The sequence below is a fragment of the Zosterops lateralis genome, assembly GCF_965231275.1.
Source record: "Zosterops lateralis genome assembly, chromosome: 2".
Lineage (NCBI taxonomy): Eukaryota > Metazoa > Chordata > Aves > Passeriformes > Zosteropidae > Zosterops > Zosterops lateralis.
Genome location: NC_139763.1, coordinates 87,046,712 through 87,118,800, shown reverse-complemented (window position 1 = coordinate 87,118,800; position 72,089 = coordinate 87,046,712). Strand labels below are relative to the sequence as shown.

The 72,089-nt window shown below is 38.9% G+C and overlaps 1 protein-coding gene across 1 annotated transcript; it reads left to right on the top strand.

Moving 5' to 3' along the window:
- The first annotated feature begins 15,121 nt into the window (after positions 1-15,121).
- ACER3 (alkaline ceramidase 3) lies at positions 15,122-71,075 on the top strand. Its single transcript, XM_083854704.1, has 11 exons — positions 15,122-15,281; positions 34,314-34,424; positions 41,345-41,397; positions 45,536-45,588; positions 47,712-47,793; positions 48,922-48,957; positions 56,818-56,876; positions 60,189-60,290; positions 62,714-62,818; positions 64,293-64,338; positions 64,848-71,075. Exons 1-11 carry the CDS (start codon positions 15,179-15,181, stop codon positions 64,899-64,901), a joined length of 804 nt encoding a protein of 267 aa, XP_083710830.1. The 5' UTR covers positions 15,122-15,178; the 3' UTR covers positions 64,902-71,075.
- Positions 71,076-72,089: the final 1,014 nt, after the last annotated feature.

The following is a 72,089-nucleotide window of genomic DNA, read 5'->3' as shown; positions in this document are numbered from 1 at the left end:
TTTGGCAAAAGCTACTTTTTCACTTAACTCCAAGGAATTAATCAGAACAGAAACTCCACTTTAAATCAAATTCTTTCTAACTTCTTTCCTCTGGAGAGAAGAAAACCAAATGCTTTGTGTAGGCAGTGATTTATATACAAAGAGACATCCAAAGCAGCAAACAATAACTCAAGCATCTCTAGTTTTCAGGCTCCACATATCACAGTCACATGTTCCAAGGTATCCATAAAAAACAACAATTTTCCATCTTAGAAAGGAGCTCTCTTCCTGACCTGTTGGGAACCACGTGGTGCTGGCAGGCCAGCAAGACCCTTTTCATCTCAAACATCTATGTTTCCATCCCTTTGCACATGTAATTTTGCACCTCATTGCTCCTAATTGAGTGGTTTTGAAAACCCACCCTGTAGAGCTGTAATTCTCTGCCATGGCCACAGTGTCAGAGAAAATAAGCTCTCAGACACTTCTGTCTATAAATAATTCTGCTGCCATGAGGTTATCCACAGGGAGTGTTGACAACTATCTCATTACTAGTGTATTTCTCCCTTTTCAATCAAATTGCTTGTTTCTTCCCCCAGCCTCTTCCCAAAAGCAAAGGTGCAGGGTTACAGGACTTCCTAAACACCATTTTCAGTACCTTCTTCCTCCCACAATGGACACCACAGCTATCATGGAAGCTGTCATCTCCAGGATGGGACTCAGGAATGAGACTTATGTTAACCTGAAATCTTTCACAGCAATTTTCTGGACTGAAAGGATGTCAGGTCTAGGTCTAGTAACAAAGCCAAACTCCAGCTCAGGTAATTATATCCTGCTAACCCGAAGTCCCTCTTACAGTTTCAGCAAGACATGAGTCTTCTTGCTAATACTCTGTTCTGGTTTATCTCAGAGACAGTGCATTTTGGTGGGTGTAGTGGTTTCAAGTTCTCCTATTTCTGTGTCTACTAGAATTATTTACTCTTTTTCTGCTGTGAGATAGGATTAGGAGAGAAGCAAAGCAGGCTCAAAACTTAAAAGATTAAAAAGACAGGTTTATCAACACTCAAACCACTACATATAATTCAGGAAACTGAATTAGGCAAACTTGAAACCACTACACAAATTGGTGTTTCTATCCCGTTTTGACCTGAAACTGTCACAGTGGGGAAGGTGATTACTGTAGATCTGGCCATCAAAACCAGTTGTGAGTTTTGGCACAAACACCATAATGTCTGCTTTTCTCAGGCAAGTATCAACAGCCTGATTTCCAGCAAAGAAGAGTTGTTACTGAAATGGGAGCTTGGAGCAACAATAATTCAGGTATTCACAGCGAATACTGAAGAGGAAGCTGAAAGTGGGTAGATTTGGATTGACTATTAGGAAGAAATTCTTTATTGTGAGAATGGTGAGGCACTGGCACAGGTTGTCCAGAGAAGTCTGTAGATGCTCCACCCCTGAGAGTGTCCAAGGTCAGGCTGGATGGGACACTGAGGTCTAGTTGGCAGGATGGTGTCCCTACTGAAGGCAGGGGGTTTGAAATGAGACGATATTTAAGGTCCCTTCCAGATCAAACCACTCTATGAATCTATGATTCTAAGATTCAAGGTCACAATATTTACTGTCTGACCCAAGCAACCATACCCCAGGCACTGCAGGCAAACCTTCACCTCTTTCTGTCACTTCCCCACAAACCACCACCATGAAGCAAATAGTGCAGCACAGATGTAAAGGTTCTACACTTCTTTTGTGCCAAGTCATCAAGTACTTGCATGCTCTGGTTTCTACCACCTTTATATTTAGTCTACAATTAAACAAGCAAGGGACATAAATAGCTGACAACTTAAAAGCACCATCTTACACTCTTTCCCTTGCTTTGTGAAAACAGACCTTACTTCTCACATAAACTAGAGAGCACAGCTATAATTCACTCTCCCCAGCACTGCTGGCTTTTGCCTGAGTCCAGGGTATATTGTAATCAGCTGAAGGCTTTTATTTTCTTTTGCCTTGAAATTTGTCTTTTTAAGTCAAAGAAAGTGGCTTTGCCCATCCTGAGGACTGTTAGGTACATCTCTGAGCTGGAACAGAGTCTTATCAAAGCACTGTGCTCAGGTCAAGGCAGTGCAAGAATTTTTATTCCATATGTGAAATATGGAATAAAAATGATGTGAACCACAGTTTTTTATGAGTAAGTTAGAGGAAAGAACTAGCTGACCTCCTCCAGAACAGATCAGCTCTGTTGAAAGAAGTTAGTATGTTTGTCTTAGCTTGGACATCCCCCCTGCCAAGGAAAAATTCTGCAAATACCAAAGGCTCTGGAAGATGGGAGGGATGGATGGAAGGAGCTGAAAGATGTGAAAGTGCACATCTAACTTTAAAACTTTGTCTTGAGCATTTGGCCCTGCAGAAGATTCAAGGTGCAATACCTAGAGTGGGAAACTAACTAGTTTCTTGTGCCACGGTGCCCCTGACCTGGGATAGAGGGCAGAAAAGCTAAATTTGGGGTCCTCGAGCACCATCTGCTGGCACATTCCCCAAGAAGGAGCTGGGGCGGGATCGGCGATTTCACCATGGCCAGGTCTGGGAGCAGAAAAAGGCTGCTGAAGGAATCCCAAGGGCTCCTTTGAGCCTCCATGGAGGAATGGAACAAGAGATTCCAGGATTTAGATATCTAAATTAGGTGCCTACACGTGCTGTGTTGGCCTTTAGGTGCTTCATAGCAGCTCATTCTCCATAAGGCATTCTCAGTCATTACCTCAACCATCTTTTCACTCCTTTGTTGCCTTTCCATGCATCTTTCACCTGTATCCTATCTTTAAAATCACAACCTCACAGGCCATATTGGCCTTGAATAGCAGCTTGACCCTTAATTCCTGAAATAATCTCCTTTGGGGCAGATCAGATAAGAGAGATCTGTATAGTCAATTCTTGGGTTAATGGGGACCAGTACCATCTTTTCTTTCATAAATCCTTTCCTTGCACCTATAATTTAGATGGGGACACAACGCTGGAGCACTTCATATTCATGCAGAAAATAGTGTTTTGCTGGAAGGTGGTAAACTATCTGCATATAATAGCAGAGCAGAAGTGACTGAGATGACAGTCACAGATATGTAAGTGGCATATTGATTTTTACGTGCTGCAAATAGCAAAAGGCAGTTGTCTCTTGATACGCTTGGATTAACAAAGTGCAGCATTTGGCACTGGAAGTGTTGCTGCCACAAAGCAGAGGATGGGACCATAGTCTCTCAGACTTAGACACAAAGCAGGCTGAAGGAGTTAAATGCCTGCAGTCTCATGGAAAGCTGGCTGTGAGGCATTCATCAAATATGAGTCATCAAATTATCCTCTATTAAACCTTTCAGTGTTTTCAGTTATCTCTGTGCCACCATGAATCTAACACTTTGGGAAGATGAAGAAGCAGTGCTGGAATTGGGGTGAGTCCCAGCACCTGAGATTCTTCAATAGAAGGGACTCTTAGTCTGAAATTTTAACTGCATTTCTAACTGTCTTAGCTTGGGAAAAAAAAAAAAAAAAAAAAAAAAAAAAATCAAGAACCTGATACATCTCTTTCAGGGAAAAGAAAAAGGACAAAAAGTCCCAAATAGTTTATTTGCCTTAAACTAGAAAGGGATAATGAGCGGGAGGAATGTAGGGTGGAAACCACAGCCTCATCAGAGAATCACAAAATCACAAAAAATGGTTGGGGTTGGAAGGGATGTTTGGAGTCCAGTCTTGCTGCTGAAGCACCCAAGAAAAAGCTCTAGAGATGCAGAAGACATCTCAGGATGTGAAAGGTGCCCTGAGACACAGAAGATGCCAGGATTCAAAATCTGACGTCTGAGATGCTGAGATGAACCAGCCCTGCTCTAACCTGTGCATGCTGCAGGATCCTCCTGCAATATGGATAAGATACTTGGAGTTCCAGCATTGAAACAAAAGCCCCATACATTAGGAACCTATTTTCCCAGGTACCAAGCAATAGGACATGAGGAAATAGTTTCAAGTTGTGCCAGGAGAGGTTTAGATTTGATATCAGGAACAATATCTTCAGTGAAAGAATTGTCAGGCATTAGAACAGGCTGCAGGATGTGGTGGAGTTAGCATCCTGGAGGGATTTAAAAGATATGTAGATGTTGCACTTGGACACATTGTTTAGTGCTGGGCTAACAGTTGGACTCGATGATCTAAGAGATATTTTCCAACCTTAATGATTCTATGGAAATAAAGATCCCCTGTGGCAGCTCCTTGTTAGCAACAGCACATGCAGCAAAAGGAGGAAATTGCAGGGCATTGTTTTTAATTTTAGACACTCATGTGGCACAGAACAGACACTTGTCCTAACTACATTTTCAAGAACTTTATGTAGGAACTAGTGCCCCAACAAAGAAGCACAAAGAACAGGTGAGCAGATGGAATAGGCAGTGCTGGACTAGCAGTTGGAATTGATGACCTTAAAGGTCTTTCACAACCGAAATGTTTCTATGATGCTATGATTTGAGTCCTCTTTTCAGACAGCAAGCACAGCTTAGAAACTGCTTCAGCCTCACAGCCAAACCTGTTGAGCACCACTCAGCACAGCTAAAATGAGTGCAATCGTAAGACAGGTATGAAAAGAGGGGGGCCAGATTGGGGTGTGATGCACAGTGGTACCTCTTTGGTTTGTGCAGTGCTGTTCCACCTTTGAAAAAGAAGTAGGTCTGCTTATCTGGGGCTCTGAGCAACCTGGTCTAATGGAAGGTATTCCTGTCCATGGCTGTGGGATTCGAGTAAGACAATCTTTAAAGTCAATTCCAAGTCAAACCATTCTGCCATTCTATGATTTAGGAGCACATTATCTTTTTAAAGGGGGAATTTCAAACTGCAAGATAATCTATTTTCTTTTCTTCCCAGAACCCCTAGAGAATAAATTTTACATCCCAGATTGCTGAAACAGGAGGTTTCCTACCTGCTGGCAGCAATCTCCTTCCTCCCTCTCTCTCTCTCACAGCCAGTCTTTCTGGGATATTAAGTCAGTCCCACTAAGAAAATCCCCAGACTCTGCTTCCTTGAGTCCTGCATAGTCATGCAGATGAGCCCTAAGTCCCAACCCTCTCCCGTTCAGTTGAGGGCAAACCCTACTGTCCTTGAGCTGAGGCAAAAATTAAAACCAGGTTTTATACCATGGTTTTGCCTTTCCCCTGCCTCTCCTGTACACAAGGTTCCTCTCTGCACTTTCAAATTAGGAGGTATGTGAGGCTTGTGGAACCAAGCCCAAACCTTCCTGAGAAAACACACCAGGGTCAAAGGCATGTTTTGAAAATAAATAGCAAAGCTGACAAGGAAGGTTGATGGAAGACGGAACCGGCATTGTTAGAGGCTGGTAGGAGTAAACTAAGAGGGGCTCTGCATGCCAGTTTCATACAGGACTCAGCCTCCTGTCAGCAATATCTGGGGAATATTGCTTAATGACCAAAAGAATGAGCATTGACTCTTGGGAAGGAAAGAAATTAGAAGTGTCTGTCCTGGCCACTCCAATAACATGAGGAATAATAATAGAGTGGGGAAAATAAGTGTGCAGTGAGGGTTAAAAAAAATACAAGGAGAAACTGGGCAACAGAAAAGCACATCAGAGTTATGAAAAGAGACAGAGAAGGGAATTTTATTCATGAGCTTTCCAAACATATTTGCCATTATTGCAGGCATGAGAATATGATTCTGCTGCTGTCAGGGGGCATGTGATGGGGCTCCAGCCATCAGAAAATCACTGCCAGCTGTCAGAGGGCCAAGCCATTGAGGGCCATGCGCCAATACCAATCGCACTGTCAAGAAATACACTTGCTTGTCAAGGGATTAGCAGTCTGGCCTCCAAAGCTTTCAGAGTGCATTGGCTTCAAAACTGGAGACAGTCATGTGAATAGCACAGTCCCTGACAATGGAAGCAGTAGGTAGAAATGCTCCTTTTAAGTACAGGAGGAAGGTATGCAAGGAGGAAAGTGTTCAGCTGTGTCTGGTTGGCTCTGGTACATAAGGAGCTCTGAGTAATAGAGAGCATCTTTGAACTGACAGCATTAAAAAAACCAAATTCATGCAAAAGCACTGCTTAGCCTTTGACCAAATGGGCTGACGCACGACAGTGACCTCTGAGTGTACTGTAGCTTTCTTTGGGAAGACTGGCATGAGAGACCAGCAAATCTGTGCTGGAGTCTCTCTGAATTTTATTCCTCTTTCATTCAAGCATCAGCACTACTCTAACCTATGATAGTTACACCTCTTAGTGAACAGGGAACCTGGCTGGGGTAGCAAAACTGATGCAGACAATTCAGTCCCCACCCTTGTTCAGCAATGGTCCTGGACAAAAGCCAGTCCTAGAACTAGCAGGGTTTATTCTTTGGGTGCTTTTCTTATATTACAGACGATGAGACTAGACTTGGCTTTTGAAATCTAGCCTGCAAAGAAGTCACTGTATCCATTTCCCTGAGACAGTCACACTCAAAGTTCTACCAGAAAGCTACAACACTATATTAATATGGATCACAGAAATCACAGTATTCATGGAGAGTGTTCTATGGTTTGTGTTAAGCATATTGGGTCAAATTTAAACCATACATAAGCATTGCCTAACTTTTAGGTCACACCTACTGTGGCATTTGAACTGAACCACTGAACCACTGGGTGATTCAGACTGTCCACAGCTGCCATGCTCAGCAGTCAGTGCAAGGAGAAGTTGTCTGAGACAGGAATTCAGTATTCTATCATATTGACTTACCATTGCAGTTGTAATGCTTTATACAGGCAGAAATTCAGTATTTGATTTGTGCTCATTATGTATCTTCATATGTTGTAATCAGGTAATTCATATGACAATTAAATAATTATGTCACACTTCTGGATGAAACTTTTCAGCAAAGTGTGTCATGATGGACCCACTCTTACCTGAAGTTTTATGTGACACACCTATGAATTTTGGTGTGTGATAGAACCAAAAAATCATTTATGTTGGAAAAGACCTCCAAGATCATTGAGTGCAGCCTACCAAACATCACCATAGCCACTAAACCATAGCACTGCATGCCACATCCTGTGGTTTCTTGAACACTCCCAGGGATGGTGACCCAACCACATTCCCTGGGCAGCCCATTCCAAAGCTTGACAACACTTTCAGTGAAGAAATACTTCCTGATGTCCAGAATGAACCTCCCCTGGCACAGCTTAAGGCTATGTCTTCTTCCTGTCACTAGTTCCCTGGGAGATGGAGCTGACCCCCACCTGACTACATCCTCTTTTAGGTAGTTGTAGAGAACATAATATCTTCCCTGAACCTCCTTATCTCCAGACTGGACTCTCACAGCTCCCAGCCACTCCTCACATGACTCACTCCCTAGACCAAAGGTTCATTGCCTTTCTCTGGACACATTCCAGCATCTCAATGCCTTGTCCTTAGGGGTTCAGGACTGCATACAGGATCCGAGCTGTGCAAAAGTTCAAGGGGACAATCACTGCCCTGGTCCTGCTGGCCACACTATTTCTGATACAGTCCAAGATGCCATTGCTCTTCTTGGCCACTCGGGACCACGCTGGCTCATGTTCAGCCAGCTGGTTGTCAAACAGCACCTGCAAGTCCTTTTTCACTGGGCAGTTTCTCAGCCACTCTGCCCCCAGCCTGTAGCACTGCTGGGGGTTGTTGTGATCCAAGGGCCAGACCTTGGCCTCGACCCATGGAACCAGCAGGTCCAGATCCTTCTGCAGAGGCCTCCTGCCCTCCAGCAGATCAGCCCTCCCACCCAACTTGGTGTCACCTGTGAACTTACTGAGGGTGCACTTGATCCTCTCATCCAGAACATCAATAAATGTATTAAACAGGATTCTCCCCAGCCCTTTCTCCTGGGTTACTGGGGGTCTCTTCTGCTCCCCACCCCTATATACCAGGTCAGGGGGCCAGTTGTCCTAAAGATAATTGGCCTTGCTGCTAAAGACTGAGGTGAAGAAGGTATTAGGTACCTCAGCCTTATCCTCATTCTTGGTGATAATATCCCTCTGTGCATCCAGTAAAGAATGGACATTTTCCTTGGCTCTCCTTTTGTTGTCAATGTGTTTATAAAAACACTTCTTATTATCTTTCACAGCAGTGGCCAGATTGAATTCTAGCTGAGCTTTTGCTTTTCTAATTTTCTTTCTACATTACCTAATGGCATTCTTGTACTCTTCCTGAGTAGCCTGCCCCTTCTTCCAAAGGTCATAAACTCTCTTTTTTTCCCCGTAATTCCAGTAAAAGCTTCCTGTTCAGTCAGGCAGGTCTTCTTTCCCCAGTTTAGTTTATCAGGAAAAATTTCTTCACCAAAATGATTTTCAAGTTTTGGAACAGGCTACCCTGTTCCATCACAGGGAAGTGAGGGAGTCACCATTCCTGGAAGGATTTAAAAGATAAATAGGTGTAGCACTTAGGGACATGATTTATTGGTGGGTTTGGCAATACTGGGCTAGTGGTTGGGCTTGGTGATCTTAACAGGTCTTTTTGTTCCTAAATCATTTTGTGATTCTATGACTCCCTTCTGTGACATCAGCTTCACTTCCTGATAGCTGATGCAACAATAAAATAAAGTCCTTGATATAAAAGCTCCATAAAATACCCTTCTTTCTCTGTCTAGTAATGAGCTGTCCTACTGAGGCAGCTCATCAACAATTTACTGTGGAAATGGAGGGACACAAGTCATCCCAAAAGAAAGTGGGATGTGGAAACGTATTATTGTATTTCTTTGTGCTTCCTCTTATCCCCCTTTAGTTCATAGGTCTGAAATATCCAAGCTATGCTAACAAAGTAAATTTGAATTGTCTGAGCAGCCTCTTTTATTAATGACTTGTTAAAGAAAAGAGTTTGGCTAAAGTGTAAGTTGATTAGCTCATTGGTAATTAACTGATACCCAGAAAAGTAACAAAGGATTTTGTCAAGTAAATAATGACTTGATCTTTCCTTTCCTTCTCCTTCTTGCAGTAAATGAAAGAAATATAACATTATATGAGCAGAATGTGCTTCATTTCCAGGTTAAGTAGAAACATTTGCATACACTTGGTGTAAATATGCCACTTTCCTAGAGATCAAGGAAAATAATAGCAGCTGCCTTCCCCACTGTTGGCACAGTACAACTGAAGACATTTCAATTTTTAAATTTTTTTTAAACATTTGACATTTTAATACATGTGCATCTTCTTACCATCTTCTTTGCTTGTTCCTAGTGGTCTTCTCCTTTTGTTTCAGAGATGTTTGCGAGAGTAGCAATATAAAGAATTGCTGTTACTATCGTGAGACCAAGTGACAAGCAGTGCACAATTAGATGGACAGGATTTATAGAGTATGATAAATCACCTTCCATGTTCAGACACTAACTGATTAATTACATGGTTTATGGGTGCTTTCTTCCTTCAACTCGAAGTTATAAGAAAAGGGGAAACATTGGCAACAGCTAATTATTCCAAATCCATTCCTACTGCTGTTTTAGGATAAAAAAAGTTTCAGCCTTTCTCCCTCACAGACCAGATTAGCCTGTCTTCCAGGCAGTTTATTGCTTCTTGACAATATTTTTCACTCAAAATTTGCCTTAAGTAACCCTTATATCATTGGGATTTCCATTCCTGCAACAGGCTGCCCAGCGAAGGGGTGGAATCACCATCTCTGGAAGTGTTCAAAAAACCTGTGGATGTGGCACTGGGGGACATGGCTTAGTGGTGAGCATGGTGGTGGTTTTAAGATTAAGAGTTGGACTTAGCGATCTTAGAGGTTTTTTCCAACCTTTTAATGATTCCATGATTCTATGATTCTGACACTGCTTTCCTTAAAGCTCTCAATTCCAGGCATCTGAGGTCAAAACAAATCCAAGAGACAATTAGGTATGCACCTTCCATGGATGCTGTGAGTACAGAAAACCTAACAGGAGCTTCATTGACCTCAAACCAAAGCAGAGCTCTTTTTCAGAAGAGAGTAAGGACCTGGGTAAGGACTGAAATTAACACACTTAAATATTGTTATAAACTTTGTGTGAGTCTCTTCATTTTGAGATCTTAATATGTAAATTAGCAGCCAGGAAAAGACAGTTTGCTATATTTTTTCTTAAAGAGAAAGCTGTTTACAAGTGTAAACAATGAACTCTTATGGCATTTGCTTTTGCTATTTTAAAGCACTAGAAGAATTCCAAAGCACAAAGGCAAACCAATTCCCAGGCTCCTTTGAGAGTCAGTGAGATTGAGGCACATGCCATTTGTGCTTTTGAAAATTCTCCTTCCCTTGACAGATTTTCATTTGATGTTTCAGCTTAAACCACTGTACATTTACCATAGACATTTTGCAGCTGGTAAGGGCTCTGATCCACATACGAGGGTGAAATAAGCTCTGATAAGTGGAGAAGAGCTCTCTTTCCACAATTCTCCCCGTGTCAAGTGCTTCTCCCTTGGGAATGGATGAACAGCAGGTTTATCTCCTCCCTTACCAATTTCAACCCTGAAAATTAATGCAAAGTGACATGAATTTTATTTCAAACTAGTACTATGGGTTGAAAGCTACAGGTGCTTGGAGACACCTACGCAGTGTGCGTGCTTGCAGAGCAATAACCACCAGGTACAGAAAAGTTTCAGCTTAATCCACTGCTACAAGAAAGCAGACATCCTCATTTTGGTAAAATAGGGCCTGATGTGGACGATATCACCTCTCAGCTTTTGATTTTAAAGGGTTTGGGATACTTCTTGATAGACCTGAGCAGACAGGCTTTTGCTGAAAAAGGGTGGAGAGGAGAAACTACCTCCCTAAAACCTGCTTTGAGGATCAATTGTAAGACTAAATCACCCTCTAAGCGAGCAAATGTTCTGTCCCTAGCACGTTGCACCTCCTTCCCTAAATATCTCCACTCAGGAGCGTCTGTTTCCATCAATCCTTTATAACACTTTTCAGGTGGTTGTATTAATATCTGAGCCCATCAGAGCTGGGTGCTCACAGCATCCACAGAGCTGCAATCCATGATGCTGTCATTCACCACCGCAATCAGTTGCCAAAATGCAACAATAGCCTTGAAAATATGACTCAGAACATAGGGGAAATTATGAATATTTACATGGCTCTAGGACATGAATCCCCTTGATGATAATTTACAAATGCCTGACTCCATTTAACTCCAGCACAGGCATTTCTGCTTTACCTAGCAATGAGCAGGCAATCAGATCTGTTAAAGTCCATTAAAGTTTCTTGTATCAGATCCTTCTTCATGTCAGGAAACAACTTCTCTTTTTTACTCATTCAGGTGCCAATAATTTACCATGATAATACTCCAGGTGTAATTATAATCATCTCGGCACCAGTGCTCATAAAGAGCCCTCAAACTTCAGGGCATATTACAGAGTCTGATTCAATCTCTTATAATCCTACTTTTAGCATCTTACTCATGACATTTGCATATAAATCAATGGCATAAATTACATGTTACACAGGATTGGGCTTGCAGAATCTAGAGGTGTTGATGCCCTTTGCCTGTAGCTAGTATAGACTTGGCAATTCAGAAAGCTTTCAATAATGACATTTGGAGCTGCAGTATTCAGAAACCAACCTTATCATGGGAAGTAAGACTTTAGAGTTGAGAATCACGACTCAGGATTCCACACCTAAGGGGGTGTAAATGCTACAACCCAATTTAAAAAAAGCCTTAGAAGAGAGAAGTTCATAAGATGCTTATAGGGCTGGAGCACCTCTTCTGTGGACACAGTTTGAGAGAGTTGGGATTCTTAAGACTGGAGAAGGTTCCAGAGAGACTTTATTGCTCCTTTCAGTACTTAAAGGGACTCCTAGACAGCTGGAGAGGGACTTTAGACAAGGGTATGGAGTTTTAGGAAAAGGTGAAATGGTTTTGAAGTGGATTAGATAGTAGGAAGAAATTTTTTATGTGAGGGTGGTGAGGCACTGGAATAGGTTGTCCAGTTAAACTGTGGATGTCCATCCCTGGAACTGTTCAAGGCTTAGAGCAACTCAGTCTTTTAAAAGGTGTCCCTGCCTACAGTGGGGAACGGGGGTTGGAACTAGAGGATCCTTAAGATCCCTTCTAACCCAAACCACCTGTAAAATTCGAATAGGCAATATGTAGGACAAAATTCAATTTTATTTTTGTGACTGATATCTTTATTTTAACATTATGAGAACCAAGCAGTAAAAACATCTTCAAGATTTTATATCAATTTTATCTTCCCCTTTACACACATACGCTGAGGAGACGGAATAAGTACAATCTTCCCCCAACATATGTCTCCATAATGAGTTCTAAACAATCTGCTTATTGGGTCTCATTTTATGCACAAATAAAACAACCAGCAGTACAAGCTGTGATAAAGTGTTTGCACAGAGCAGAGAGAGATAAAAGTGTTCCTAAGGTGTCATTCCCTGAATTTACCTGATCACAAGGAGCTGAACACGTGCCATTCTTGAACAGCAGTTCTTTCCATTCCCAAGAAAAATATTACTGGATCCACACACTAAAGTGACAGGACGTATCCCTCTAGTGGTGTAAACTGACATGATTCAATTACCCACTGATCAGTTAAGCCATAAGGTTTCAGGGCAACATTAAACTGTATGGAAAGAGGATCCTTTGCCACAGGCAACCTGAGGCCACAGGAAAACACTCCATTGGCATGACAAGCATATTTTTAATAATACTGAAAATAAGCATTTCAGTAGCTCTGTTTGGTTTTTGCTATTCCAGAAACAAGACATTCTCTCCATGGGTCGTACAGATCAGAGAAAGAAAACTCAATGCCTGGACAGAGGTAGATTTGATCCTTTAATCAGACAGACCACATTTAGATGCAAAGAACTTCAGGCTGTCACATTATATCCAGTGCAGTAATGGACTGAACAAGGCATAGCTCAAGGTTACAGAGGAAAAGTGGTGATTTTAATATGTATTCTTGTAACAGCTGAAGCAGTCAAAGTTGGTTTTGTGGAAGTCAAGTTTACCTCTACAAAACATTTTCAAGGGGGAAAAAAAAGGCATCTATTTATTGTAATAGTTTGGGGCTGCCTCTTCAATACTAACCTTCTGAGTGCAGTGACTGAAAGTTTTGTCAGAGTTCAAAAGCAGAGAACCAAGCCAGAGAGCAAGTTAGAATTAAATGCATATTGTGATGGAGAATACTCCAGAAAAATGCCAAATAAATAAAAATTCCCTAGTGATTGAAATTAAGGCCTAGCTATTATTTTTTCTTGTATTTCTTCAGAAATCAGACTGGATGACAACCTACATTATTGGTATCTACCACATAAAACCCATCATTAATTTATCATCTTCCCCAGTTTTAAAGCTAGTTTCATGTCTGACTTCTTTTTCTAGTGTGATGGAAAATCTTCTCATGTCCAGCATGCACATGATGAGAAAAGAAAGAAGCATAAATATTTTTTAGTATTTAGCTAAAGCCAACCATAATTAAATACTATAAAAATTGCCTACATTTTCCCACATTTTTGCCATTTTTGCTACTTGTATTATTTAATATTAACTATTACTTAATAATTCATAGTTCTCTCCTTAGTTTCTGAACAACTGCAATTTCAAATTTTTTATTATTTTTTTCTGTCAAGAACTTCTAATATTAAAATAGTTTATGATAAGAACAAAAAATCAGTGCCCTACAAGCTTCCTTATTATATTAACTGAACCTTCAAAAGCCTGAAAAACTAAAGTGCATCAAGCAGACCAGAATCCTCCTCATTGTTTACAGCCGGTTTTATGCATCTTGATCAGTCTGATACTCTTCCAGACCCCAATCTTTAAAGTCTAAATCTGTGGAAGTAATCTAGGTCTGAAAAATATAGGAAGACAGGTCTGCATATAAAAGTCTACGAGGATTTAGACAATGTTTTGACATTTTAGGTGTATTGTCACCACCATCACTAAAATAAATTTTATTTTAGTGCTTTATAGCATGATGAAAAGTAGTCATATATGTTAAATACATCTCTACCTAATGCTGGAAGCAGTTATATACAAACTGAACTTCAGAAGGCAAGACAGTCTTCAAGATAGATGTATACATTCTGAAACAGCAGTATTTACAGTAGGAAAGGTCTGTGTTTAGACTGGCATTTCTCAGCTTACACAAGGAAAAGTGAGAAGAAATAAGATGTGGAAAAAGAAGTCTGTGTGTTTATATGCAGGTATAATAAATTCTGCTGGCCAGCAGGGTGTAAGCACTGTGTACAGCCCCCAAGGTCTGCCCAAAGCTCCTCCTCAAGTCTTTGGATCGCCTTCTGAAGCACAAAACACACAGAATTATCAGGCCTTTACTGGTACACTTTATTCTTTTCCCTTGTGTCTCAAGTCTTTCCATTTTTAGATTGTACTTGCCTCTGGATACCAACTCTGCTCGAGATGCATTTTGCATATTATGGGTGTAAGTATAGTACGCGTAGTAAGCACTGAGGAAACTAAATAAGGCATCAGAGGAGAGGAAAACCCCCATTTAGCAGGCAGTGCTATAAAAAACTCCTTCCTTCTCCCAGCCCACGAGTATGAGGAACACTTGTCTCTTCATTGCCTTCAGGAAGAAATTCCTGAATGCGAAGGGGGCGAGGCCCTGGCAGAGGCTGCCCAGGGAAGCTGTGCATGCCCCATCCATGGCAGGGCTGGAGGCAGGCCCATGGATGGGCCTTTGAGCAATGGTCTATGGAAGGTGTCCCTGCCCACGGCAGGGGGTGGAACTGGACGGTCCTTAAGGTCCCTTCACAACCCAAAGCTGTGAAGAGCTGTGTTTCAACAATACGAAGACAGCACGCTGCCTCGCTCGCCTTACAAACACTCCATGAAGTCTATAAATAAAACCAGAGCGGAAAGCTGAGGGAGGAAACCCTCTCACTGCCCCCAGACCGGCGTGAGGAGCGGGTGAGGAGAGCGCCCCGCCTCACCCTCACGGCAGCACCGCGCGGGCTCCCCGAGGGCCGAGCGTGCCCCGCGCCGGTGTTTCCCCACAGGCTTTCCCCACATCCGCGTCTTTCACCACAATCTATTTCCCCGCCCCCGTCTGCTCCGTCCGGCAGGCCGCAGCCCGTCCCCATGGCGACCGCGCTCCGCCCCGGGGCGGGCCCAGCGCCGGCCCCGCCCGCTCCTCCCGCCGCCGCCGCGCTCCGGGCCCGGAGCCTTCTCCCTTCTCCCGGCGCTCCCGTGCCCCGGCTCCGCTCGAGCCCGGAGCGGGCGCCGCAATGCCTCCGGCCGCCGACCGGGAGGGGTACTGGGGCACGCCGACCTCCACCCTGGAGTGGTGCGAGGAGAACTACGCCGTCTCCTACTACATCGCCGAGTTCTGTGAGTGCCCGCTCCGGCCCCGGTTCCTGCCCCGGCCCCGGGGCCGCGTCCCGCCGCCGCCTCCTTCTCCCTTTCCGCGGCCCTTCGTGCTCCCTCCCCGCGGCGGGGGAACCCCCCCTCCTCCTCCTCCTCCTCCTCCTTGGCCCCTCTTTCTGCGGGGTGGCGGTGCCGCTGCCCCTCAGCCGGCCCTGGTGGGTGGGAAATGGGTGTTTTCTGCCGCCTTTCCCCCCAAACCCGTGTGGGAAGCGCGGGGTGGTGTAGCCCCTCTCTCCCCATCCCAAGTGTGTCTCTTGGGCCTGTGTCCATAGGGATGGCAGGGCTGGAGCGGCGGTGCCGGGGGCCTGCGGGGGTGCCTGGGATGGAGTGGCACATGAGGTGGGTCCTGGGGGTTGTCACGGTAGCGGGGGTGGCTGTGTGGCACCGCAGACACGGGTGGAGAGAGGGAATTCCGCTGGAGTTGTGCTCAGGGCGCCGCGCCATGAAGCCGCACGGGTCTGCTGCTCTGCTCCCCTTGAGCTGGAACCATCTGCCCAGCCTGGATGGTCAAACCAAGCGAAACTGCTCAGGAAGAGAAAAGGTGTCTTCCTAAGCAAGATACGCCTCCATCCAGGGAAGGATGAGGCACCTTCCCCCGGCTGTGGTGCCTGTGATGGCCATCGTCACCCAGGCGGCTCTGCTGCAGGTGGTGCGAGTCCAGCGAGGCTTGAAGGGTCGCTCTGTTGGCCGTGGTTGTCTTTTAGGGTAGCTCAGAGCATTGGCAAGAGAGCAGGACATTGGTTTGACCTCGAAACTCTGTTATTCAGAAACAGGCAGGATTTAGCATGTTTTAGGGGAAGAAAGAAGGTGCTTCAACTACAGCGTCATCCGTCAGGTGCTTGAGAAAGGAGTGTCTTGCAGGTGATAAAAGATCAAGCCCTACGTCATTGAGGTTTTGTTGAAAAACGAAATATTTTTGTGTCCTGGGCAGTGACTTTAAAGGGTGTAGTAGTTATAATTATGTACTGCTGCCTGGCAGACGCCCTGTACTACAGAAAAGTTTCACACATATAAGGTAGGTGGCTGCCTTTGAAGTGTTGGGGCTCTGGGTGCCAAAGTGCCACTTCAGGCTCACCTACCCTGAAGTGCTTGAAGTGGGCAGTCTGTAGAGGCCTTTCACATTGCTGGGATGCTTCTAGAGCTTGGCATGCAGAAGATGAAGGGTTCTGGGTATCCATGCCAAGCTGTTACTCCTGGTGGCAAACACTGGCATGGGTGAGGATCCAAAATGAATAATTGTGAAAGAGGCTTCACGAGGAATGGGAAGGAGAACAGGATCTGAAATGAACAACGGCAGCATAAGCAGCTTAGAAACTCAGAGGAGAAAGGAAGTTGATATGTAGATTTATGGCTGAGAAGAGGCAGGCTGGCTGAAAAGGAAACAAAATTAAATACTCTTAAAAAGGGACAAACTTAGAAGTTTAAATAGAATGTGGCTTTTGCAGAGTGTGTATTTTTGTGTCTTCCTTGTTGTCAAGCATAATTTGTGAGATAATTCTCATAGGGAAGAGGAAGTTCTGTTGTTTCACTAATGTAAAAATAAATTTGACTAGCATGTAAATTTTTAAAATAATCCCTGCATTGTTAGCCTTGTTAACTGATACTTTTTGTCTGCTTTTGGATTATTCAGGAGAAGGAAGAGGATGAGAGTAAAGGGAGGCAGAAAGGCTTGTGTTTTGAAGAAGAAGGGAGTAATTATACAAGGTCTGGTCCCTCCTTATAGTTTTGGTATTTGGGACCACAGTTTGTTTGTCTGTCAGTTTCACTGAAAAAAACCCCTGTATATAAGGGCTGTGATGTAAGATAAAGTATTTAAATGGTTGAAGTTTAAAATGCAAAACAGTAAGTAAGGTGTAGGGTTTGCTTAACAGCAGCTAATTTCAGTCCAGATGCCAAGATGGGCTAGATTTTCTTCAGCTGTGGCTCTGGAACAGTGCTTTCAGGGTCTGAGGCAGTAAATGTTGTGGGGATACTATTTGAAGTTTTACCTTACAGAAGCGTGAAAATCAATTTCTGACTTGTTACCACTCAGGTAAAGCTGATTGTATGTAAAAAAATTTTCATTAAGTGTTTGTTATTAATAATTTATAAGAAACTTTAGAGGCTGAAAGATGGAAGAATACTGGCAGGTCCAAACAAAATAGGTTTCAGGCTGAAGAACCGAACAGAAAGCTTGTTGTGCAAATTACATTTTTGTGCCATTTAGCAATTTGGTTTTAACATACTACTTTTAGTACAAAATTGCTACGTTGTGTTCCAAAAGCCCACATGCAGTTCCTTGCCATTCACTCCTTAAGAAACTGGTGTAAATGATGGCAGCTTATCAATCTTATGTAGTGAGAGATGTGGAAGTGAGGTGAGGTGGTGGTGTAGCACTTCATACTTGCATTCCCTTGATGCGTCCCAAACACTATGACATGTATTCAAAAGTTCATTTTTTTTTTAATAATGAAAAATGCTTTTTCTTGCCTTTCTGGGTCTGCACCTAGTCAGTTTTTCTTTCCTGTGGAGGTGGATGACTAACTGCTCTACATCTGTCTGTAGAATATTAAACCAATTGAAACGGAAAACCAGTTGAAAAGAATTGTTTTGCAAGCTTAACTCTGTTAAGCTTTAAAATTAGTCTTATATCCTTCACTGCTCAAACCTATTGTATGGTGTAGTAATTCCATTTCCAGGGTTTCCCATTGATTGACTCCTGTGAGCTGGAGGGCAAGTAGTAGACATGATATTTTTTTTTTCCCTTCTTTACAACTGAATCTTTCCAGGACCCAGTGCTTGAAAGCTGAATTATCCAAACTTTTGTACACTTGATGAAGAAAAATAGTAAAGGATAAACCTCCCATCCTCCCACATAAGCATATAGAGAAAGAGCAAATATAAGTTGTGGTTTTTAACACTTATCACTCAAATGTTACAGCTTACTCCTTATTTTAGCAGGGTTGATGTTTCAGGCCAGTTTAGCCCACGTTGCATTGAGTTTTGATGTGAATATCTATGGCAAGAGCCTTACCCTTCTTGCATTCAGTCATCCCTGTAAGAAGAGTTTCTCTTGTAGAATATGACGAGTCAATAGAACTAATCTTCACATATTCCCTTTGCTGAAAGCATGTCAAGTAGTAATTAATTAAAAAAAATTAGATTCAAAGGAGCCCTGTGTGGTACATGGGGACTTATAATTCTCAGTCAGGAGAATCATGGGGGCGAATTTGTTGTTGTTATTAACAGAATGCTGCGTTCCAGTTTGGATCAAACTTGAGTCATGTTTCCAGTTATGTTGCTTTGAGCTCTCATTGTCCACAAGCAATATGCATCATCTACAACATGACTGGTTTAGAGATAGCATATCCTTATGCTGGCATTTACAGCAGCAAGCATCTAGAACATTGCTTCAGGCTTCTCAAGGAATTGGTGAAATTGTTTCTTTCTTGGCTTCTGGTCTTGTCTCAGCATGTTCTGATATCTTCGTATAAGAAAATATTTATTATTATTATTATCATCATTACCGGAGTTAAATCCATTAGTTTTTGTTTTCATTGGAGATCTGGTAAGTGACTTCTTGTAACTGGGATTTCCTTATGGGACTCTTATTTAGGAAAGAAAACCCACCCATGTCATGAGAATATGCCCATGTTTCTAGCTATTTTTGTTCTGCTTCCTTAAAGCCTTCTGATTTTTGTCTCAGACAAGAGCTAGAGATAAGATTACTGTTATTCAATGTAAAATATCTCAGTATCTCACATCCTAGATGGCATGGAGTGCAGTCCAAGCATTCTGTACATTGTGAACAGTGACACAAAAATGCTCTTGTTTCTTTTTAGGCACTGCTCGAGAAGACAGTTGCCAAAGATGCACAGATCTCTGTTTTCCATGGGGATCACTTTAAAACATAAAAACTCGAAAAATTTACTTGAACTTAGAATAGGGTCATTAATGTTGAATTTGTACTGCCACGTATGGATTGTCACTTGTTCCTCATGGGTGTCCTGTTGCATTTTGCCTTTTTTGCCAGAGGCTTTGGAAAGCAGCCAGAGGCTGTTGGGCTAGGTACTCTCTGTGTGAGAGTAAGAAAACTAAACTAAAGCCAACTGTCTGCCTTCAAGAGCTCTGCCTGTTCTTTCAGTGATAAAGTGGCAGATGAAGGAAACATCATCAGGTTTAATTGGGTGTGATCTGCCCAACTGCCTGGCTGAGATGGAGCTATGTAAAGATGACATGACACAGAAGAGTTCTAAGGAGTGGTTTAACAGAAGACAATGTCACAGACTTGTAGACTTTTAAGACTGAAAGGGATTTGAGCGTGTAAATTTAATTACCTCATTGGAGGAAACCGCATCACACCTTTCTTCTGGAAATATATCTGGCTTCTTGAGGGAGCTCCCTCAACTGAGGGGACACTGCAAGCAAAAAGATAAGGGAAGCATTAAACTAATTGATGGTGAGTGTAAAGTCAAGTGGAGTGTGCAGAACAGTGCTCAGCTGTGCGGTGCATTTTAGGATGAACACTTCTAGCTTGCTTTTTTATGCTGCAGACAAAAAGAAGTTGAAAGACGAGTTTCTTTCTCCAAAGAATAATATAGCAGAAACAAAATCATAAGCCAGATGGTCTCTGCTGTCATGTTTTTTATTTCTTTCTATTTGATTTTGAATCAGTGGCAAATACTGTTGCATTAATTTATTTCCTTTCCTAGGCTGTAAAAGTACATTCTCAGCTAAGCCTGAAGTTAGTCTTGTCACACTGTTTTGATGCATTTTGCCACCACTAATGATTTGTATATTATTTTTAATTTTTCCTTGCTTTTTATCTTTCATCCATGATGCAACTCTACCTTTTATCTCATGACAGCTTAATTTTCAGTTTTCCCACCAGCCTTCTTTGAGAGTTGGGGTCGAAGGCTCTTGGAAAGTTGATTTCTCCAATCAGTTCTTATTTATCCATCAAGTTATGGATATGCTTAAAACCTGGCAGGTGCTGTGCTAATGGACCACATGTGTGTTTAGCTACTAATATGTGTAGTTATTAAGCAACAATAAAATTCTTAAATATGGTTTAACAAAACATTTGATTACTCTGTAATTAGTGCTTCATATTCAATACTTGTACAGCTGGCAGTTGGACATCTGCCACTCCAAATGGTAACAGAGCAGTGACATTTGTACAATTTAATTTTTCTTATGTGCAAACTGAGGCAGACAGGTTTATGAACTGCATGGTATGAATTTGCAGAATCCATACTTGTAGCTAGAAATAGGACAATTAATGTAAAATAAATGATTGTAAAGGAACACTGCTGGCTTTTAAGTTAACGAGCTTTTAGTCACAGATTAAAAACTTTTGTCATAATTGAAAGACAAAAAGTCTTGTGTGTGTGAAACTGCTATTTATGTAATGTATTTTCTATATTTGCTGGTGCCTTTCACAGATAAGTGGGAAATATTTATTTTTTTTAATCAAAAAAGATTTAATTATTGATGCAAAAATGTTCAAAGGAAGTCTGGGAATTGTCTCCAGTCCCAACAGCTCAGCAGTGTGTGGTTGTTTTATCTTGCAGCACGTGCAAGTGCTCACACACTTGGCTGTTTCTCTAAGTCCCTCAAGAGGATCATGGAAAGGTTTGTGGCTCAAGAAAGGTTAATAAAACCCAAAGAGTTCTTTTAATTCAAAATGTGTATCAAAACATGACATCATAATGCTGGAAGAGAACCCACATGCAGGTGGTTATCAGGGCAGAGCTACCTACCTTAGATTGCCTTCTAGCTGGGGGGCTCTTTGCACCTGCCTCATTAATTACACTCCTTCTTCCGCCCATTGGCAGAGAAGCTGAGCTGCTGCATGAATTAAAGGTGCTTGGTTGTTCTGTCTGTGGAAGTACTACAAAGAACAAAAGAATGTCTCAGGAGGAGAGAAATTCTAGAGAAGGTTGGAATAACAAAAACCCCAGAGCAACACTGCTTCAGTGTCAATCATTTACCATTAATTGATCTGAATATGCCCATATAGGCAAGCTCAGGGTAGAGGCTCAGTGATTTTGCTGGGTGTACTGTTTAGATTTAAGGTGCAGACCCTTCTTTTTACTTGAAAATGCAATTATGAGTTTTCAGAGGTTTTGTGCTAGCTCAAAAAAATGGACTGTCTAACTGTGATATTTTTTTCTGTTTCTAAAAATTAATTTCCTTGAAGAAATATGCTGCATGTGCACTGTGGCCAGTGACTGCAAAACTGATATTTCTAAATGATCACTGCAGTCAGCATCTCCAATAAAGGATCATTATATCCTTTACAGTCAAGTCCATCATCTTCTGGCAGAGTAACTACTTCAGTGTGTCTGGAGTGTGGGAGGCAGAAGTTGTTCTCTCTGTCAGTTGCACTAGAGAGATTGCACCCTTTGTGCCCCTTCCTCAGTTTTAGAAGATTCCTCTTCAGTTCTCTGCCTCTCCACCAGCTGGTGACTTGACCTGTCCTGCACATTGCAGTGCTTTCCTGAAGGAAATTCCAAACTTTACTTCAAATTCGAGATTAGTGTCCAGCAGTGTGTCTATTTCCCAGCTGTGTCCTGGGGCTTTAGTTTCTTATATTTGGTTTTGCCTTGTTCCTTGGTTCCTTTGGACATGTTTTCTGAATTTAGTGTCCTTGGAGTGACCCTGAAATGGTACGTGCAGAGCGTGTGTGTCTCTTAAAGGATCTCTGGCTGGCTTTGTGAACAGGAAGGTATTTCCCCTTAGCCAAGTCCAGGTACTACTGTGATTCTCCTCTCTAACCAGAGGAACTGGAGAAGGGGACAAGAGTACCCTGATTTAGCTGGGCAAAGTTCAGGATGTTAGTTTGAGACTTGACTTTTATATTTGAGATGGCAAGATTTAGACTTCTTCGGGCAGACAAGCAGAATTAGAAAAAGATGTGGTGTTAGGAGTGAGCTGAACATCTGTATGTTTAGTATGAATTTAGTATGAATTTTATATGTATTCCAACTAGTAGGATTTCAGGATATCAACTTAATGATCATAAGGCATGACCCTAGAAGCTCTTGATTTACACAATGCTTTAATGAGCTCATTCTTTGCAGTAAGCTCATGATGCCACTGCTCTGTAGGCTGGATTTTTAGCAATTGCTAATTCCAGTTGGATAAGGATTTTCATCTGAACAAGAATCAGCATCTGGGCAACAGGTACAGTATTAGCTCAAAGAAGTCCTTTAGAGCCCTGAGCATTAAAATTAGTCTGGGCACTTTCAGTCTTGGGACAGAGATATTTCTGTGTTAGCCTGATGAACAAATGACATCTTTCTTCATCTTGCCTGGTCATCACCATTTGTTTGTTCAGGCAAAGACCTGCTTCCTGACTGGAAAGCATGCTATTGTGATCCCTTCAAATGGGTATTTTAAGCTTCATTGAGGAAACCCAAGGATAATTGAAAAATTACTTGTATATCTTTGAAAAGGAGGATCTGCAGATCTGGCTTGCTCTGAAATCAAATGGCTCATCTGCAACAGGAAGCTAAAATGACCAACAGAACTAATGACTGATCTTGTCACAGACGGGAGTTTGCGTTTTTTCTCAGTAAAACAAATGTATTTTTCTTCTACAAGTACTTACCCTTTCTTGCACAGCAAACCTTTTCATGTTTGTGTGAGCCTCATTACAGATTTGATTGTTCTTGGAGGGAGTTTGTCATGCTGCTCTTCTGCGAGACACTTCCAGGTCTGGTGCTGACTCCAGATTGCAGCAGCCAAGCTGCCCTGGGTCTTACTGCATGTAGCTGCAAGGGTGTATTTCTACTGATATTTCTGCATTCCTTCCACAGGCTACAGACCTAATTAAATTTTTTTACATTTTAAATCTTATAGACTTAAGAAAAACCTCACAAATATGTAGACTCATGGTTGCTCCAGGTAATATTTTGTTCATAGAGGAAAACTGGTGTCTTTTTTTTTCTTTTTTTTCCAAGTCTTTTTCACAGTTTTGAGCTGTATAAACAGAAAGAATAAACAATACACAATGAATGTGCTGACCCCAATGTATGACTAAACTGCCTGAAAAATCAGAGAAACAAAACTTTTTGCTTTATTTTTTTTTCAATTTAGTAGCAAAAATGTAGAAAAAAGATTGGCAGTGCATTTCTGTTCATACCAGTTTAAGGCCATCTCCATAAGCCGCTGCTAGCAGCAGCAGTGTGGAAGTTCAGGGCTTTCTTTAGATGTAGCAGAGCAAAAACCAGAGGATCATTGCTGGTTTGTGCTACTGGTGAGCACAGAGTCTCTCGAAGAATCAGTTCAATTGAATTGTGTCAATGCCTTGGAAAGCGGGAAGGAAATGCACTGTGTAGTGAAATCATACAGCAGATGTTGTTTTCATTCACTTAAACAAACTGCTATGCCTTTGTGATCCATGATACCACAGTTGCTTTTCACTCGGAGTTTTGGTGGCTGTTAAATCTTTCAAGGCCCAAGTTTTATAATCCTGCAAGGCTCCTCAGAATACATTCTTCTGTACAATGTGTAATGTCAGTGCAGTACTGAAATGCTGAAACTCTTGAGTCTATCCCAATTTAATTTTCCATGTCCTTTTTTCCCCTCTGTTCTGGGCTGCAGAGAAACACTGTAAAACAATTTCTGTTTCTTAAACGCACTTCCTTCCAAGCTCTTCCATGTTGATTTCCACTTTTTTTTTTTTTTCTTTTTTCTACAATTTTCTCAAGCATTTCCTCTGAAAAATTTCCTCTGCCAGCCTTTGGGCCACCATTTGTGTTGGGAACATGGTTAATTTGTATATGGTTTTCAACTATTTTGTATCTTATTCAGCAAAACAGATTTCTGCCCAAATTCCTGCCACTTACCTTATGAACTATTATTATGTAGGTACTATTTTAATTTATATTTATAACAAAAAATAGTGTTTAAATCTTGAACCTTCAATGTATTCTATATCTCTTCCATTATCTGGTTTAGACTGTGAGATACTTAGGATTGGACTTCGATCTTACTGTCTCTGAGAAGCTTCATTTTCCCTCCAGAGAAATAGCTTTAGCCAAGGTTTGTGGATGATAGGTGATTGCCAATCTTTTTCTTTTCATTTTTCAAGCACGAACAAGAGGGTTGTCTTGAAATGAGAATTGGACAGTCACTAAAGAATACAGTTGGAGTTAGTTGTAGAATAGGAGTGACAACCTTTGAATCTTGCATTATTGAATTAATTGGGTACTGTTGAAAGTTCTTGCTGGGGGTTAGATTAACTGAAAAAAGTTATGAAGACTTTGGAGAAACAAAGTACCTACGTAAAAGAGATGAAGTTAGATATTTAGGAGTGAAGATGATGACTCCAGGTCATTTGTGTGATCAGTCGCCTGTCATCACATGTTTCCAGGTAGCTGTAGGGTTTTTCATTAAAGGCAGCCCTGGGGAAAAAAAAAAAAAAATATATATATATATATATATATAGTTATTTGTAGAAGGATTTTTTTTATTAACACTGATGATAAGAGGGTGAATGTCACCAGTCAGTGTTTGAGTGACTGCTGTGTGTCTGAATCAGGCTGTGGTTGCTGACCAGTTTCATTATCTGCATGTGTTTGCCTCCAGTTGTCACGTAGTATCTCACCTTTAATTTCCTGCTGTCCAAGTAGGGTAAAAGAATGACATGAGTCATTAGTAAGAGAGGCTTTAGTTGTTCTGGACACCCAGGGGAAATCCATATTGATAGTAAGAAAGGGAAGAAAGCTGGAGGATTTGGATTCTGAAGATAGGCTATTCAAGCTAAAGCTACAAATACCTGGACAGGAGCAGTGGCACACATTGTTCTCTGCTGCTCACCATCCAGTGAGCACGTTGGGCTCCTCTAAAGCTCAGCTCTCCTCTGTCACTGCAGAGTGCCTGGGGCAGTCCTGCCAGAGCCTCTGGGCTGATGCCCACAGCTTCCGTGCCTCAAGCTGCTTTTTCCGTTGTACTGAGGACTGACAGTCCTGGGTCGGAAGCTGCTTTCTGCTCTGGACAGACCCTTAGACTTAGAGGAGTTGGTGCAGACACTGAACAGGAAGCCAGGATGCTGACACCGGCACAGGAGAATAATGGCTGGAAGGAGTTAAGAATGATAAAAATTAAATGGATGATCAGTGTAATACATTGGTCACCGCTTAGTTTTTGCGGGGGCTGAACAGTAATCTCCATGTCTGTTATTTCCTTCCAGTTTGACATCATCAACCTGCCTTAAAATAACATTTAAAATGTGCTTTATTTTGTTTTCCAGTAAAGGATATAAAAGAAGCAAATCTGCCCTTCAGCAACAAGCTTATTGCATGTAATATTCTAACTTTACATCATCTCAGCCTAATCTCTTTAGACTTTGATTGCATTTTCCAGATGTAAGCACTTGCTTTTAGCGAGCTTTCTAGATTGGTATTTCAAATGATCTGCTTATGTCAACTGTTTTTACTTTAAATTTGCTTTCAAAATCCTTCCAGGTGTATTTCAAAGTAATTGGTGTGCTTGCTATCATCTTAGATTCATGTTTATTAGGGAAATTTTGCTTTCTTTTCCATGCGGTTTCCCATATCCTAGGAAAGCAATATTAAAATATGACAGAATGACATAGCAGGTGGCTGTAATGCAAGTTTATTCTTTGTAGTCTGGTTAATTGTGAATTTCTTGGATTGAGAATAAAATATCCTGTAAAGAAGGCGTGTACTATCATATTTGTCCAAGCTGCATCTTGCAGTCTGAAGAAAAAAAAAAAGGCCACAAATAGATTCTAGCATCTTTATTATTACATTTCTAAATACTGTTACTTTTCATGTCATGGTACATTCAGAATGCAAAAACCATTTATAAATGTTCCACGATGCTCTGCACTTGTGACAGGCACTGGTGTGATAAACACACAACTACAGTAAGATAATAGGCTTCAAAAGAGAGATAGTACTTGCATTTTTAATTTAGGTGTTGTAGCTGTCTTATTCTGGTCTATCACCTTAGAATATTTTTCATTGCAATGCTTTCATTATTATCTGTTAAACTTCACAGCTGGTCCTCCACATTTTTAATCTGCCCTTTTAATGCTCTTCTGGGGAAGAGCCATTCATGGTGATCTCAGACTTTACTCGTGAAAGGTTTTGAGTCAGATCCCTCTGAAATAATCAGCAATCACGGTTCCTCAAAAAAAAAAAAAAAAAAAAAAAGAAAATCAGTACAAGTTATGGAGCTTTAGACACTTTTTCTCCACTTATGATAGCCTTTAAGAATTCCAGGAGAAGAAGTTCATTATGCTAAACATGAGAATTGGTTACAAAAACAATGTTTCTGGAAAGTACCCAGCTCATACTGTGACTGTGCTTTGTACTTTGAAGCTCTACTTACGAGAAGTGGTGTGGTGAACTCATTCATTTTTATTTGTGGCACTTAAGGATGGTCAAGTGGCTAGAGAAACACTTTGGTGTTTGAAAGTCCTGACTTCAGTTTTATGCAGTTTTCTTTGTGACTCAGGCAGCTTCACCCTGCTTGTCTTGCAGGGATACTGAGACAGAAGACTGTGGTTGCTTACACGCTACAGTAAAGGAGACTAAATAGGTGACCAATGTGTTTTATATTTGAGGAGAGAGAGCAAAAATTTCTTTGGCCCCACAATAAATTGTTTCACTGTCTAAATTTAAATTTGCACTATAAACATAAATGTTGTATTTCTGGGATTGCAAGGGTATCTTCAAAGGTATTGGTTTCTTATGAAGAAGCAAGTGGAGCTTTGAAATGTGAATTTGTTAATTATTAGCTTTCTCTCATTAATTTTTACTATAATTTGCATAAGAAGCAAGCTCAGTGTTAGTATAGTCTTCTGTTAGGTTGTAGTTTTCAAATGCCTTTAGAGTAGCAAAGCAGTTTGCAGAGATGAGGGTAAGGAAGAGGATAGCTTAGTTGTAACCTAGGGCAATTCAGAAGCAGTTTATAATAAGGGCTTTTGTAGGACGTGCATACCAAAGAGGCTTGTGCATAAGAAAATACCCCCACACTTTACAGGTTTGGACTGAGCTTACTTGTCTGTGTTCTTAGTCAGCAGTGTCAAGAGCTTTCTCTTCTAAATATCTTTTGATTGTTTTGAAGAACACAAGTGTCACATGAAATAGTGTAATCAGACTAAAACCATTTAAAAATATTAGCTGGACTAGGATGATGAATGCCAAGGGAATGAGTTCTGCAGCTGGAATATAAAGTGTGTAAAACCATAAATCAGAATGTATCACTCGACACAGCATGTTGGAACCACTTATAAATGTGCACTGGAAATAAAAATCAAATTGTGTTGTTAATAATTAATTTTTTTTCTAAAATGGCCTCTTTACCCCTCCCCAGTCCAATACATCACTGAAATGGTTTACCTCTTCAGAAGGATATCAACTTGCATATCCTGGAGAAATGGAGGCCCAGCAAGGGAGAAGCAGCCTAGAAGGTCTAGAAGCACTGCCCTGCATGCTGACTTTAAACACTTAAACCTTCCAGCTGGCCACCAGTTCTGCAGCAGCAATGTTGCCTTCAGATTTTTTGGCCTTGTCCCAGCACTTGGACTTACTGGAAGCAGCTCTGCTGCTGCTGGGGCTGAGACACGTGCGAGTGGAACGCGGTGTGCTCACACCCGTGGTATGCATCTGAGCTGGTGCTGGCCTGGGGAAGGGGCCTCTGCTCCTGCCTTGTTTGTCACCTTTCTTCACCCACCGTGTCTTGTTTGCTCCATGGATCTTGTAGTGTGTTGTCCATCCTGTTTGAAACTCTTCCAGGATTCATGGTTTCTTTTGGGAGAGGTTGCTGCTGCCAAACGCTAGATTTCTAGATGTCCTACTGAAACTTCCCTTTTCCTCAGTTCACCATGTTAGTGCTCATCAGAATGTTCTTCTTTAGTAATGCAAATAATTTTTTTTTTTTTCAATCCTTCCCCCATGTAAATCCTTTGGATTTCACGTTATTTTCTTGTAGCTTCTGCCTGGCTGAGATTTAGGTAGCTGTTCTTTCCCTCTTCAGATCTTTCTTTTCCTGTGTAGTACTCCTAGTTGTTGTATCCCTCCCTCTCCTTTGTGCCTTACAGGTTTTTCTCATAGTAGTATGTCAACTTCTCTACAGAGCTAGATTAATGCAACGTTCCTTTGTAATGAACTTCATTACATTTTTCTGTGCTGTTTTATTTGTCCTTTAATTTTATGATTCCTATGATCTGTGTGAACTTGCTCTGATTTCTGATATTATTTTAAATACCTAAGAAGATCTAGTAGTCTCAGTAAAGATCCATTGATTTGAGTTGTTATTTATGTGTACTCATTTTTATAGTGCCTCAGGAAGCTTTCATACACAGCTTATACAGTTCAGTAGTTCCTGCAGTATTTGTGTCCTTCAGTATTTTTCCTGTTTTGTTATAAGAAGTGTGATGGCCAATACAAGTTGCAACTGATGAACTGCTGAAGCTGTAACTTCAATTAATGTCCCAGTAAACAAAATCAAGGCTAGCTTAGTATTTGGAAAGGAGAATTATACAACATAAGGAATGGATCTTGTAGCTTAAAAACAAACACCCCACACTCCCATTTTTTAATTTTTATTTTATTTTATTTTTAAAGTCAGCATTAGTACTGTGTTCCAGCCTGCAGTAACCCTGTGTTGTATTTCACTGAGTGACAGGAAGTTTATATTGATCCTTCATGCGCATTAGTATAGGGAGTCCAGTAATTACATATTGGCAAAATTCCTGTCGGGATGACTTGGTTTTCTCCCCTTGAGGTCCTTCTGAAATATCAAATGGAAACAGGAGTTTTCATTTCCTGGCACTCTGAAGTGCAGTTATTGTAGACTTTGAAGTGGAATATATTAAAACTGGCTGGTGAAAGTGAAAATCTAATTGCTGCTCTGCCCTCCTGGTGATAAGCCGTAAGCGAAAACAGAGCGAGGTTGAAGTTAGTGGCCACACCAAGTGATTCCGTGTAGTTGGTTCTTCTGAACAAGAGAGCATACCTAATGGTAGATGGTTATGCTCTCAAATTTGCCTGAATTGCATTGCTTTGCAATTTCTTGAAACTTGGTAAATTCTTTAATAATGATCTGTAGTTTGCACCAGAACTGCGTGAGATGATTCCAGAAACAAAACCATGAAATAGAATTCCTTATATCTGAAGGCAGATAGAAGGATTAATCAAGTTCTACATGATGCCTTCTGACAGGCTTTGGTTTTTATAACTATTTTTAATTTCTTCCTGCAGTGATGGAAAAAGATAAAGCTACATGATCCAGGAATTGACTGTGCAGAGCACTATGATATCCAGGCAATGAAATGGATGTTTTCAGCCTCAAAACCTTGTTTGTTTGTTTGTGTGTTTTACTTAAAGGGATACTTTGACTCTATTACAGCTTAGGAAAGTGGCTGCTATTTTCTAAAATATATATTTTTCTCCTGTTTCACAGTGGGATGCAAAAATCTTACAATAATGAAAAATCTTACTGCTGAAAGATCTTACTGTGGTGGATATCGTGTTTGTTAGTCCTGATATTAAATGAGCTCTTTATGTATAGTCGACTTTTTAAACAGCAAATGTTTTCTTTCCTCTCTTGAGGGTTTTATTTCCATTAGTTTTGAGTCTTGTAAAAACTATAAGAGAGTGAAAAATCTTCATTTGTTTGACAGAGAGCAAGAACATTTTAAAATTTGAAAAGATCCTTGTGCTTAGTAAATCTTGCTGTCATTCTGTGTACAAACATAGGAGAGATCATCTCTTAATACGAGGTAAATCACACTGATCACACCTTGTCAAAAGTTGAACACGATAATTTTTTGCTTCTTTTTTATGATAGTGCATTTCTTCCCTCACTGCATCTTTATTCTAACCCCTTTATTTTTTTTCCTAATCTTTTTGCATCCTGTTTATTATTCCTTTATGACCATGTTATTTTACAACTTATTTAAAACTTTACTTTTTTTCTCTCTTTTTACTCTTCATCCAAATTTATTGTAGCAGTTACTTTCTAATGTGGAATTAACTACATATTTGGAAAAATGGAAATTTTATGGAAGGTACTTCAAATCTGTGTCCTTCCCAACTGTATGCACAATGTCTGTGCAACAGTAAGCTGTATATTGTACCTGTGTTTGCTTGTAGAAACTATTTCCCCTTTTAGGTTATTTTTCTTTGTATTTGTGGTCAGTCTTTGTACAGACCTTTGTGTGGTAATGATAGTACACATATTTTTTAGGGCCTGAAGATGACTGTGAATGTGCATGCATTAGAAAAAGACTGGTCAGGTTTTGCTGCTGTATTTGTAGAACGGGAAGCAGATGTGGTTTAACACTCATACTATTCTTCTTCCTACAGACAGAAGCTTGTTGAAAAGATGTTTTGCATAAACTTGGTGTTGTTCTTGTACCTTATGCGTTCTCTCAATGAATAAAACATTACTTTGAAACAATGATTTGCGTTAAAACAGTCTTGAAAGACTTCTATGGAAATTCGTGCAGTCAGTCAGTCACATAATCATGATTAGACATTAATTTAGCTGTGTACCTCGTACCATGTATAATCTTCATGGATGTGGTGTGCTTTAGTACTCTGATAGGCCACCACCTCACATAATGTGATTGTGGAGCTTCCTGAGCTCCACCCTGAAAGCAGGTTCATCTTGCTGCTCATTTCTGTTGGGAAGCAGTTGTAAATATTTCCTCTCTAATGGGAAGCTTTCCTCTTTATTCTAGCCTGCATTTATTTAGGATTAGTTTATATCTATTTAGTCATTGTCAGTATGATCCTTCAGTTCAAACAGCTCCCTTTTGTCTTTGGCATTGACCCGCGTTGTCTTTACAGAGCGCGGTTTTGTTCCGTCCAGCCGTTGTTTTGTTCAGTGAGCTGAGCAATTTTTGTCCCTTCTGAAATTGTAGGCTCCCATTCATCCCTCCCATCTAAGTGGAGCTTCTCTGCACCGGATGAGCTTTCTCTTTTCTTTTATCAATAACTAGAGAACAGTGTATCCTACTGTTGACTTGCATGAAGACATAACTATTTTCACTGGCTCTGTAGGAAATAAGTTTAAGGGGTTTGGTGTGTACAGTGATGGTTTATGGTCAGTTACCATACAATTTGAATTAATTTTTCTGCCTCTTCAAATAGATTAATTCTACATATGGAATAAGGATTCATATTCATATTGAAAGGAGTGTTCATGGCTGTCATATTTAATCCTGTTCTTGTAATTTCAGTCTGCAAGTTCATTCATTTTTTTCCTTAGATATTATAGTTTGCCTTTCTGTTGATGGGCATATTGAAGATAAAATGTTAAGAATCAGTCTTTGGTTACTACAGAAAACTTAGGTCACTCCCTGGACCAGTATTCAAGGAATCCAGTACTGAAATGTAAGAATGCTGTACAGAATTAAGCCCAGGTCTATCCATGTGCATTCATCAAATTTCTGATGTACCCTATTTCTTTTAGGCATAACCAATAATTTCTTCTTTAGTTATTTTTCATATCTTCTGCCTCATGCCTTCATTGCAATTTCTCCATTCTCTGGTTTTCCCATGGAGTTCTGCTGCACTATCTTCCCCTGTTTCAAAAAAAGGAAATGAGGTGAAAAAAGATGAGATTGGGTTTTTTTGACAGTTTGAACTGTTTTCCCATTTTCACCTTCTATATTTATTTCCTTCAAAGTTTGTTTCACTTCCTTGTTAGTTAAATAACTTGAGTTATGGGTCTGCATTGTGTCACCTTTGTCTTCTTGGTATTCTTTGCTAATCTCTGTGCATATCCCACTGCCGTATTTTGATGGAATTAGTAAAAATCCCTTTTAATGAATTTGTAAGCTACTCTGTGTGATGATAATCCTGTAAAGACTAGCTAGACTTTTATGAAATATGCATTCCTGGGGACCATGGGTTCGCAAGAGTCCTTGGAGTTTTTGTTCTTGAAAAAAGTAATTTTGCTAGCAGCATGCCAGAGGACTTTATTGTTCCCCTGCCCCCATTACCCCTTTTAAAAAAATGTACAGAACTGTCAATAAGTATGTTTGCAGATAGGCTTGCCTAATCCATGCTGCAAATGTTCTGAATAATACAGGCCAAAAAGTGCAGAGAAGGAGTGGCAGGAATGTACAGCTAGATTAGGTCTATGGTATTTCCTCTGTCAGCAAGATGGTCCCAGATTAAGTGCTCGTAAATTTTCAATAATTTAACATAATTATAGCTTACAGGAAGTGTTGAAACCTTCCCTTCCCTTTCCTACAGAAGGATCTGTTTTCTGCATTCTTACTCCCATCTGAAGTTTGTTATCCTACTGCAACTCTCTTCCACAGTCATGTGCCTTCCCAATTGTGGATAAACATCATGGTATTTCTTTTGTTTGGCATTTTCATATTTGAATTTTTGCCAGACTTTTGACAGTTTCATAACCAAGTGACCTTGAACAGTGACGTTTATATAACGTCTACTGACTTCTCTTGAAAATGGGCATCGTTGAGCACTGCTTTAGAAAGCGGAAGTTTCGCTATCCAGGCTATGTAACCTTTATTCTATTTTTCAAGGCTCAATTTCATATTTGAATGATTTACAGGAGGACATGGCAATGGTCAGTGTGTCACACAACAGCATTTGAGTGAGTTTTTTCCAAACCTGGTCTCTGTTGAAAGTGAATCACTACCCATTACAACACTGTGGGAATGTGGTAGAAGGGTAATGATTCCATGAAGAACTTAAACATGAAAAAGGCCTTTTATATCCTTGCAGACAGTTTTTTGTTTTCAGCTGGGCTTCTTTCACATGGACTTCTTACTTCCGAGTTGACTAGAAGAGTGAGATGTCTGGCACATCTGATTTGACTGATAAAACTTGTGAAATTCATGGTCGGGCAGGATATGATGTTAAATCAGTAAGGAAGTGATTTAAAGAAGTTCTGATAAAAATCAGATGAGATTTTTAACTGGTTGAGAAGACTGTCTCAAAGTGAAATTTGTATCTACTTTGTGAGAATATAGAAGAGCTACCATGTTCAAGGGAACTAGGTTTACTTCTGCTACATGTGTTCTGAAATAACCTTTTTTCCATTTGAGTATGAATTTTCTTTACAACTGTGAAGTATGGATTTTTGGTTTTAGAGGTGCTGCAATACCTTAGGGGGTTATATGAACATAGTTTGGTACGTTTTGCATTTCTTTTGGATGGATCTTGGCAAGTAGGACTCCTGAAAAATAGCTGCTTGAATTAGGGATGTGATTCAGAAAAGACCAACCTGCTCACTCTTGTTCTTTGTTCTGGAATGTGAAATGCTTCTGGGATTTTCTGCTGAATATAAAATACAGAAATGCGGGGGTTGGGGGGATTGGTGTCTTCATAGCCTCATAAATTGTATGTTTCCTTGGGATATTTGCAAATTAGATTGCAGTTTTATATGTATTTAACTGATAGTCTGTGAAAATGTACAGTTTATTTTATATACGCCTTTTTATGATATTTGCTCATTTTGTCAAATTGTCTGGCATTTAATTCCCGTAACGTAACCTCTATTCTCAAAATTATGATTTGTGGTTAAGCTAAAAAGCTGAATCTGCATCTCTTCCATTGAGAGATGCACCATTTCCTTTTGTTTCACTTAAACTTTGCAGGATTTCATTGCACTTTTGCTTAGGTCAGCACAGTTTAGAAAGGAAAAACAAACAAAATCTGAATCAGTGTAGAAGTGCTGGGCTCTTGGCTTTTATTGCTTTCTCAGGTCTCTGCAACACATGCCATTTCTTTGCATTGGGTAGAATGTAGGATAGAGTCCTAGAAAAGCTTGGGTTGGAAGGGACCTTCAAGTTCCATCTGGTTCCAAGCCCTTTGCTGGGGGCAGGGACACCTTCCACTAGATCAGGGATGGAGAGCAGTGGTGTCTTGCTGAGTCACTTTCTGGAGGAAAACTGTTGAACCTGTCTCTAATGAGTGAATGTAATTTTGTTAGATGTAGTTAAAGTGCATAGTACCCAATTCTTAATCTCTGCTTTGTGTTTCTGTCCTACAGGGAACACAGTGAGTAACCTGATTTTCATTCTACCTCCAATCTATGGTGCGATTCAGACCTATAAAGATGGCCTTGAAAAACGGTATTTAGCTGCATATTTGTGTCTTACAGGTATGTGTAAAACTTAATTTGCTCTTTCATTATAAAGAGGGCTCAGATACGCAATGGAAAATCTATCTAGATATTAATAAACCCAGTAGTTAAATCCAAATATGTGTGTGAAAAGTAGACCTCAGTTTGCTGAAATTGTTAATGTTTTCTGTAAACTTACACATGTTGGAGGAACATGAAATTAGAATTCACTAAATAATTCAATCAGATTTTAAAGTGATCCTTTTCCAGCTTTGGGTCCTGCTCAGTGCTGTGTATTTTACTTAGAAGCAGTTTCACACTGCATTAATTTTTTTTGTGACATTTGTATGGGAGAGTAATATAAGAAGTGGCCAAGATGTAGAGGGAACTGGAAAAGCATCCTTTCATGACTTTGAACTTGTTTCCAGTTCCTCTTTGGCATATATCACCCAGCCATCATGTCTGGGAACTTTTGCAAGAATGGAAGAACAACATGATTATCATGTTTAGATCAACTCGAGGGAAGTTTGTCCATTCTAAAATAACAAAATTCAGAACAGAAAAGAACCAACTTCCTTTTACATGTTAATTGTGGGACTAGACGTCTTGTTCCTTATGAGAAAAAGACGTTTGAAGACGGTTCAAATTTGGCAGTTGGGTCTTAAAACTAGATTTCATAGAATTTCTGTGTTTGCTATATCTCCTGTCTTTATGGAGATTTTCCCCAGTCTTTGGAGTGGCAAGGGATTGATAAATGTTACTTTTAAGATTGGCATGTTATGTATTTAGGCAGACGTTGTTGAAAAGCACATATCCATATGCTAAATGTATCCTTGATACCAGTTAGACTGTAACGTATACAGGGTACAAATTCACAAGTTTTCAGTTCTATCAGCTTTGTTCATCTGTGTGAAAGACAGGCAGCAACGATGCACTGCTTTGCATATTATCTGAGCACTTTCTAATTAGCCATTTGTAGACTTTCTGTGGTTTCAAGTAATTACTACCTTTTGTCTCAGTATGAAACAGAGAGAATTCTTAAAGGTCAGGGTTTACTTATAAAAAGATATGGTAAGAAATGGTGTGTAAATGTTGGCTGAAGCTGACTTTGGGTGTTCTTGAATGAAAATGTCTCATACTGCCATTCTTTTTAAACTATGAAAAGGAATCCCTTAAATTAAAACCCAGTTTGAAACTGTCTTCACCATGATATGTGGCTACCTCTGTCAGTGACAGTTTATGATGGACAGTGTGCTGCTATCTGACCAGGATGTCAGGCTGTCACACCAGATGGGCATTTCTCATATCCCATTTAATGTTTAAAATATTAAAACCAAAAAAAACCCAAAAAACCCAACTTGTCTTTGATCACAGTAAATACCTTGGACTTGACTTTTTCCTCTCTCCTGTGTTGCTGAAGGGGAACTCAGCCTGCATTTGGACAGCAGTGCTGGAAGACAGTTCTGAGTTCTATCTAGGCCCTGCTCATCTGTGACTAAGTTGGTTTTGATTCCTGTCTGAAATTATAAATGGCTTGATTTTTATCTCATATTTTGGAACCTAACATTAAAGGTCTATCTCAAAAGCATTTCTCTTCTGCTTTGTGTCTGCTTCAGTGTTTGTAACCCTATTTTACAGCAGTTGAAAGATGTTTAGAAATGTAGAAGACTTTATAGAGTCTCAGTGAAAAACAGGAACAAGAAGATTTGGAATCACAAACCACTTAACATTTGCTCTACTACAGAATAAAAGCAGTGAATGAGAACATAAAAAGAATTTTAAATATGGTTGAAATGTGTCAGCAACATTGGCATTCTCTCTGTGTATGTGACTGAACAAGAAGCATACTGAAGTGGAGATAGAATAAGTGTACAGAAAATTCTTTTTGTAAGAAAGTACCAGACAGAATTCTTTCCATTGCATGAATTTTATTTATTAACAGGTTTCACACTATTTATTTAATTTGTAACAAAAAAATGTAGACTTAATCTGTGAAAAGATAGTGAATTTAACACCAGCTTGTGAGTTCACTTGAGGCAGCATGCTTCATTAAAGATCATGCAGCAGAGCTTCTAACTGAGAGTTGTTTTGTCAAAGTAGAAATTCTTTAACAATTCTGCTGTGAAGATGGGGGTGGAAGGGAGGGTGCTTTAGTTAGGTTTTAACAATTTTGAATAGTTACTGAGATTTTACAAGATACTAAAAGACAGCTGTCAAAGCCAACGTTAAAATTAAATCTGTTAGCATTTGAGAACATAAGAGGTGTTGTTTCTAGACATTATTTTGATCCAAATCAGCTGTTTCTTTTGCATGCTTTCAGACATTTAGTTGATTGTCAGTTCCTTTGTGTTTTACCACGCCATTCAGTGCTTGACTTTTATACCCACAATTTCTTTGGTTGACATGTATTTCCTTTCTAAAGTAAATGCATTTTGAATTATGGAAGCGTTGCTTGTTTCACATATATAGTAAGATCTTGGCAGCACAACAAGAGGTATTTCTAAATAATTGTTCAAATAAATTTCTTGTTCATACTGGTGGCAAGACTGAGTTACACTTTTCTGCAAGGCTTTTGAAATACAGCACACTGTTCTCAGCCCTTTTTTCTGCTGCCTTTCAGCATATAGTGCATGCTCTCAATTAACTCGGTAGGAGCTGGATATGATTTTTAAGCTATAGAGAACCATTGAATCTACATATAAATGGTGAAGAATAATCTTAAGCCATTATTTCAGTATATTGCATCACCTGATGTAAGTGGAACAAATCATTGGACCATTACTACCTCAAGGAATTAGCAGTTGGTTTTGAGCAGTTCCTTATGATGCTAGGGTGTTGTATCAGGTTCTACACATGCCAGTTCCTCATGCATCCTGGGGAACTGTGATTCTGAAATGGTTCATATTCTAGAAAGGTCTTGATTTTTAAAAAATTGTGTGTGTGTATGCATATATATGAAAATATATATAAAGAAGTGTAACTTCTGGACCTTAGGAAATAAGAAAGCATCCAGTAAAGTAATGTTTGTTCACCTGAAATTTGGAAGGATTGTTCTGGTTTGTGTTTCTTTGGCCTGTTAAATAAGGCTCAGTCATTCACTTTAGCAGTGCTAAAGTGGAGGGGGAAAAAACAAAGGTGCAAAAGTTTTTCTGTATTAGGCATAGCCATAGGAACGCTTAAGCAACTTACTAAATTTAATTTCCAGTGAAACTCTGTGCCTGTGAAAACGGTTGTTAAAACCTCTTCAGTCAGAGTTAATTCCCTTCTTCTTACCTAACACCTGTAGAGAAGCTCCCAGGGCTGTGTCAGTGTTGGTAAATCAGCTGTGATTGGGAACATTCCTGAGTGCTGAAGCCAAGCTGTGTGGAACAGCCCATGTCTGTTCATCTTAACCTCCAAAACAAGGTGACCACATGCAGATTCCCTGCTGAGTGTGGGCCCCAGGTCCTGCCAGCTGCTGGGGGAAAGTGCTCCTTGGAACAGGCCAGATTCATACCACAGACTCTTCCAACAACTCACTGGTGCAGACACTTGTACTGCAGTGTCTGGGAATAGTACCTGCCAAGCTGGAGTTTAATTGTAGAGCTGAACCTCTGCAGTAACTAGTGTCTCTCATGTCTCTTATGCTGTGGCAAGAAGTCATTACAACACACAATAATCCATTTAAAATAGATAATTTAATTCTACTTTTTCATCTTGTTTCATTCTTTAACTTTTAATGATGCAGTGTGTTGTTGTTACCTTTAATTAAGTTCTATAATTGTGAAAAAATAAAATGGAATTCAGCTTCAAATTTAAACATATGTGTCTACCTGTGCAGTCAGTAAAGCCAGGAGAATCATTTGACTTGTTCTAAAATACGTGTTTGGCCAGCTGCATTACTCTTAAAAATTACATTCTCTAAGTGGAAGCTTTGATGCCTAGTTCATGTGTAGATACCTAAATAAAGGTGTTTGCATCTGTGAAATCCTAATAAGAAGCTTTTTCTGTAGAGGATTTAGGCTCATAATGAGAATTTTGAGTGTTGATGGATAGTTACATCAAACTGAATTACCACAGATTATGTGGTGCTTCTGATGCTTCCTAAAACTATTGAAAAAAATCCCTCTAGGTTTCAAATCCTGAAGGGCTTATAGGTTCGCATATAGAGTTGGATCTTTTGTATAATACTCGATTATTTCTAGCCATAGGTATTGCCCTTAACTTTTTTGACAGTACGTGTATGAAGTATAGTTTGTAGATACATTGTTTTTACATATCAGAACACCATTGGTTTATTCACTGGCAGTAACCACACAGGGTGTTTGCTGCAGTACAGAAAAAGACCCTGTTAGTCTACATGGAGCAGCAACACTGACTTTGCATTTCTGGTCTAGTGAAGTGTCATTTTGATCTCCTAATATTGTGACTTAATGTGTACTCTGTGCTTAGTCCATAACTTTTATATATATCCCCTGTTACTTGGGAGGTTCATGGATGTAAAAATGCCAAGTGACTGGTAGTATTTAGGAAAAGTGAGTTACAGTAGTTACAGAGGAAATGGTACTTACTGCTTCAGATGGTGTTAAAGCTTCCCAACCAATATGCAGCCTTTAGTGAGTTAAGCTCCTTTGCAAAAGGAAACACCTAAAATAAGAAAACTGTAACCCCTGCTTACAAGGTAAGGAGCAAATTTATTGTTCAGTGTGTCAGTAGCTATATGAGAGAGTGGCTTCTCTTGAAAACTTGTGTCGTTGCAGTCATCGTGATCACTCATATTTTGAAAAGTACAAATGTGGCAGAATGTCTCATTGCAGTTGGTTTTTGTGAAGTAAAAATTTCTTAGAAATGTCTCAAGTCTGGAACTATAAGATCTGTCCCTGTAAGCTTTTCTTCTTCCAGATATCTATTTTATATAGGTAGATACTGTAGCTAAAATATTGTTCTACAATGCATAGTAAAATTTCATAATTGGAGAAACTCCAGAGGTGATTATTACGCAGAAGCAAAAGGGGTTCTATTCATTTTAGCTGTAGAAATTTACTTTAATCATGGGATTAATTACTTCAAAAACTAATATCTGCAGCATTCTTGATTTTTTCAAAGACTGAAGAAGAAAAATTAGTCTGGAAATAATCACTTCTTACTGTGTAGGAGGAGGGGATGGAGTTCAGTTGCTGATTGTTGAGATTTATTAACTCAAATAACACTAACAGAAACAAACAAGAAAGCCCCTGCAACATATTTTGTTAATTTAAAATCTGTTGAAATTTCTTATGCAATGATTTTGCCCATACTTGAAAATGGCATTTGTTACAAATTGTAAGAGTTTGTATTCTGTGACAGCCAGGATAATGGATGTTACTGTTTTAATGATGATCTTAATGGGTTTTTTCCTCCAGAATGAGCAGTTGTTGTCATATATTCTGTATACATAGAAGAATGGCTATGAGAATTTCTCATTAGAATCTCAATGAAGGTGAAAGCAGTTGTTGCTTATCATTTGGAAAGATTTTTCAAAAGCAAACCAATGTAATCAGAGTTTACAGAAGTGCATGTGGTTGTTTATTTTCTGGTAGGAGCTGTGCTTAATTTTCCCAGAGAAATAATGACATTGAAGTGTTTGATAATACATTTTGAAATGTTGCTGTATTGCAGTTTTGCATTTCAGTAAAGCTACATGCTTAGGTATTTTATTTCATTGAGTAAGTGTAATAATCACAGTTCTGGTTAATAGCATCTAAGGAAGCATCTCTGGACATGTCTCTTGACTGTTTGGCAATCCTTTACAGAGTGCACAGAGATAGAATTCTTGTTTATGCATCAGTGAAACTTGACTGGTGTGTGTAGGCAAGGGGATACTCTAGCCACAAAATGTGGCAGCACTACTCAGTAATCAAGGCTTGAGTGGAAATTACTTGGCTTTCTCTGAAACTACAGTCTGAGGTAAAACATAATTTCTTGAAGGAAGACAAGACATTGCATTACTGTACTTGTTCTTACAAAACAAAACTGAGCCGGTGCCTAATAAGTGTTTTACTGATAATATTTCTAAGTAATGAATGATGCATTAAATACTGTACCAGATTCACTCTAAGTAGAGAAATCCAACTTCCAAGAAGCATTATTCACACCTTACTGAAAAAACTGTAAAGGCAAAAAGTAATAGAAGTAATTTCAGATGTAAATTCAAAATGTGTAAAGAAAGTATTTCAAATAAATAGAAATTATTTCTTAGAAGCTCATCTTTCTATAGAGAAGGCCTGGAAATTATGATCTCATTTCACAGGATGAATACATCCTATGTAGGATTGGTTTGTTTACCTTGGATTTCTAGTTCTGAGTTCTAGTAACGATTCACTTCTGCTTTTGAATCACAGAATAGTCTTGAGTTGGAAGGGAGCCACAAGAATCATCAAGTGTAGCTCTTAAATGAACAGCCCCTGTGGGTATCAAACCCCAGACCTTGGTGTTATTAGCACCATGTTTTATGGAGACAACAAAAAACTTTTGGTAAAATACATGTTTTAAAACAGACAGTAAACAGAAATATTGAGAGGCTTCCAAGAGTACTAGTTATTGAACAATGCTTTGCCTTATAAAAGGTTGGAACAGAGAAATTTTAATTTACTTTAAAAAAAATAAAAGGAAAAAGATAAATTGATATGTAATATTCCATTCATTCTGAGTTCCCTCTGCTCCTCTTCTCTTTGAGATTACACCTAGCTCATAGGATACAGTATTGAGAGGAGGTAAAGAGGACACTCGCACCCAAAGCCCCTAAATTCAGGGATTTCATTAGTGACTATATATTAAAGTAGAAAGCTGTGGAAAAATTGGAGTTCATCCCTGCAGTGAATGCTGGTACTCTAATTTCTTTTTCAGTGTTAAGCATGCATTTCATGCATTTAAGTTAATGTACTTCTTGAAATTTTTACCTGTGTACTATTATGCTGATGATAGTTTTGGTTTGTTTTCAGCTGTGGGATTGGGATCTTGGTGCTTCCACATGACCCTAAAGTATGAAATGCAGGTGAGTACTGATAAGTAGCTGTGAATCATTTTTTTGTGTTACTCACTGTACAGCCATATTGCCATTTCTTGGCTAGGTGAAACTTGTGTAAAATGAGTTAATCTGCCTTAAGTGTCATTGTACATGATTCCTGCTCTCAACAATGCAGTAATGGAGGTCTTGTTTCAATAGGTGTTTTCCACTGATTATATACAGAAATATATACTTGCATCTAAAATAAGAGCTATCATCAATTGCTTATGCTGGTAGAGGACACTTTATCCTTTAGGAAATCATGTTATCTTTTTACACAAGATGTTACTTTAAAATTCGCACAGCTTTGGCATAATACCAAGCAATATAAAGTAGAGTTACTGCTTTTTATTGTAACTTTTCTCATTTTTATGTTTCTATTTATCTAGACGTACCTGTAGCATTAGTACTGAAATCAGTATCTTCTGATTTGCAGGAATTGAGTCATCTTCTCTCTTATTTTCAAGTAGACAGCATTCTATAACAAGTCACAGGATATAGGGATTGTCCTGGTATTTCCTGTTTTCTAAAGGGACACAGGAATTCTTGACCTGTTGTCCTCTTTTAGGTCTGCAAAGATTAAGAAAATGCATCTTTGAATTGAAGTCAGGGTAAAGTGGGATTTTGTTCAGAATTAAGGAACCTACATTTAAAAATCTGTGCTGGAAGTCTTTGTTCCCTCCACAGTTAATGGAAATACAGTTAAATCCGTGGAGTAAAGAGAGGCAGTTGGCTGGGCTGAATCATTCTCCAGACTCTACTGGCAATCTTTGCTCAAAAAAAGATTAATTTGTCTAAACAGAGATGTTTGGTGTTATTTTAGACCCTGTGAGTGTTCTCTCAAGCCTCCAGCTTCCATCCCACAGAGCTGCAGGTTTCTTATACTCCCACCACATTTGCCAGTCTTGGATGGGTGTACTGGAGGTGACAGAGCATCTCAGGTGGCATTAGGCAACTCTGCTGAGCAGCTGAATTGAGTCCTGCATTTCTGCTGATCACAGTGGGACCTACATATTGCTGATTGTTTGATGTTTGCCTCCATAATGCTCTGGTTTGTATCTCTGGTGCATGATGGAGACTGTCAGCTTCCACAGAACATACTGTGGTCACCATGCAAGATTGTTTGTTTTTTTTCTTAGCATCAAAAAGGTGATTTGTAGAGCCATTTCACTGCTCCATCCCAAATTAGGGTGCCATATACCTGTATTAGGTGGTGAAACTGCCTTGAATTTCCACCTTTTTCATATTACTTCCCTCAGCTGCTTGTTCCTATCATGGTCAGTTTTTCAAATCCTCTTTCTCACTATAATGCAGAGGCGAACAAGGGCACCCTGAAATTGTGATCATTAAAATGATCCAGACTTTAGACCTTTTGTGAAGGGTGAGATTGTGGTTTTTTGCTTTTGTTTCATTTCAGGTGGAGTGTTTTTTGGTTGGGGTTATTTTTCAGTTGTTGTTGGAGGTTTTGTGTGTGTGTAGAGGCTTTATTTTGATCCAAGTCACTTTGCTGCTGCTTGCCCAATAGTTCTGGTGTTGCATCAGAACAACTGGGGGGGCCTATGAACTGTGGTAAATAAAGGGGGGCAGAAGTAGATGAGAAGGAACCAGGAATGTCTTGCATCATCTTGTCAACTGATGTAAAAGGCTTCGTGTGAGGCAGAGAAAGTACATTTGTTTTGGCAGCCAAGTGAAATCCACAAGTAGTCCATAATTATTCCAATTGTTTGCTTACTGATCACCATGGAGGAAACAGTTCAACCAGTAAATAAACTTTTCTCATTCACTTCTCTTGTTCCTGTTAAAAATCAGCATAGCTATTTCAAGGAGACTTTTTTTTAACATTTGTTTTGCAGTTTTAATACCGTAAATGATGGATTCAATTTGCTTAATTAAGAAAAACATGAAAGCGTCTGTTCTTGAAAGCAGTTGTTTAGAATACTTAAGAGGAGATGACCCGTTTTTCTGTTATTTTTATGGGAATCTGCTTGATTGGATTCTTGAAGAATGCACAAAATGCTTATTTAGCCAGTGAAATTAGCTCCCTGAGTTCCCTTCTTTCCATGGTTCTTCACTGTCCAGGCATGCCTTTGACAGTACTCCTAGAAGCATTAATCCCTTTCGATACCCAAGTCATTGTCTTCTGCATACAAATTCTAGTTAAGATCTTTTGAGGGGCTCTTTTTTGCTACTGTAATGTCCCTGAGATGCTGCCAGCATATGACCTTAAGAGTGTAGTCATCTGTCCAAATTTGAAAAATCTTCCTGTATTGTATTTCTTGTTCTTCCCCCGCCTTTTTATGAGGCGTTAAATGACTCACACTCTTTAACAGCCACATGAATTAATCCTGTAGCTAATTCCTATCAGACTTGGAAAACCACATCTCTGAATTTGTAAAATACTATTACTATATAGCTCAATTCAGCTATTGCTTCTATTTTGTTCCCTCCTAGGCATCACAGCAAAGATAAACTAGTTGATGGCAAGGTGCCACCAAACATGCCTGTTGGCTTCAGCTGCTGCCCGTGTTCCTGATACTGTCTTCGTGCTGCCTTTTGTAGTCCCTGACCCTGTAATGCACAAGTCCTGGGATTTAAACCTTGCTCTGCAAGGTTGATTGTGTGCTGGCTCAGCACCTGGACCTGGCTCCCTGTAAGACCAGTCTGATCTCAGCACTGCAGAGAACCAGTGGCAGTGTGAGGGAAGAAGCAACATCTGCCCTATCAGTGGCAGCTGGGCAGCAGAGCTGTTTAGCACTCCTGTGAAACAGTTTCTGAGCTTTATATGAGCAAAATCAAAACAAGCTAACACTTCACACTCAAGATAATATATCTCTCTCCTTCCATAAAGAATTAGATTCCCTTTTTTTCCATACAAAAGGAAATTTCAAAGCTAAAATGAAGTTTTTGACTGTGCAGTTAGAAAATTATCCCAAACCAATCAGAATCAGGCTGGCTTTATAAAAGGATTTGTGTAAGCTGCTTACTGCTCTTAACAAGCCTCATTGTTTAGAATAACATGGTTATGAACTGGTTAAGTATCCTGTAGCATTAGTAGGAAAGCAATTTCTTTACAGGCACAGCCATCAAGAACTTTGAGTGATGATAGAAAAAGGTCAAAATCTTTTTTGCATCTAGTTCTTGTTTTTCTTAGAAGTCAAGTTCTAAAAGTTCTAAAAGCCCTTACTATTAATGTTTGCTTAACATATTAGAGATCAGGGGCTGTGGATCTTCATTGATCCATTTGTATCCTTTTTCATTTCCATGATTTTTGGTCCTTCTTAAGAGGAGGTAAGTTAAACTGCATATTTATAAGCAGAAATTCATGAAAGTTCTTTGATGAGAATTTTTACAAGAAAATGATGCTATTATTCTTTTTCCTGCTAATGTTAAATGGCAATTTTGAGTGCACCTGCTATTGAGAAATCAGCTCTCTTGTGATTACAGCTTTAATTCCATTCTATTAAGGTGGCAAGTTCCTGGAGAAGTAACTGTTTTAGCTCTAACACACCAGTCATCTCCCAAAGTATAAAAATGATTTAAGACAAAAAAAAATTATATGCAGCCATAATTTCTGGGGGAAAACCCAAAAAAACAACACAGAAGAACCCCACATCAAACAAACAAAAAACCCTGTCTCTGAATTAAAACAATGTAAGCAATTTCTAAAATTGGGAACTAAATTTGCAAGCATATTGCTGATCCTAATAGGCTAAAATTGTATTTTATGCTATGGGAAAATCAGGTTTCAATTTCTCTGTCAATTAAGAAGATACTACTGACTGTAAGACCATAAGTGAGATGGTCTTCTTCAGCCTGGCTTTACAGAGCTAATTCCTACAAATACTTTAAGAGATATGAGCAGCAAAAATGTCAAGATTCTTTGAAGGTGTGGGCGTTTATGAAGCATATATTCAAAAGATTCAGAGTAATAATCTTTTTAATGCAGCAGCTTCAGTAGGTGATCAGGGTTTGACAGTGCTATGTGTTAGAGTACAGTCAAGAAGATGGATATATCCAAATGACTTAAAAGCTCCTGTTTACTTAAGACTTACCTCTCCTTAATTAACTTAGACAACCTTGTGAGTTAAAAGTAGCTTTCATGTTTTGATGTCTTTGCTTTTTATAGCTGTTGGATGAACTGCCAATGATATACAGTTGTTGTGTGTTTGTCTACTGCCTGTAAGTATTTGTTAATTTTTTTTCCTTGAATATTTATGAAATGTTAACTTTTGAAATGTGGAGTCTCTGAATCCAAATTTAGCATATATAGAGAGAAAGCTTCTATTGCCTTCAGTGAGACCTGTTTTTGTACAGCATTATGATATTAAAGTACCAGGCTGGCTTTAGTCCTAGTTTTTGCTAATTTAGATATATTTTACTAGTGGTTTTTAAAGTAAGAAAAAAAGCCCCACTCATTAAAGACTTAGTGTAGTATACAATCAGAGCTCAGTGCTACTTGTACAAAAACAATAGACATAATAAAATCAACTTCAGTAACGCCTACAAAATTAGCAACATTATAACTTATTGGAGCTGGATTTCTATGATGTAGTCTGGCTCAAAATGCAAATTTCAGGTTTCTGGCTAAACCTACTTTTCACTCATCTGGAAAATTAAAGGCACCAGATTTTATGAGGAGTTGAATGCATATTTTGGGGAGAGTGTCTTGGAACGTGCATGACAGCTTAATGCGATGCCAGGATGTGTTCTGCCATTTAATTTTGGGAGCAATGTAGCATTTGACAACTGTAAAGATACCCTAAGTTGGCTTTTTCTTGCCTGTTACTGCAAGGTCTGGATTTAATATGATTTGTTCTGTCACTTGGCAAATCCAAATGATAAATCAACTTTTTGCAGACAAAAAGAGAAAAAACCCATCTCTTTGCTTTTGAATGTATAAAATATTCAGCTTTGGAAAATTGCCATGTCTTGGTGAAGATTACTGGTCGCTTGCAATGGAGATGGGATGCTTTAGGACTAAACCCTTATCTATGGAAATTATCCTCAGTTTGTGACTCGTACATTAGTGCAATTTGTACAAACTCAGGACCAGAATCATAATGTCTCTTTTAGTGGAAATATTTCCATTGTAGCTCCCTATCTCCTTGAAATTGCTGTTGCATTTGTCTGATTTGAATGTGATTGGAAAAAAGGATGAGAAATGTCTATAATAACATATCTGATTTTTTTTTTGTACAGTGGTTATTTTATTATCTTCAAAAGCACTGAAGTCTGTTATTGCATTTATAGCTACAATAAGATACTGTGTATGTATGTCTAGTATCAATTAAAATGCTCAGAAAAATGAGCTAATGTGTAGTTTAGGAGGCCTTTAATAATTGTTTTGGTTTGCTTGAAGGTAAGTTGCAGGTGATTGTGCAAGGACATGCCCTTATACATAATTCAGTCCTGCTGATTCTCAAGCTGTATAATTACTTCAGCAAGCCATTTTGCAATGTAGCACATTGTGCTGCCTTTAGATTTTTTGTTTCCCAAATGTGATTTTATTTTACTTCCTTTTGTCGATTCATGATGGTGTCTATTTCTCCAAGTTTATAAACAAAGGAACTAGACAGATGTAACTTGGAATTATATAGACAACTTTGTACAGCCCTGATGATAATGGGCTTCTCAAAATTCATTTTTGTTGGATTTTTTGGACCTTTTTTTCTGATGGAGATACAGTCTGGCATGTGTGTGTATTTCCATCACAACAGAGGTGAAGTGTAGAGATTGTGAAGGTAGTTTTAATTGGTTGTTTTACATACTGGGAGCAGTCAGGTGGTTTTACCTTCCACTTCTACCAGTACCCAATCTAGCAAATTTGTTGCACTGCAACTGTAGTGAAGCCATAAACAATCTACATTTTAACAGAGCTGAGTTCACTGTTTTGTGAAGCAGTCTTTTCCCTACACTGCTGTTTGCTCAGTAATATTTTTGACAGCTGTGCTGCATTTTAAACTAACTTGTAATTTGCTCTCTGTTATCACCCTTTAAGCACCTTCTGAAAACATTTCTGCTTCATAAACTCTTTTCTTAGAGTGGGTTACTTCTTGGCATATGCTTGGGCTTATTGCTGTTAAAAGTTTTTTGCCTTGGATTTTTGAAAAAACATTTATTATTAATAGTATATTTTTTTTCTTAAAATAATCCATCTTTATTGAAGGAGTTAGAATTTCTTGAGGGGCCTAAGACTAATTCGGATCAATTTTCTCACAATTTTTTTAACATTATACCTTGGAAATTGCATCCATTATAGGTAAGTGATGAATGTTACCTCTCTCCTTTATCCTCTCTTCCAGGTATGAATGTTTCAAGTACAAGAATACAGTCAATTATGCACTGCTTTTCTTGTTAATAACATACAGTGTCGTAGTCAGCATAGTAAGTAACTTTTTCTAATATGACATTTTCACCCTTAGGTTGGCAGTTTTTCTGACAGTGGAGGAATGTTATAGAGGCAGTACTAAATCTCTGTCACTTCCAGTCAAGAAAGACAAATTATTGTTTTGTTGGGAAAATTATGTTGCTGGCCAGAGAAACCTGAAACCTTTCTATCTAAACCACTGTATAGAATAAATAAGGAAGGAAAGCAATAATCCAGTTGCTAGAATAGGGATGTGAGAAAAACAGTTGCCATTGAGTTGATATGAGACCTTGGATAAGCTGTGTTCCTCACCTTCTCTCACTTAAATTCATCTGTAGAAATAAGAATCATTCTGTTTTACTGCGAAAAAGTGAACTGTGATACCCGGTCCAGGATGCAGACTGGTGTTTTAAAACAGGCAGAATAAGAGAAGAACTTAGCTGTTAGTTAAAATGCTTCTAATTTTTTTGTGTCACAGCTAACTTGACTCCCTTTGTCAGTGGAGTGTTCTTCTTTTATGAATAAATTCCGTTTCATGCTGGCTGTCAACCACAGATGGAATTTCCTACGTAATTTTTATTGATAACAATTTCTTTAAAAATTAAAGTAGTCATCTTCAGCTACTAAAATACTTGCCTCTTCTCTTCTGTTTCTCCTAAAGTTTTTACACTTGTGGCACATTATGCTTAAGGTCTAGTGCCCTTCTCTCTTCAGAAATGTAAATTAAATTAACTGTATTACAAATAGGAAGAACTACTAGCTTTTTGTAAAACTAATTGAAATGTTAAATTATTGTCAAAAACAATAATAGCAAATCAAAGTTGAGTATGTTTTCTTCTTGCAATGCATATCGAGAACATCTGGTAACTTCAGCATCTTAATTGGTTTTTTATGCATTCAACTCTGCCAAATTAGCAGCCTTATGTTAGATGTTAATGTTTTTATTTGTGCTTCTTAGTTTAAAATAATTCCATAGTTAAAACCTCAGGTTATGCCAGAGGAAACTTCAAATGTTTGATCAACTTTAATGGTGCATGGATAAGCACTCATGGCTTGATTCTAACAGGAGAAGCCTTGGCAATATTTAGATGAATAATATTATGATGGTTCTGTTGCAAATTATTTCTCTCTTTTAATCTTTCCAGGTTTACCTAGATTTGAAAGAGCCTGTATTCCATCAGGTAAATCTTGCACTGTTGGAACTGCTGATTTTGGTTTTTAATTATGCTGTTTTAATGAAATGTGTTACAGTATTTTACTGCTAGAAGAAAGATGGGAGGGAAGCGCAATTTTGCCATTTGCTTTTTCTTTAAGCAGTATTGCTGCCTGTCATGTCACCATCCTCTTACTTAGTGACCTGAAAAACTAGAATGCTTCAACATGTGTTGTGTTTTAGCTTTTGACCTAATATTTCCCATGGTTTTCATCAGTGGCAAGTGAAATGAGGTGACCCTAAGGTGTGTGTGAGAGAGGAACAGCTAATGAGCTGCTTTGAAACCATGACCTTACCTCATAAGATGGCTTGATTGACTTTGCACCACATTCTTCTCTCTGCTTGAGTTTTTTAACTACTCAGTTTTACTTTGTGGAAAATCAAGGTGACTTTAAGTACAGAATGCCTTCTAGGGTTATATAGCAGACTGCTTTGTACAGCCTTAATGGCATATTTGGTTCAGGTTCCTTTTGTAGCAGCCCAAGAATATTAATACGCATCCCCTGCCTGTGGGGATGGATCTTGCATCGCTTACCTCTTCACAGGAGGTTAGAAATAATGCTCATTTCTGTATGCCGTGGGTAGGTTGCCTCATTTATGATTTTTTTGATTAGGGATAACAGCTGAGAAATTGCCAAGCAAAAACTACTGAGCTCTTTGCAGGACAAAGCTTTAAAGCCTTAATTTTTGAAATTGGTAGTGCCGCTGCTTGTCAAAATGTACCTGCTGCATCAGCAGTGGTAAAAATGATATGTGGCTCCTGTTGGTGGATTACTGAAGTGCTGATCAAGAGAATAAATCTTCAGCTGCTCCAAATAATCTCCCTAGAAACATGAATTGTTTGTTACCCTCCCTGTAGATAAAAGAGAAAATTGCAGTGTGGAGTTTTTTGGTGATATTAATTAAATCCTTTCTTTTTTTTCCCCTACTTACATTTCCAGCAGAAAGATAGTAGCTGGGATGAAAGTGACAATTTCTGGTGCTTTTACTGAGCTCGTCATAACTGGTTTTGAATGAAGTGATTTAGAGTAGTTTTGTTAACAACAGTGGCAAAATTTACTATTTATAATGAACTTTATTCTCTTTAATCAATTATTTGCCCAAGCTGCATTTATTGGAATAAATACATCACAGCTTTACTATAGTCTGGTTTGATGCATTGGCATAGGTATTGCCCCATGTCACAAAAACTAAAACAATAGGTATTATAACTTTCTGGGAAAGAGGAAAATAGGGAAACTTTAAACTCATGTCCCAGACCTTTAATTTTCAGCATCTGGTTTCTCTTAGGTTCAGAATATGAATTCTGTTATAATTTATACATGAAGAATCGATGTAGAAAATATTTGGATCCCATAAAAGTGTTGGACTTTTTACAGCAATTCTTTGCAAATTGATTTTTATGGAGAACATATAGTTATGGCCAAATTCCAACTATTCAAGTACTGTACTCATTTTTTCGCAGTCTTTGCCAAATATGTTGTAAATCCTGAGGAAGTATTTCCCTGACTGCACAGCTAAGCAAGGTTATTTTCTTAATACTTGTGCATTATTTTAGAGTGCATAAAAAAAAAGTTAAATAATTTCTGTAAGCATTTTCAAACTGAGTTGGTCACTTAGACTTGAAGTAAAATTAAATATGTTTATGCAATCATAGTTTAAATTGCAACCTTTCTAACTGGGTTAGAAAGCAGCATCAGGAGATAAATCAGCATTTGGTTCCTGTAAGTGTTTGTCTGTGATCATTTTAAGTTGTCAGCCTTGCAAAAAGAGGAAGAACTACAAGGATAGTTTTTTATTGTTCATTGTTTCAGTATGGATTGTGAGCTTTTTCCCTCTGGAAAGAGGCCAGTAAAAATGGAAAAAAAGATCCGGTTATATTTAGCAACCAGGATCCAAGCCTCATTTTCCCCCAAATTACTTTCTAGTTGTCTTTCCAATTTAGGCTCATAAATTGCCGACTGCCAGCAGGGCAAAAAGGTGATTTCAGTTTATCCATGGCACAGTGGCAACAGAGACCAACTTCTTTTTTTGCATCTACATATTAAGGGAGATCTTTAAAGATTTTAGTGCTTCAACTGTAGGAGAGACGAGATGCATGTTTTGGGCAGTTGGAGGCAGCACATCATTAGAAAGTAAAAAACAATTCCTGCTTGACAACTGATCTAGTATTTTTTGTCATCTCATCAATTAAATATATTAATGGTCTTTACAGGCATATATTGTCTTGTTTATGTTCAAATCTCTCAGGCTAGAGCACTATTAGTTCTAATTTTCAAGGTGTTAAACAACCCTATGTCCCAGCTGCCTGGTTGTTTTTAAGGCAGCATCATTGTCACAGAAAACAGCTGTGCCTCTCCTCTCTTTCCCATCTGGCACACAAATTTGTTTTCTGATGTGAATTTGATTGGGGAACTCAACAGGTTGAAACTCTCCTCGGAATTAATTTTAAATCAGAGTAGTTGCTCATCCCTGTTTACCACATGTATACAAGGAAAGGGCAGGGGAAGAATGGCTGCTAGTGTGAAGTGATCCACAGACATACAGAGACAGCCCTGGAAGTAGAAGTAGCTACTCTGGAAGTTAAACTTTTAACTCAAGTCTTACAAGTAGCCTTCTTCCTAATACGATGAGGCCTAGGATGCTGTCACATACAAAGCAACATGTTCCATCCTGATTTGGCTGCTTGCTGCATACCATATGTGATCACTTGCAGTGATCAAAAACCTTGTTCAGCTAGTGGGACAAGCTATGTGAATAGTGAAATAGTTCTCAAAATCTGTTTTATTTGCCTAGTAATCTGCTGAGACAGCGTGAGGCAAATTTTAGCAAATAAATAATTTAAAGGTTAATGGAAAATTAGATTAAATAGCTGTTTCTTCTACATTAGGAAATGTGATGTGAAAAATAGGCATTCTAGAATGTTCTTGTGGTGTCCCATGAGAAACAAAGCCAGCTGGAGAAGCAGTTCAGTAGGAGAGTTGCAAATAGGGTAAGGTAGTGACTAGTGAAAAATAACTAAAGGAGATTATGAAAAAGTCTGAATTTTCTTGGAATCAGTAGTGGGACTATTTTGTTTGGTTGGTTTCCTTTCTAACAACCTGTAGCGGAGGAAAAAAAAGATTGTATTTCTGGTATTTGTGATGATACAAAGTTCAGTTATCACTGAATACTGGGGAGGAAATGAAGAGATAACAGGGAGACCCTGAGGACAAGGATGAGGACTGATTCAAAACAGAAGAGATACACTGGTGGACAAATACAAACTCTTCTTGTTCTAAATTGTTCAAGATCACCAAAGGAGGGGAGGGAAGGAGTGCCTGGATGTGTTCACTGTTCACAGGATAACATGATCAGGATTTTTTTTTTTTTTTTTTACTATTGATAGATGTAAAATAGACACGTATTGACTTTACTTCTTCAGGTTACTTTGAGTAAGAGGAAGAAAGTAAGGATGGCAGGAAAAGGTATTTCATTTGCCTTAATAAAAAAGTTAATAGATTTTTTTCTCTGGGTGCGTTTTAAATATACAAGTGCAAAGAAGAAACTGAAATGAAGGTGAAATGGATATATAGAAGTATGTAAGGGATCCTGAAACTGCACGAAGAATATGTTGTGTCTGAGCGCAACCTGTTCAGACTTGCAGGATTCACCATTTTGGGGAATCTATGTGGACCCACTGGATGCCTTACAGTTCTCCAGAGTCCCTCCTGCAGCCAAGGCAATAGTTAATTTGTAGGCTTGTGGCTAATATATTGTGCCTTTTAGTGGAATATGTTCTTACTTTCTGTATGTTCAGAAAATAAGTATTCTGTTCAAAATGACCTTTTCAGGCATGTCTTCACCACAGATCTTTTTCTGTTCTGTCATTGTCCTGCTGATGAGCGCGTATAAAACTAATTTGAGTGACATTTCACTCTTACACATCTCATTGGAGGATGTCTTCCCAAGCAAGTACAGCTTTCATTCTGGCTGGTGCTTCTACCAGCACAGTGGCTTAGGAATGAGGAAGGATATTCTGCCTCTCCAAGGGTTCAGCTCTACAAGTCGTTGGAGGGGAAGTTTGACTTTCTGTGGCAGACAATGTCCCAGAAGCTCTACAGCAGCAGTGACTTGTGTCATTTTGCCATCATGTACATGCATCTAAACAGGACACCAAACTCAGTGAGTCTGAATTAGTTCATTTGGGAGGTGTCAAGGCAGCCTGTGGTACTACACAGCTGTAACTGTGCCGAGTTATTTGATGTTTCAGCGTCATCTTGGGGTTGTCCTTCCTTTTTCTCTCAGCTCAGATTTCTTCTCCAGAAATCCAAATCCATGTAGAACTCAGTTTTCTTTGTTACAAATTGCAAATACAGTTTCCACATTCAAGTACTTAAGTAACTATTTTTGATGAGTGGTTGGGGTATTAGATAAGCAGGTTGCCAAGAACCCAAAATCTCCCAGTGTGTGCTGATATTTGGGGCTGATAAATTGACTTCATTAACCAAGGATGGGTAGAAGGCCAAGAGCAGAGGAAACAGAAGTGGAAATAGCAGGCTACTGCTGCTCTCTGTACTAGAAGAGTAGATGAAGAACCACTTTTGTATGCTGCCCCTCTCAGTATGGAGTACCAACCTCTGACTGACATAAGTGAATTTAGGTATGATTTGCCTAATTGCCTCCACATGAAAAATGCTGCCAGGCATTGAGCCCTGAAGTGCTTAGTTGCCATTTTTGAGTAGGAAGTTCTTCATACTTGGCCTTCTTATGAGGTAATCCACTGTGTATTCATCAGACTTCGGGTTTTTCCCTCAATTGCGAAGATACCTTCAAAGCTGAAATATGCACAGCTTTATTTGCATCTGAAACAGCGAAGAAGGAACTGTCTAGTGGTAAAAGAAGATTGAGATTCTGATCTTTCCTTTTGTTTCAATTGCAGTACGGTGATGTTCTTTGGTTTACAAATTAATGGCAGTATGAGACAAAATAGCAGGAAACTTGCTTGGGTTGTCATCTGTCACTTAAATTATGTGTTAGTTAAAGAAAAGAAGGACAAAGGAATGGAAAAAATTGAGTTTACTTGAATAAGGCGGATTTTTCTTTTTTAATATAATATTGTACTTTGTCCTTCTTTAGCTGGATGAGTAATACCTAATAAAGTTTTACCATGATAAAAATAGTAAAGCCAAAGATGGTAAAGGAGATAAAGTAAGCACTGCTGCCTGACATCTGAACTAAGTTGTGCCGCTTGGTGTGAAGCCCTCTAGTAAGAAATAGCTGAGGGAGGTGCGCAGCTACAGTCTCTGTATATCACAGCAGCACCTCCTGGGTGCTCACCTTCGGTGGGGAGGATTGGAGCATGCAGAGCAGAACACCCTGTTGTTCCAGTCTTTCACAGGCTTTTAAACACAAATGTGTTTTACTGCTAACAACCTGTTTGGGTGGGGAAGTGGAAAAGACAAGAAATGGAAATGTCAACTATGGACATATTTTTCTTCACTCACTGCAAGGTTCTTTTTTTTTATTTTTTTCTTCTTCCCTCCATTGATACTGTCCTCTTCTGCAAGCCATTAATTCACTAGGAAATACCAAGCCAAAAACTCTGCAGAGAAAGCTTTTCTTAGCTTTTGCTCTTTCCTGCTTTTAGCAACTGCTGAAAAAAAAATAGCATTTTACCTGGGCTTTGGGCTGCCTGTAAGATCTGTTTCTCTAGGCATAGTCTGACAGTATTGAACTCCCTGTACAAGAAATCCAAAAGCAGTTTGGGTACAAGCCTAACAGTGGTCATAACTCCTAATGTGTATGACAGAAGTTGCTCTTAATGGATAGGTTTTTCCCATAGCTCTACTGCAAAGGAGTATTTTAGTGATGGAAATTTTAAGAAGATCAGCAAAGAAAGAGAGATCAGCACGTCAAGCTGTAATTTGGATTCTGGAGGAGCCTTTCAATCAGTATCTTCCTCTGTACCATCCCTTCTCTTAGAATAAATTGCTGGACTTGATTAGAAAAAATGAGAAGGGCTGTTTTAAATGAGGCTGATAATGTATTTATGTGGTGGGATCTTTTTAGCAATGTCAGCAATGAGGAATTGTACCAGCAGCCAGGACCTAGCACACCTGAGCACTCCCCTTCCTACCCTTAGCTTGGGACTGATGAGCACTTTGATACTCAGGCAGTGTCTAGCAGGTTTTGTTGGTTTTCTTTTTTTCCTGGTTTACGTGCTGTACCCCAACAAGGGGACTGGAATTAACTAACAGCTTTGTATAAATTACAAACCAGGACCAATTAGCCTTTCAAATAGTTTTGCTTTGTTTAGCTCTACAGAGCAGAGCACACAGTAGTAGTAGTTTATTTACTGAAGTTCTTTAATCTTGTTCTGCATGCAAATGAAGAGCTGCTATGCTGACTGACTTTGAATAGTCAGTATTGGAGCTTGCTTTTTACCTGTTGTCAAACATAAGGGCTCTGTTGTCTGTCTTGTTCTGTCTACGTGCACTGATAATACAGTGTGTGCTACTAACCTCGTCTTTAAAGATAAAAGAAGTTCACAAATTTGCCTTTATGGACTTTAGGAAAGCAGGCTTCACTTTGCATTATTACAGTAACCTATTTTATGTGAGATAACTAGACATGCTTACAGGGTAGTAGGATCTGAATGCCCCAGTTACAGCAAAGTGAGAGGCAGTCCCTGTCTCAAAGACAGTCAAAAAGAATGAGGAGTATGAGAAGGTTGATACAACATGGTAAGAACACTGGTTTGTAAGCACACCTCATGTGTGAGGTTTAGCAGCTTTTAAAAATAGACAGCAAAGGTTTACAATTTTTCTGTTTCATGTAAAACAAAGAATTAGATAGTGTCTAACTAGAAGCAAGATGAGAAAGTCAAGTCAGTGAACAAGGAAGAAAAAATACTGGGAGGCTTGTGGGCCCCTGGAGAGAGGAAAAAAGAGCAAGGCACAGCTGCTTGGAACAAAACTGCCTTTTGGCAGGAGGAAATCAGTGTTCAGAATAAAAAAATATAGAAAGTAATTGAATGTCACCAGTGTCTAAAAATCCTCCCTGGTGCAGTGACTTCTGCATCACTCTCAGGCATGACTAGCTGTATGTCTTGGAAGGTGGTGTTACATGGATTTTAAGTTTGCGAATTAAAAAGGAGAGTGATTTAAAGATCACGAGGCAAAAAATAAATGATTGCTTTGACTTTTGGAAGTCAGGTGATTGCATTCAAATTCATCAAGCCTACAGTGAGTCAGGTTTTGCTCATGGGTCTTTTCAGAGTGTACAGCCTTCCCACTATATAATTAGATTGAATCCAAACAATCTGTGATAGTTGTTTGAAATGCTTCCTGGAAAGTTTTTCCCCATAGTGATGCTCAGTGTGGGAATAGCACATAGTCTATTCAGGTGTTCGCTTTCAGGAAAACATATTAATCAAGTATCAATGAAAGAAGTACAGCTTTCACAAGCAGTTTTAGTTGCTGCTTGTACAATGCTGGGCTAACATGCACAGAGAGAGAAGGGATAATAGAGGTTAGTTACCGTTTTTGATTTCAGCATGCTTTCTGAGTGCCATCTAGTGTTTGCTTTCCGATTAACAACAGTGGAACATTGGTTTTACAAACTGACTTTTCCTGTAATTGTATGAAGGACATGCTTTATAATCATATTTTTATTTGAAACTTTAACAGAAGGCTTTCTGAAGATGAAGTTAGGAGGAATGCTATTTTTCTTAGATTTAAAAATTAAAAAAAAAAAACAGAGGCTACAAAAAAAATTTACTTCTGTAGTATTTTATAAGGTCTCTCGAATCCAACTGCTGAATTTTATCTCTTTTTTCTATTTTCAGATCATGTATGGAACACTAGTTTCCATCATAGTTCTAAGATCTGTTTATATAGTATTATGGTAAGTAACCATTTAATTCAGTATTGTAAGTTACAACATAGCATTTGCAGCTTTTATTTTTGGTTGGCTTAACATGAGAAATTGGCAATGGGAGAATTTCTTTAACTAGGTACATAGTGTTAGCTCCTGGGATCCCCTGGGTTGAAAAGGAATGGATTATCACCTTGGACTTTTTTGAAGCCACTGGGGTAACTATAAACTAAACTGAAATTTCTAAACTTATGATCAGTGTTTACTGTCAGGTGTTCTGCTGGTGGCTTCACTGTTAGCCTGGGATTTAAACAGAGATTGAGTTTCTCTTCATATTGCTGGGTAGCGTGAAATTCATTGCTTGTGTCCAAACTCTAATGACAATACTGGGAGAGTGGTAAGAGTAAGACTGCAGAGTGGAACCATCATTTAGTAATTTCTTTTCTCTTCCCTGCTCAAGTATTTAAAAATAAGTGATATTTTTTAATAATGATTAAAAAAAAAAAAGATAGTTTTTCTTACAGTTTTGATTGGATAAAGTTAGGCATAATGTTATGGAAATCAAAATTAAAACTGTAAGAAACAAAAGGTATTAAAAGCACTAGGAGATACTGAGAAGAATTAGAAACATCAGAGCACAGACTTGGTAGATAAAAGGGAGGAAAATGGAATTTAATTAGTATTGTAGTAAATATATACCTTTAGCTCTCAGGGGCTCAGTTGGTCACCCATTTCTGTCTATCCCCTGTGAATATTTGGTGTTCTCATGCGTTTGGGAATTGCTTCTGAAAATTGCTTATTTCTTTCTTCTGTCATCATTTTAAATGTGTTTTTTGTTAAACTTTGGGAATACAAGGAAGAATTTAACAAAATGTGAATTTGAAGTATTATAGAATCCTCAAATATTCTGAGTTGGAAGAGACCCACAAGGATCGAGTACATTCATTGAATCACCTTCCAACTGCCATTTCAGTTCACATGGTTTGGCTTTCCCCAGGAAATTCCCACAGACCAAGTGCAAATGTTCACAGACTTTTTTGTTAAGCAAAAAGAACTTAAAACTGATAGTGTGATGCAGCTTTAGAAACAATCATCAATTTAAAGGCACTTTTCAGTCCTATGGAGTGGAAATTTTAATCCTCGCCTGGAGATCTTAAGTGATATTACATTAATTCTCCTCCAAGGGGAACTAAATTTAATCAAATTGAAGTAATTTTAATTTTGTACTTATTCAAGGATTTAGCACAATTCTAGTCTCTTAGATTAAATTTCTCTCTGTCTTTGTGGACAAACTCTTGGGCCTGCAATTTTTCTACTTCTGCAAATTCCACATGGTTATGCATTCTCATTATTTCTGAAGCATTTCATACTCTTCTGTCTTTATCAATAACATCACCACCTTCCCTCCCAAAGTATCATTTATTGTTTCGCTCCAGCAATGTCTGTCTCTGAAGTTCCACCTACTTTACACTTCAGTTTTAGGGGCTTGGAATGTGTATTCTTAATTAGCTTGATCACTTCAACAACAGGGCCCTACAAAGACTTATTTCCCCCATTGGTGTTGTAATGCAAACTAGGTAGAAAGTTGGAATGGGAAGAGAAGTAGGTTTAAACTACTTCTAAATTTTAACTAAACTACTACTAATTCTAAATTAGTTCTGCTAGAGAAGCTCTGCCAACCTGAAGGTACCCTTTCTTTTCTCTAAAATTCATCCCCAAGCACACTTTTGGGTCTACTTTCTCTGCACTGCTAGAATGTACTCTTGTATTTCCATCAGTAGTAATAGCACTTGGCCAAGCCTCTCCCAGCTTACATATTGACCCTGATTTCTGCTTGTTTTTTCTTACTTCACTTCCTATCACTCATATTTCTTCATGTGGGCCTTGAAGTCACTCTGAGATTAAAGTGAAAATCCCAAAGAACAGCATGTTATTCCTTCCAGACTACTACCTCATCCTATCCTCACCAGTTGTTTCTCTTCCTGCCTGTTCCCCTGCCACTTTTCATCTCTTTCTTAGGTCTGCTTCCTTCCCAAGATTACAACTGGGCAAATATTATTCTCTGTTCACAAAGCATGTTCCCTGTTAATAAATGATGCCAGTTGATTCCTTCACAAAACACCACTGTTTATTCCTCAAGAATTCCAGCTATAATTATCTAATTACCAGCATGTTTAATATTCTATTTAGTGCTATGTCATGGTCATGCTTATGTCTCTGGAGCACTGAGGGGGTAATATTACAGTGTAGTCTTTGCCATGTGCTGCATGGTGCTCCACACATTTGTTAGACTAAACAAATAATAATTTTGCTAGTTTATATTGGCAGTCAATTTGTGAATATGTACAGCTTGTATGTGGTTAGAGCTTCCTCCACAGGGCAAGCTACCTGTCGTGTTTTGCACATTTTGGTTCCCAGTGCTCACAGCTCTGAAATGTGCTGTAACAAACACAGTGGAGAAAAAAGCAGCTCAGGAATGTGTTTTAACCCAGAATTTCAACTGTGCTTTCATAATGCTTAAAAATAACTTTAACAGTATTTCATGGCAGCTATTCAGGGTTGGATTTGGGATTGCTTTTGGATTTGTCTTACTAGCAGGAAAGGAGCCTTCCATGTAGGAAGTGCATGATAGGGAAAGTAAAGTTATTAATGATGCTTTTTTTTACATCTGATTCTTCTGTGTGGATTTCCCATATCCTAAAGAAGATTTTTTTTTTCTGCCAAAATTAAATTGACATTTTTCTATTCCCAGTAGCATTCAACTCAAAGATAAACATAAAGGTACTGGGGTTTAATACCATTTATTTGATTAGTTGTTGGTCATGGTGGTTGGTACTCTTGGTTCACAAAAGAGTAATTTTGAAAGACCATATTTATACAAGTACCATAGAACAGGGATATCATCTCTTGGCAAAGACTCTCTTCTCTTGGGAAGGAGAGTCCTGGTTTGTAACTGGTTTGCCTTTTTTTTTTTAGTGAAAGAATATGCATGGGACTGAAGAATTAGTACCTTTTAGCCAATTTTAGTTTTCCCACTTTTTGGTTTTCCTTGGAGAGTGCAGTATTTAGGAAAACCATTATAACTATAGAAGTAAAAGAACAGTCTCAGAGAATATAGATCAGGAAAGAGGAGAAGTAAAATACAATATTTAAACAGATGAAATTTGGAGGGGGTTTTTTTTGTTTTTTTTTTTCCTTCTGGAGGAAAAATGAATGGATAAAGAATTTTATTTACATATAACAGTATTTCTGTTTGTCACACATATTTAGTGTAGTATATATTAGTATATTTCTGTATCTTAAAGTATTCTGGAGTAAACTTTGCATTATTTTTCTCTCTAGGGTATACCCATGGCTTAGAGGTCTAGGCTATACGTCTTTAACTGTATTTTTAATGGGATTTTTTCTCTGGAATGTGGACAACATTTTCTGTGATAAATTGAGGTGAGTTTTTTCACTTGTCTGGATAGCTCTTAATAATAGCCTTTAAGTATAAAGATTGGATTATTTCTGAGATGCATATTCAAGTCCATCTCATTGTATGTATGGTATGCTGCCTACAAAACATTCATGAGATTTTATGCAGATTACTCATGACTAGAGTCAGCACTCAATATGTGTTTTTTTAAACTTTTTTTTAACCATTTACAGATATTTTTTTTTTGTTATTTCTCTTTAACTTCAAATTAAATTGAGAGAAATAATATCACTGAAGTAACTTTGAGGATCTGTGGCTGACTAAAGCCTGCTATTCACACTTGATTTCATCTGTGTTTTTATCCTGCTCGTTTGGGATTTTTTGGGTTTCTGCTCTTCCATTTCCCAGGAAAATATCCAAAACAGTAGTTCTGCGTGTTAAAGAAGACATGCAGAACTACTGCTACTACTACTGCTACTACTGTTCAAGAAATACCTAGTACAATATCCATCTTACCAATAAACAGCACTTACTTGCAATTCATGTGTTGCTCAGCAAGCCGGAGGAGACGGAAAGATTAATTCCAGCATCCAGAAAAATACATTTTTGACAATTTGAAACACTGTTATGCCACAGAGTCTGTGTTGTACAGCATTGTCCTAGTTGGCTGGTTTGTCAGAGCCAAATAACAGTTTGCTGTAAAGAAGTCTAAAGTTTTCCATCGCTTCTGACTCTTCAATCCCTGTGCTAGGTTAAGCCAACTGAAAATTAATTCCAAGAGAGTATTCTTGAAACTTTTTAAAAATGAATATAATACATGATCCTCATCCCTAGGAGCACTTGATACAGATGGAATAGAGTAGTTATTTGGCAGCACAAGTGGCTGCATTTACAATTACTTTGCAAATATTGGCATCAGGGTTGATTTTTGCAGCTGCCTCACATCATTGGTGAGATCATAACCCCCAATTCACCTGCTGAGCTGCTCTGGGTCCATGGGGCTTTTGAACTGGTTCCTAGGCCCAAAAATGACACCAGCTGCTGAGGCACTTTTTTCCATCCTAATTTCATAAGGGGAAAAAATGTTAGTGTATTTCCTGTAATAGTTGTTTGGTTATGGTGCTAGAAAAACAAAAAGCTTGTTTACTAGCTTTAATCCAACACCCGCAGAGCCTTGGATTTCTCCAGGAAATGTTATAATTTGGACCTTTGGAGAAAACACATTTCAATTCCCTGAAATTCTTTATTCTCTGAAGGTCTAACTTGTGAATCATCCACCTACCTGCTCTGTTCAGTTTTAAAGTTCAAAACCGAGTTTTGATTCAGGGCTTTTTGTTCCATATTTCATTAAATCTGCAGCTTATTTAGGGAAAAAAAAAAAAAAAAAAAAAAAAAAAAAAAAAAAAAAAAGGCAAAATAAAAAATCTGTAGCACTCAGTTTCTCTGGTTGGAATGACACACTTTTGAATTTGAGCTTACAAATTTCCTGCCATCCAAAGGCTTGGAAGTTGTGCCAGGCTGCCAGTCTGTGTGTTCCACTGTGTCATTGCTGGGCTGACTCAATTGAAGCTCTCTGCTAATATTTGTGACTGAGCAGCTTTGGACCAAGCACTTTAATATCAAGCAGTAAGGTCATATTCCAAGAGCTGCAAATTTTTCTTCCTTAACACGTTTTCCATTTTTTGTTTTGACAAGTGAAATTAAAGTGTAAAAATAAATGACCAGCAGATGCAAACAGTTCATCCACCATCAGCTAAAATAGGCATTATCTGCAGAAGCCTAGTGAGCACAAGAAGTAAGAGCAATGTAGTTCCTTCTCTTTATTGCTTTGTCTCCATCCCTTAGCCCCTTCCCAAGTTGCTCACACCCCATAACTACAAAATCCAAAGCATGTTGGTGGAGTAGTCCAGACCTCTACTTTAATTGCTTCCTCACTAAACACCCATTTTGTCCGTCTTTTAGAGTCCAACAGAGAAAGGCAAGCTGAGCTTCCACCTGCAGAATAGATGGTGTGATTGCCAGATTTAAAGTGAGAATGTCTGATAAATCTCATTTCCTCTCTTGGACCTTAAACTCAGCATTTCATCCTATGGACAGTAGTTCACAGGATTTTGGGGAGGAGAATGGTAGAATTCATCTGGGACTGTGGGATGCCATAAATATATTCCCTGAAATTTGAGTCCAGAAGTAATTGATCAGTCATATGAAGAAATATCTGTTTTCTTTAAATGTATAAGAAAGTCAGTTTGCTGATATCTCTCTGTACTGGCAGTATAAGGTAGAACAACTGCTCCTCACCTGCTGAAAGTCTGACTCCATGAAGCCTCACCTGTCAAGCATATGCCCAAGATATGGAAACAAAAATGTGTGATCTGACAATCCAACATTGTGATTTGAGATTGCTTAGCTGGGAAAAAATATTCCATTGCCTGGTATTTCTTTCTTTCAGAGCATTACGAGAGAAGCTGCCTCCCGTGGTGGGAGCTGTGACACAGTTTCATGCATGGTGGCATATTCTCACAGGCCTTGGTTCCTACCTTCATATCCTGCTAAGGTAGGAAATGTTTTCTAAAATGGATGTTCATAGAGATCTTATGAGTTTTCTTAGGTTCAGATGTACTTCAGAATGTTGTACCATCCAGAAGAACAGGAAAATTACTTATTCAACTGGTGTGCAGTTTTTTTCCTCTTTGTAACTGATCTGAAAACTCTCTAAACGTAATCTATATTCTTCAAAATGTAATCACTAGTCTCTAAATAGTCATGGTTCTTCAAGAAAACTTAATTGAGAAATGGGAACCTTGTGGTAGTTAAACCAAAACTATTTGACAGTGTATTAATTTCAGAATGTAAGCCAGTAATACCTGTCTGTTCTTGAGCAGCAATCCTGAAGTACTTAAGCATGTTTAAATTTAAGAGCTTAACTAATCTTTTGATAGGCACTGTCACTTCTGAAAACCAGCAGACATCCTGCTCTAGTGCAGAAGGGTGAAGGCTGAAGTAGTTATAGTGGAGCTGTTCCCAAAGGGCAGGGTATTACTTTGAGGAAGAGACTTAAACAGCCTGGAGCCAGCAGATTTTTGTCTCTTTTTTGCTCTGTACCACCATCTAGTGGAACCAGGTGCAAGAATAGAATGTAAGCCCACGGTTTGATCATCATCTAATAAAATAATATTTTACCACTTAAACAATATTAAAGAGAGTGTCTGTTTTAGGTATACATCCTATGTAGTTGAGAAAACTTGATTAAATATTAATTTTTCTACATCTAACATGGTATTCACCTTTTTTGTCAGATGTTAAAATGCAAAAGGAAAATGCAAGGAAAATAAGTACATTTCCATTAGATGATCTGATAGCTTGTAGTTACATTTATGTGTATATTTATGCAAACATATTTACCTACACATATGCAAATATATACATGCATACATACATACATTATTAAATATGTCAAAGTAAATGGAAAATAGTTACTCCATTTTGGTTTACAGATTCTCTGCTACCCTAAAGAGTTTGAGGTAATATTTTAAAGAAAATTCCTTGCAGGAATCAAGCATAGGCAAAGTTTTCCCAACATGTCATAAAGTGACATTACCACCTTAAAAAACGTGAGGTCATTCTCAGGAAAAGATCTATTGAGAGGAGAAAGTGTCTAAGAACCAAAATAAGATATAGAATAATGCTATGATACTTTTTCCCCCCTTTAACATCTGCTGTATTTTGTGGTACACTGATTTAATTTCATCCTTCTAAAATGATGGGCTTCAGTCTCTGTTTTTTGGGGGTTTTTTACCTCTCCATGTTTCTCTCTTTCTCCCCACATAGGTGATAGGGTAAATTATTTTGCTAATTAGTCTGCTACAGGGGGATTTACTGGAAGTTAATGTCTCCTATATTGACTAAATCTAGGCAATCACAGAAACAATTCTTTTCTATTTGGAAAATAAAACTGAGATCAGGCCATCCTTATTTTATATGCTGTTTTATACTTGAAATTTTAAGCATGCTTTTTTCTTTCTCCTCAGTTTATATACAAGGACACTTTTCCTGAAACACAGGCCAAAGGTGAAGGTAAGCAAATAGTATTTGTGTTTATTATTATACATTTGGATATCTTGTGCTTTGAACTTTTGGTGGGACTCAATAATTATGCCTGTTAGGGTACTATCATTGACTTCTGCTTACATCCCAAGAAATGCAGTTGAAATTTTCTTAGAATCACAGAATGGTTTGGGTTGGAAGGGACCTCAATGATTATCTAGTTTCAGCCCCCCTGCTATGGGAAGGGATACCTTCCACTCGACCATGTTACTCAGAGTCCCAAGGTTACTCCAACATGGCCTTGAACATTTCCAGGGGTGGAACATCCACAGCTTCTCTGGGGAACCTGTGCTAGTGGTTCACCACCCTCAAATTAAAGAATTTCTTCTTAATATCCAATCTGAACTTACTCTCTTTAGTTTTAAAGCCATTCCCCTTTCATCCTACCATTAGATTATGTTTAATAATGTTGGGTTTCTGTTCCAAGAAACATAATATTCCAAAGACTCTTTCCCGTATTCCTATTTTTCTTTTGACAGTTTGTTTTCGGAATATGGCCTGTTCTTCTTGTGGAGCCACCCAAGAACCTTTGACTGAACCCCAGGCAGCCACACACGATCACCTGGCCTGGCTGAATAAAGCATTTCAACAGTTACTCTGGCTGAAGTGTCAAAATTATGGATCAATCCAAGTACCATTGCTATTAAAGGACTTCTCTGTGCTACGAGGCCAGTTGGCCAGAACAGAGCAAAGAGCTGGCACACTAGGGAAACAGCACTTAGTACAGCTTTATTCTAAGTTGTTAAAACAAAGATTAAGACACAAGAGTTTTATGTATATATTGTATAGCTGATGATATTGAGGTAATATTTCGTGCTGGTCACAGAAAACTAACCATTTTTGGAGTGGATTACATATGTTTTTTCATTCAGTTTTTTGTTCTTTCTGTGGTCAAAACTAATATTCGTAACTGAATGACAAAACCAGGCCATTGATGGCCAAGCTAAGCTATTTGTGTGACCTATAGTGAACTGAATGCTTAACCCAAACTACTTTAACCTTGCACTTTTATACAATTAATGAAGTATATAATGGTTGATTTAGGCCTTTATTCTATCTTGCTTTTCCACAGCCTCCTTTGCAATTTATATTTTAAGATGAATGGTTGGGATACCTGTGCCATTTAGTTCATTTTGTACTAAGCTTCCATTTTCTCTTTAGTCCAACTGAGAGATTCATCATGGAGGTTGTTCCAAAGTGTGACCAGCAGAAGACACTAAAATGGTGAAGCCTTGTAGGTGTTCCTGTTTGTGTCTAGAAACTTAATTCCCAATTTGTTTGACTGGTGATTCATCACAAAACTGTAGAGTAATTGTAGAAACATAAGAAACACTCTTTTTTTTTTTTTTTTTTTTTAATTGTTATTTACATACCTTCCTTTTCTATCCCTTTGTTTAACTTCCATTTCCCAGTCGTACTACAGATTGACAAACACCTTAGATGTGCTCTAGTTCAGCTTTGAATTCATCTTTCTCTTATTTTATAAGTCTTAAATATTGGTCTGACTTTCAGCAGCATCTTCTTATTCAAAAACTTTGAAGGAAGAGTAAAGAACAAGACTCAAGAGGTTGAGAGTATTTCCAAACAACATGGAATACAAGCTTTGCTTGCTTTTAATCTATCACACGCTTAGTCTGTGAGAAAGCTGACCACCTTTTAAAACCAGACTTAGGGGATTAAGGGGGAGGACAAACCCTATTTTCTGCAATTTTTATCTACCCAGCTGATGAAAGTTAATAATAAAATGTAAGGAAAACAGTAAACTAACACAGTTTTTCAAAATATACCTCATATGAAGGCTATGGTTTTGACACTCTTGATTTTGGGGCAACTAACAGAGTCTATCTCTGTGCCTACTTGCTCCCATTCTATGCAATTTTTGTCTGCTTTTGATGCTCTGAGGAATTTATGCTTCCTGCCATGAAGAAAAAAAGGAAAATGCTCAGACTGATCCAAAATCCCATTCTGTATTGATTTACAACGTGCTCACAGCAGCAAAGTGTGGTATGTAGCTGTAAAGCTGTCTCCCAGGTCTCAGAGTCCTGACTATTGAACAATCAGTGCTGGCTAAAATGGTCTCCTCCCTTTGATGTCTTTTTCTCTGTTTGCAGTATCTCTGCATCTTTCACATCCAGCAGTAACTCTCCTTCTGATGTGAACCTCCAAATAAAAATGTGACTTCTGTTATGTGACAACCCTGGACCCTTGAGATCAAATAACCCCAAACTCTTGGGCTGGAAAAAGATACTTAACCTTGAGTGAGTTCAGTGAGGTTTAAGCATGTGCTGATAGCAGTGCATTTCAACCTGTTCACCCCTATAATGACACCTGAAGGGTAATTTTAGAACAGCTTTGGTATCAGTAAGCTCCAGTTCCATAGACAAGGTCAGCATCTGTGTCGGGAAATATAAGTGCTCTTCAGACTGAAAGAAGTTAGCAGAACAAGCACAGAGGTAGGAAAAAGCTGTTATGGATCAGGTGTCTTTAATTATCCAGAAGGCATATTTTTTTGTAAAGGGATTTGAGAATTGTTTCAAAAATGTAGCTTGAAAATAAGTGCCTGCCTGTTCACCTCCAGGCTTTCTCAAACATTTTTCTGCACACTGTATCCCATTTTCTTACTTAGTATGTTTACATGTGTGTTTATAATTAGGGAAGGAGTCTTGTAAGAGAAGCAGTGCAGCAGCAAGACATATCAACAGTCACTCATGACATCTGATAGGTATGATATTATTTTTATGGAAACGAAAAAAACCCTTGATTTTAGTGGCCTTAGTTTTGTTACTGAAGGATCTGGGGGCTCTGTTTATTTTAGTAATTGCAAGAACCAGGATGTCTTGAAAAGCCACTTTCTTATTGATCAGGCATCTCTACAATGCTATATTTTAAAGAAATTTGTTGATTCTTCTACACATTTGCAACTAGGAAGACTATGATTGGGGGCGGGAGGGTTTCAGATCTTGTTGAATTGTCAGGATTTTTTTAAAAAGTTGGAAAACCTCACAGTTTAATTTTATACTGCTGTTAGTTTTTCATTCATGTATTATTTGGCATTTGTGTTTTTTCTTTAAAAAAAATGCAAATTGGCTTCTTCCTACATTCCAAATGACCAAAAACATGCACACCTCTGCCAACCTGCCAGCAGCCTTTCTTTTAACAGGTTATATTAGACCCTGAAGAATGTAATTTACCTGTGTATCCTTCTTAGCATAAATAATCTAAAATCATGGGTGCTTTGGTTTGACTGCCTTACTGGTCTTGTGAGTGATATTGAAAATGACAAGCCAGTTTTAACTGCGTGTCACTGAAATTCAGACTGCCTTTTCTAGTGCCTGGAAAGACATACATTCTTACTCATGTAATGTGTTAAATGTCTGTTAATGGCTTTTTATTTATATCGCGTGTATGACAATGTTGATTTTTTTCTACAGACCTTAGAGCAGTATAACCCAAACTTTCCTTGCACTACATTGTAGCAAGAAGTACGTGATCCTGTTTTTTGAGTAGGATTCACACAGCAGCTACTTTAAAGACAATTATGGAAGTAGCAGGTGTCATTTGATATGAATTCTACAGGATGTGTTGGACAGACTTGATAGCAATGAACTCTTTCTATTCCTTATATCTATTAAGAACCAGGAAATCTGCCACCATATGACCATCAATTTGACACAGGTGAGCAGCAAGTAGCTCTGCAGTCTGTGAGCTGAAAAATTCTTTCTTGGAAATAAGAGGAAAAACTTCAAAATTACTCTCGTATCAAACCCATACCTTATTCTGGAAATTTAGATTTTTTTGGATACAGCTCAAGACATGCATTTTACAGAACTGAAAATGTGAGGAGGAATCTCATCCATGTTTCAAAGGCAGTGTTGTTGGCTAGCAGTATTAGTCATCTCCAGACTTGATCTTAATGGTATTTCTGTTAGCACAGGGCTGATGTGCTGCCCATGAGTGTTTAAAACCTTCTCCCCCTGTCAGAATTGGAATATGCAGTGTTACCACTTGCCAGTCTACCTCTGTCGTGTGTTGTACCATACCTGTGCCCTAAATTACATTTGCCTGAATGTGTGCACATCAGAGCAGCCTGACTTAGACCATGCAGTCCCTGGGAGTGTTGTATTGATTTATGGCTGACTCTGTTCACTCCCTGTAAACATCCTCAGTTGTTTGGTGTCTGTCACTTACAGCTTGTGCTCAGTCTGCAGCTCATCTTTGTGTAAGTCTGGCTGCTTCAGAGAGAGATTCAAGTAGGAGGACTTCAATTCAGACAGGTGTAGCAAAATCTTTAGGGAGGGATATAGTGGGAAATATTGCTCTGTAATTAGTTTTAATTCTCTTTTAATCCTGTTCTGTGCTGTCTTGCTTGGCTAAAGCTGAATTGTATGATTTTAAATGCAGTTGATTCTTTTGGCCATCGTGGATTTGCTTTCAACACCTTGCTTCAAGCAGCTGAATGTCTTTTTCCGCAAATGCTTTCAGTGAATCTCAGCAACAGAAAATCCTCCCAATACCACCAGTGTTTCTCACAGTCACTATCACCTTGTTTAATCTGCATTCAAGAATTTCAGTAATACCATTTTTTAAAGCCTGTTTCTCTCTGTGGATATATTACAACATTTTAATAGCAGATGGTGAAACAATTCAGTACAGTACTGCTCAGTCAGAGGAGCTGGAACGGAGCAGCACTGCTGTTTTCTTTAGCCGACATCAGAATTTGGGAACACGCATCCATTTTGGGGGAATGTGTGCCCCGTAATTTAGAGCAACATATTCAGGTAAAACTTTCAGTTCACTTTAAACCCCATCTGCACTTTATACGTAGGCAGTGGGAGGCTTTAACTGCAAAGTGCTGTTTGACTGTGAGACTTTATCATGAAGAGGGATAAATGATGGAGTCTTTATTACACATGAGCAGAGCAAAGCCAGAAGGAGATTAAGAAATCTTACATGAAAAGAGAATAATGAAAGATTAAGCACAGAATCCCGTAGTATTACATCAACCATCCTCCTAGTATCTGCATTTTAGATACTTGAATGTTTTGCTATTTATACATTTAACTTTCCGTGCTGACTCTGCTCTCTTCACCACAGAAGTCATGTAGTTTCTGTTACATTAAGTTCATTGTAGATGAATTAGGGGCTGTTTCATGAGGATGGACATGACATGGACTGTTTTGTACATGAATGAATGCATTTCTGACCTATCTGGAATGTCCTCTGCCAACTTTGTTTGAGACTAAAGACAGAGAGCATCGTGTGTAACTATTAAAATTGGTTTTGGGTTTCTTTGTTCAGTTTCTCACGCACAACTGCCTACAGCTGCCAAGTGCCTGATCTTGTTGCAAGGCTTTTCTGAGAGCTGGGGCTTTGTTTTCTTCTGAGGTCTGTAAGACAAAGTCTTTGGTAGATGGGGGTCAAATTTTATTAAAAAATCTCCTTCTGCAGGAATCACAGCGCTATTTTTAGTGGCTTTCCAGTTAGTTATCCAATACATGTCTGCCTCTGACTCAAACTTGAGCCTGACTGCCTACCTTCTTGATGCTGTTGTATCTTTCCAGGTTTTGAAAGCTGGGTGAGGGATTTAGCTGTACAGAAGGTGTTTATTTTGGGTTGTGTAATTCAGTGACAGGCAGTGTGAGGGCGCAGTAGTCAAGCAAGCACTTTATGTGGAGCCCCAGCCAGATGCTCTAAATAGGGCTGGGGATGGGGAGTTGTATGTACAATTTGAGAAGCAGGTTTGATGCCTGAAGCTCTTACTTTACTGCAGAATTCTCCCATTTTATTTGTTGAAATTGTTTAGGTTTGACTAATTATATAATTGTAGATTTAAGAATAACCAAGTTCAGAGTTCATGTGAGACCCTAAACCAGTGCCTGCTTTGGGTTTTTTTGCACATATATCACACAGATTGAATCTGCCTAATGCTTAAGAGCAGGTTGTTAAGATTTTTAAAAATGCAAAAATAAAGGGTCTTCTGCTTATTTGTCCACAGGAATGACTATAAGCACAATCTTAGATTTCTCCTGTCCCCAAAGCTCTGGAACATATGTATTTCTCCAAAGACAGTGCTGAATAAAATAGCTCATAGCAAGTTATGTACCAAAATGTTTCCTCATTAAAGCTGTGGAAGAACTTTATGTATATTGTTGCTACCTGGATTTTGGAAGAGAGGGTTTCAAGCAGCATAAGCAGTAGTTACTCCTTAGAGTGAACAGAAACTAATTTTTCTCTTAATTTTCCAAATTGATGTTGATTATTTCATGTTGATTGTTGATCTCAGCTTAATGCACGGATGATGTTACAGTCTGATCAAACACCATCTGTCCACCTGGAGTGGACATGAAATTTCCTGTTCATTATGTGACCAAACTTTCTAACATTGACACTATGAGTTCTAACATGTGGGTTTCTCCTCCTGAAATTCAGTACATTGTTGCAGGTCGATAACAACACTGTGACAGATGAGTAGCAGTTGACTTGTAGAACACAGCTACATTAAGAAATGCTTATTGACAATTTTGATACACTGAACTGGCTCTTCTACCAAACCAGCTGGTAACTAATATTAAGCTTATATGTATCAACATATCTTGTTTTCCAAAGCACAGTAGCTTTGAAATATTTAATATGTTTCATTTGTTATTCATGCTGCAGTCAAGCACTAATTTGTGTCTTTATAGTACAAACTATTAAAGAATTTTGTTTTAAATACAACTTTTCCCAGGTGGTTCTTGACTTATGTGTTGCACAGGACTGGCTGGTTCATATGGATGCATCATCAGTAGATGGGTGGTTATACATCTTGGCCGGTGGTGTGCAAGTATAACAGCAGGATTTGTGTGTCCTGCATGGATGGGAAGCTGCCTGCCTGCAGCCTCCATGGCAGTAGGGTTCCCAATCTTTCTGCCTTGTGCTGGGGCCCTTTGAGCGCTGTGCCTTGCTTGGAGGTGTAGTGTTGGCTGTAAGTACTGCAGGACCATCTTCCCTTCAAAGGCCTTCCCCAGCACACCCCAGTTAGAAGGGACTGCAGGTAGGTGATGTAGGTGGGAGAGGAAAAGGCAGGAGCCAGGTGAATGTGCAGGCAGTGCAGAACCTGTGATTTGCACACCCTTTGCTTCAGCCTTTTCCTGTTCCTTTCAGTGAGAGGGGGATAATCGCTGCGGGGCAGAAGCTTTCCAGGCAGGAATTGCAGACAATCCAGCAAGTCTCATCATACCCCAGCAGCCAGAGTCTGGTTATGACCATAAGGTGTTTTCTCCACTTCCTGGGTTGCTCTCACAGGTGCCCAGACCCCATTTTCTCCTGCTTGTCTCTCAAAGCTGTGTCTCTGCAGGGACAAACTGGAGTTGACTATTCAGGGGCCAAGGCACAGGGCAGCAAACCTCAGAGTCAGTGGTGTAAATGGCTGGGGCAAGCTGTGCCACCTCCCCGCAGTGGTGCTGCATACAGAGGCACATCTAGACTCCACAGATAAGCGTTGCCAGAACTATGGGGCTGGGTGAAATCCAGCTTTGCATATTGAGCTTGTAGCTGGTCTAGAACTGAGTAATACTTTGAAATTTCCCTGGGGATAAAAAAATTGTGGTTCTGTCAAAGCCCTCCTTCCCAACATAAAATTGAATTTTGAGCTTGACAATTCCCTTTCAAGACTGCCAATTTACTTGTAGCTTTAATAATTTCTCTCTTTCCCCCCACTTCAACTTCTCCCTTGGTTTTGG

Coding starts and splice junctions, on each gene's coding strand:
- ACER3 (XM_083854704.1), top strand. CDS start 15,179: ATGCCTCCGGCCGCCGACCGGGAGGGGTACTGGGGCACGCCGACCTCC. Junction 15,282..34,313: donor CTACTACATCGCCGAGTTCT/GTGAGTGCCCGC, acceptor TCTGTCCTACAG/GGAACACAGTGAGTAACCTG. Junction 41,398..45,535: donor CCCTAAAGTATGAAATGCAG/GTGAGTACTGAT, acceptor TGCTTTTTATAG/CTGTTGGATGAACTGCCAAT.